Below are 69065 nucleotides of genomic sequence, written 5' to 3' on the forward strand. Positions count from 1 at the left end.
TGCTCTTGGTGGATGGGTGGCTCCCTGAGGGCAGGTATCTTGTCATCTTTCCTTTTCGCAGCATAGCCAGGGCACAGCACTTTGCACTTAGTAGGGCTACAATAAAATAGCTAGCACCGTCTTCCCAATCTTCACCATATTCTTAGTTAATAATACTGTCAGATTGCATCACATCCATGTCCCAAAGTTTGTTTGGTCATTGCCCATTTGATGAGCACCCACTGTTTCCAATTCCACTACCAAAAAAAGGTGCTACAAAAATATTTTGGTGTATGTGGGAGTCAATTTCTCATTGGCTTCCTTGGGTTATATAAATGCCTAGCAGTGGAATCTCTGGTTCCAAAGGTATGGACATTTTAGCTACTCTTGGTGACGTCCCAGAATGGTTTTCTGGATAGCAATTTGAATTATGCGAGAAAAAAAATATTAAACTGTCCATACCCTTTGACCCAGCAATCTTGCTGCTCAGATTATGCCCCAAGGAGGTCAAAGACAGAAACCAAAATGTTTATGTTAGTAAAGAATGGGAAAAAACAGATGCCCATTGATTGGGGTATGGGTATGAAAATTATAAAACATTACAGTAACGGAATATTATGCCCTGAAAACTAACGGCTAGCTATCATTTATCTAAGGGCAGCTAGGTGGTTCAGTGGATAGAACACCAGGCCTGAAGTCAGAAAGACTTACCTTCCTGAGTTCAAATCTAGCCTCAGACACTTATTAGCTGTGTGACCCTGAGAAGTCACTGAACCCTGTTTACCTCAGTTTCCTCACCTGTAAAATGAGCTAGAGAAGGAAATGGCAAACCCCTCCAGTATGGTTGCCAGGAAAACCTCAGATGTAGTCACAAAGAATCAGACACAACTGAACAACACAAGTCATTTACGTAGCATTTTAAAGTTTGCAAAGCATTTATATACATTATCTCACTGAATCTTCACAACAAGCGTGGAAGGTAGGTGCTATTATTATCCCCATTTCACAGACGAAGAAACCGAGGCAACCAGAGGTTAAGTGCAGGGTTACCCAGCTTCTACCTATTTGAGGCTGGATTTGAACTCGGGTCTTTCTCAATCCACTCCAAGTCCACCTCACCAGCTAGATGCCTTGAAGAAATGATGTGCAGTGCCCTCTCTTGGCCTCTTCCCACAATTCCGCACTCAGAGGTTCCCAGGGTCAACCACTGTCCCATACTCAAGGCATTCTGTGGGACTGTGCTTCTACAAAGAGTTTATGGCAGGGTAGTAAAGCAAGAACAGGGACAAAGAAGAGCAGAAGTGAAAGCGGGAATACTGGGCAGTGTCCAGAGAGGGACTCCAGCTTTTCGCAGGCTGTTTTCCCAACAGACCTGCTGGCAGTCGGGGTGGTGGCTGGGTCAGGCTGGGGATGCCGCCTGGACCTGTGCCCAGGGGTAAAGCCATGTTTCTCCTGGTGGGTGGGGTGTGGCCAAGCAACAGGTTAGTGTTGGAGAGAGGGAGGTGAGGCTCAGGGAGGCTGTGGCCAGGAGCCAGGCTGGGGATGGCTGCCGGGCAGCGGATCCAGATGCAGGTTCAGGGCCTGAGTCCACCTGTGGGTCTGCAGTCCTCAACACCTGCAGGCAGTAGGTCAGTGCTGGTGACCCAGTTCTGCTAACACCTGGAACTGGAACCAGAGAACCGTTGGTTTGATTCCCAGCTGGTCTACTTAATCCATAAGACTGGGGCAAATCCGTGGGCTTCAGTTTACACTGCCATAAGATGGAGCCACCAGATAGGATATTTAACAACAAACAAGCAACACTTACTAACTCCTACTTACTACCTGGGAAGGAACTTGGATGAGCTTGGCCACACAAAGGCACCCTCAAAAAGCTTCCTTTTTAACGGAGAAGACCATGTGTCCGTGCACAACCCTGTAAGGGCTGCTTCCCACTGCCCTCCTCCCAGTGATAGATAGGTGGGCAGCTTTCGCCTACCCTGGTGGCTGGGGGGAGGGCAATCAGTCTTTGGAATGGGTGATGACTCAGACTGGGGGCAGAGCTGGCTTGTGTCTCTGAGACACAATGAGCCCCCTGGCCCTGGGTGATTCCATGACCTTTTCCTGGCTGCCATCCCCCACGCTAAGCCATTTTCCCAACCAGGTCCTAAAATTTACTGAAATGGTGCCAGTGAGTCCCAGGGTGAGTGTTAGGGTCATTCTCTGGGTGTGGGTGAAAAGCCCTCACCTCTGCACTGGTCTCCAGAATTGTGGTCATGCTAGTCAGAGCCAGGGACAGAAGGGAAAGTGAGGAGCTGAGCCTGACTCTTTGCCTTGGCTCCCTCTGAGCCCCCCCAAACCACATCTGGTTTTATTTTCATACTTAGCATTTCCTGCTTCCCTGAGACATAATCACGACCACAAAAACAGAAACAACAAAACTCTGGAGACGTGTGCCTTAGACAGCGTGTACCCTCCCTTCACCATGGCAGATCACAGCCCATCTGTAAGGTCCACCTTGCAGAGCCACCCAGCCAAACCACTGTTCCCCTGCCATGGCCAGAGACCAGTCCTCTCCTCACCAGGCAGGGCTGGTCCTTAGAGACCAGAGTCATCCTTAGGCTGTCACTGCCTGGACTCCGGGCTTCTCAGCTGGCAGAAGAAGGCAGAGGGAGAAGAGGTTGGGCTGCCTGAACCAAAGAGCATTTCTGTCCTGTTCTGTGTCACCAGGGAAACAACCACTGAAATAATAACTGGTTTTCTTCCTCAGCACACCCTGCATTCTTTTTTCCTACTTAGCCCATTCCCCGACCTCGGATGAATTGGGCCAGTTCTGAAAAAGAAATCAGCAAGAAAGCATTAAAATGAAGTAATCCCGAGGATTTAGAAGGGCAACGCTGTTCCAGGCTGGGAGTTAGGACATTTATGTTCCCTTCCCAGCTCTGTGTGACCTTGGGCTTTCCCTTCCCCTCTCTGGGCTGGTTGTTTCCACCCCTCTGATGAATCAAACAAGCCAGCATGAGGCAGCCCTTCCTCTGTGCCAGCCACAAGTAAAAAGAACAAAAGCATCCTTCCTCACAAGCACTTCATCTTTGACACGACTTTCCATCTACTGTGTATAAGCTTATATACCCAGGATGTGGTCAGCTCCTGGAGGGCAGGGAATGTTTTTTGCCTTTCTCTGTATCCCCAGGGGGCCAACTCCCCTGCCTAGCAGGTGCACACTGTGTTGAGGGTTGGGATATGAGATCCACGAACCCCAAGACTGGAGTTCCCAGATAAGGGAGTTGAGGGGGAGTACCCCTCAAGGACCCACGTACTGGAGAGGGTCAGGGGCATCTGGAAAGAATTTGCCAACTCAAGCATTCTTTAAGTCAAGGTGACAAAGATTTATTATGCTTTTCAGCAGGGAAGAGTCTTTAGGAAACCTGCAACCTTACAGGGATGCAGATAAAGTTCATATAGAATATTTTGGGGTAAAACATGTGCCAAATATGCAAATTAGTTGTTTTGGGGTGGGATTAGGGAGCGGTTAAGGAGTGGTCAGTTCTTAAAGGAACAGGCACTTTTATATCTACTTCACAGGTATCTTACCCAGAGTTCACTGGGAAATAGCCCAAGGAGGGGCTACATGGAGGTGTGGTTTTAAACCTGAAAGTCACTAAGTCAACTAATATCAGGGCTGACTGGGAAATACCCAGGCCACTCCCATCAATGTGTTTTTAGACAAGATAAATGTAAAGGAGTATACATATGTCTAGGTCTAGCATGCATATGATAGGTCAGTGAGTAGTAAATATCTTTATGACCCAGTACACAGCCAGTTCAGCACATGCACACAGTGGTCAAACTAATAAATTCTATAGGTACAGCTGGCCACTGCCAGGAAGAGAGATAAGTGTTTTGCTAGGGCATGCCGTCCTGCTTTGCTAGAGAGAAACTGCTGGGGATAATTTTGAGGCTAGGGAGAGATGCGATTTTGGAACTGGGGTCCAAGCACAGGCACCCAACCACCCCATCACACACAGCAAGAGCTTCGTTAAATGCAGGCCAATAGACCTGCTGACTCATTAGAGCACCTGGCCCTGCCTTTCCCTGTGCAGAGGTGGAAACTGAGGCAGCGCAGACTGGGCTAAGGTCACTTTACTGAGTTTGGAACTGGATGCTTGGCAGATCGGTAGCGGAAAAAGCACTGGATCGGGAATGCCATCAGTGTCGCCACTTTCTAGCCGGGTGTCTCTGGGGAAGTGGCTTTGCCGATCCAGCCTCAGTTTCCCCAGGTGTCCATCGGAATGGATTCTGATGTCACTTCCAGCTCTACCCGGAGGATTCTTGACTTTGGGCAAGTGGTTTCACTGTCCTGGGCCTCGGTTTTCCCACCTGTACCACGTGGGAGGGGTGTGCAGTGCCCTACGTAATGGGCGCTATAAGCACTCCTTCTCTTCTCCCCTGGCTGCAGCCCCAGCTCGGAGGTGCAGCTCCCGACCCAAGAGCCGGACCCGCGGGCCCTTTAAGGAGGCCCCGCCCGCGCGCTGACGACCAGAGCAACGTCACGGCGGGCGGCCAATGGGAGCGCGCGTTGCTGGCAGGCGGGTCGGGCGGCCGCGGCCCCGGGGGAGGAGCGTCGGGACCGGGCCGGGCCGGGCCGTGGCCATGGGTCGAGAGCGGAGTTCGCGGCCGCCCGAGGCCGATCCCGAGCCGGAGGCGGAGTGGGAGCCGGAGCCGCAGCCGGAGGCGCCGAGGGAGGGGAGCGGCTGAGCGGCCCGCCCGCGCCGTCCCCCCGCGTCCCCCCGGCCGGGCCGCGCTGGAGCCCGGCGGCTGCTGCTCGGCCCCGGGCGGCCCCCTCACGCCGCCCAAGAAGATGAAGAAGCGCAAGGAGCTGAACGCGCTCATCGGCCTGGGCCCCGGCGACGGGCGCGGCCGGAGCCGCCGCAGCCGCCGGGCCTGGAAGGGCGCCTCGGGCCACCGGCTGCTGCGCACCGAGCCGCCCGCCTCGGGCTCCGCGTCCAGCTCGGAGGACGAGGACGACGACGACGACGACGAGGACGAGCGCGGCGGCGGCGGCGGCGGAGGGGGAGGCACCCGGGCGCGCTTCGCCAGGTGGGAAGGGGGCGCTGCGCAGCTGGGGGTGGGGGACCCTAGGCCGGGGAGGGGGCACCCGGCAGGCCCCTCCAACGGAAAGGGGGAGGGGAAGGCGTCCCAAGCGTGAGGGACGGCCGGTGCAAAGGCACAGCGGTGGGAAACCAGGAGCAGCCAGGGGACGGGGGAAACCAAGTCACCCCGGGTCACGGAGCTCAGTCTCCCAGGCCCCCTCCGTGTTGGTATTCCTCGATCGCACGGAAGCTCTGTAGGTCGCACGCCCCGAGACCCTTCCTCCCCCAGACTCTGGGTCAGGGGCGCTCACCGAGACTGCGCCTATTGGTTTGTTTGTAGAGGGGATTACTTCCGCTGCTGCAAGGTCTGCTACCCACTGTGCGCGTTTGTGATTCTGGCCGCGTGCGTGGTGGCCTGCGTGGGCCTGGTGTGGATGCAGGTGGCCCTCAAGGAGGACCTGGACGCCCTCAAGGATCAGTTCAGAATCCGTAAGTGGGGCCCTTCCCGGGAGGAGAGGAGCGGGGCTGGGGCCGAGCGTCCCGAGAGTTGGAAGCCCGTACAATGTGCTGAGCACCAGGAGACATCCCCAGCTCCAGGGGGGCTGTGAGGGAGGGTCCCCCACACACACACCTGGGACAGCTAAGTGGACCGTTTGGGCCAGAACAGAACCATCCCAAGGGCCGGAGATGCTTACCAGGTACCCGCTGGGGGCTGGCGCTGTCTGGTCCCAACCCCAGAGACCTCTGTGCCCCATAAAGCATCCGGGAAGGACTGGGACCTGTCCTGGAGAAACCGGCCCAGCCGACTGGGAGGAGAGGGAGGAAACACCGGCCTTTTAGCTCCTCTCTGACCCTGGGTCTCGGTATCCCCATCTGTGAAATAAGGGACCTGGGCTCGATGACCTCAGATCTCCCAATTTCTCTTAGCTTGAGCTTAGCTGAGCTGCACCTCAGCTCCCCAGGTCGATTCTTGTTCTCTTTACCAACCTCACAGGGATCTTTGACCTTCTATTGCTCTGATCCCCACAAGAAGATCCCAGAGAAACAGAGAGCAGTAGGAGAGAAGGCTCCTAAACCCGCTGCTGTCCGTGGTGGCTAGGTGGTAGGCTGTGGGGCAGGAGGAGGTGTGGGCTGCCAGACTGGTCAGTGTTTGCTCTGCTTCCCTGTGTTTATTAGAATAGCGCATTCTGTTGGGTGGAAGCAAGATTAGGACATGAATGACAACATTGTGGCTATGTGTGTGTGAACAAGAAAACTTTTTTAAACAAATAGGTTCCATGGGTCAAAGAAGGAAAACTTGGCATTTTCCAGCATCTCCACAGCTGGAGCCCATGGATTTGGTTAATTAGGTCAACCTCCATCCACCTACCTTCCCATCCTCCTCTCCTCTTCCACGCCGTACTTTTATCCATGATAATCTTTTACAAGTTGTAATTAACTTTACCACCTGTGAATGTTAACAGCATATTTCCAAAAGAAAGGAGCAGATTTTATTGGAAAGCAGTTTGGTTCGTTACTTGTTTTTTTATCGAGGCCCTGCTAGGGGCTGGAGGGGCAGTGATCCCCACAGGAGCCACAAGCACATTGCTCTGAGGATCAGAGGGGGCACAACTGGACCTTCTCCACACTGGCCCTCCCACGGAGGGGAATCGAGGGTCTGCTGGGCAGAGGAGAGCGGGGCAGTTGTCCTCCAGTGAGGAAGGCAGCCTGTGAGTGGACTTGGAGCCACTCCCTGCTCTCCAGAATGCCTTAGCTTCCCATAGAGACAGCTCAGCCTTGACTTTGCCAGAATATGCCCTCCATGACTGTCCTGAGTTAAAGATCTCGAGTGATTGAGGAGTTGCAGCATCCACAGATGAGCCTCCAGCCCATCTAGGAGGAGCCCCTTGGCCAAAACATTTCTCCTTTTATGTCAGCCTGCAACTTTGCAGAGTAGCTTCCCTTGGCCACCCTAAACCTTTAAGACAGTATTTAGGCTAGCTGGTTCATGTTGTGAGCTGGCCACTTGTCGTGACTGATAAAAAAAGCCAACTGCCCCTGACAGCTCCTTGTAGGCAAACCATGAGAGGCAAGCTTGCCTGCAGTCCCAGAGTCCTTGGCACCAGGGATCAGAAGGAAATGTTTCCTGCCTTCCCATCCTGTGCCTAGGGGGTCCTGCCATCACAGGGTACCTTTTCTTTGTTTGCTCTCCACAATCACTCAGGCTCCCAGTCTGTCCCATGAATAGCTAGCCCTTAATTAAATTTCCAAGGGACCTTCCTTGGAGAAAGAGAGCATGCTGCCCATGGTTCAGAGGCCTTACTCAGGAGACCTGTAGCTGTTCTCTTGGGAGCTTGTGTATCTGTCTGACCCATTCTCTTCATCTCTATGTAGAATTGGTTTATTATGGAGTGGGAGTTATGTTTGACTTCATTTTCCTTTTTAGCCCCCATCCAGGACACTTTGCCAGTGGAGTATTATGGCCAGCTGGTAGTGGTTCTGGTATGCTTCAGTCCAGCAGTGTGAATCCTAACCCCAGCTGCAGGGTGTGTTTTTCAGAACTTAGGGGAACTGACATGATTGCATGGGGGCAGGAGGTGGTTTTTACTTCTCTTCCAATTGTGGCTTCTTTGTACCTCTGTAGCTAGATTAATGAGGTAGTTGATCAGAGCCATTCTCTAGACTGTGTTTGTCTGTTCTTGGGCTGCAGGGCCCATATGTTGCAGTGCAGTAAGGCCTGGCCCATTACCTCTGCCGGCATGCCCGTCACAGTCCTGGGCACCTATGCCATAGTGAGGCACCAGGGAGGACTTTGGTGGAGGAAAAGCTTGGTTTGGCTTTGTGCTTCGTGACCACCAAAGACCTTCTGCCCTGACCCTCTTACAGTTTTGTGCCCTTTAGTATGGCATAGGTTGCAAATGTTGCTGAAGTTGCCTCTGCTGGCATTTGTTGTCACATGGGGTGTTTTGTTTTTAAGGGAATATGTTCATCCTTTGGTTGTTTCCCCCAAGCCTGCACTTTGTCTCCTTGAGAAATCAGTGGCCCTGAGATGGTAAGAAAGTGGACTGAGGAGCTTTGGATTCTGGTGCCTGCACAGCTGGGCTTCCACTCCAGGCACCACCTGGTGCTTCTTTCCCTGCTTCCCTGGGGCCTCACATGCTGCCTGGCACAAAGTAGGCACTTCATCAGTGTTGGTGACTTAGACCAGGGGAGAAGGGAGAAGGTGATCAGAGCTTATGAAGGGTCAATCAAGCAAGAGCTTGAGGTTCCAAAAAACCTGTCAGTCACTATTTTGCACCCCCTCCTTGGGCTTGAACAATCTTCTGTAAACCATTTGCTTTTAATTTTAAACAGACTTCGATAAATGTCAAAACAGACATTTGATTGTGGGTCCTAAGTAAAAGGAGCTATTTGTTCCTCTTCAAAGAGGACCTTCTGAGAAGCCAAAGCCTCTGCTTGGCTGTGTACCATTAAAAAATCAGTAATCATGTATTAAGCACCTGCTGTGTGCCTAGCACCATGCTGAGGGCTGGGGATTCAAAGAACAGCAGAAACACTAAATGCAGAAGTCTAGTGCAAGCAGCCATGTACAGATAAGCCATGGACAGCCTAAGTAGGACACAATCAGTAGAGGGAAGGCACTAGCATGAAGGGGAATGGGGAAAGGCCTCTTCTAGACAGTGGAGTTTGAGGCAGGGCTTGCATGGCAGGGACCTGGGTTTAAGCCTTGCCCCTGCTCTTCATCGGGCACTTCACTCCTTACTGGAGGGCTCACTGCTGACTCTTCATTTGGACAGAATGAGGCAGGGCCTATGGAAACCAGCCTGGAAGCCAGTCCCTGTTTACAAATGTTGTCACAGGAGAGGCAGGGAGGTCTGAAATGGGGAGCCTCCTTTGGCAGTGATGCCATCTCCAAGCTCCTCATCAGTCAGGCAGGAGGCCAGCACTCAGCCCTTAGGATCCCCCTCCCCAGGGCCTCCCTGGAAGACCCTGACTGAGAGGAGGCATGTGCTGATAAGGAGACAAACCACACAGTGGGACCAATATGGGGCTTCCTGGAGTATTCTCTTGAACTGGTATTTACCCAGACTCCAGAGTGTGGATGTTTGCCTGAAAGAGCCTCTGAATCAATCACCTGTTTCCCCAGCATGCACAGAGATCATTTGTAGGTACCAGGGAGGACTCATCCAGTGGGCAGCTGGGAGTCTTCCTGCAGCCAGTCATCAGTGTTGCATGAGGTTCTTCTGGTGTTGAAAGCTCATGAATTAGTCATTGGGAGCTGTTTGTTACACTTCCTCCTGCTTCTTTAACCAGAGTGCCTGTGCTAGTCCCTCTTCCTTGGGAGATCACGCTGAAGGGGCCTGCAGGGCCCTGCCTAGCCACCATCCTCTGGGGCCCAGGCCCTGCCACAGTTCTGAGTAAGGATGCAGGGACTAGCTCAGCTCCTTACTGTCCCTTCCCTGGAGATCCTCAAACTGAGGTGATGCCTTTGGTTGTCTCACACTCTTCCAGTAAAGGAGATGGAGTAATTGAGCGGGTAATTGAGTCAGATGGGTTCAGAATGGGGTAGGTGTCTGTGCCCACAGAACAACTAATGATTCATTGTGCATGTAGCAGGTGTTCTCTGGTGTGACTCCAGGGACCTGTTTGGGGGCCTGTTCTGCCTCATTTTTATCAATGACTGGGATGAAGGCATGGGTGGCCTGCTCCTCAGACTTGCAGATGACTCAAAACTGGGAGGGGCAGCTAACAACCCCACTGGATGACTGGGTCAGGATCCAAAATGACCTTGACAGGCCTTAGAACCTTCCCCTAAATCCAGTAAGATGAAATGTTGTGGAGTGGCACTTGAGTACTGAAGTCAGCCTCACCAGTATAAGGTAGGAGAGGCCTGGATAGACAGCAATTGTTCTGAACACCTGTGGGTTTCAGTGGATTGAAAGCTCAACCCCAATCATCTGGGGGATGTGGTGGCCAAAAGAGCTAATACCGCCTTGAGCTGCACTAAGGCAGGTGGAGCTCCCAGGGAGAGGGAAGCAGGCATCTCTCTGTCCTCTGTCCTAGCCAGATGTCATCAAAGGATTATATTCTGGTCTGGGAACCATTGTTGAAGAACACTGACAAGCATTCCATAGCATTTCCATAGGTGGGCAGACAGGTTGGTGAAAGGCCCTGAGTCTGTGATGTGAGGCTCAGGTGGAAGAAGTTGGGGCATTTGGTCTGGAGAAGAGATGAAGCAAGGGACATGATAAATGTACAGGTATCTAAGGGGCTGTCCTATGGCAGGACCAAGAGCATTAGGGTGGCTCGCCACAGGCTAGAAGAGGCTGCCCTCTGGAGGCCAGCACATTCAAGTGGGGGTTCTTTTGGTGTATGGCTCCGAATAGAAGGCCACTAAGGGCCCTTCCAATTCTCAGATTCTATGATTGGGAGCCTAGCTCTGTCATGGCCCCAAAAGAGAATGTCATCGGCTCACAGAAAACCCTGTGCCAGCTCAGGATCAGCATGGTCTTGCTAGGACTTACCAAGCCAATCTGGAGACTCCTTAGGCAGTTGGTATCCATCCGCCTACGTGTGTGGCTGGTTTTTGATGCTATTCCCAGTTATTTATCTAATTTAATAGATAACTGTCTCAGAGCGGGCAGCACTGGACAAAGTAAAGAGCCTGGGTGTCCTTGGGGCCAGGCACACAGAAGAAGAAAGCTTGTCTGACAAACATCACATTGCCATCCTTTCATTGGGATTTTGAACAGTGGCATGAACCACTGTAGACGTTTGGGCCACAAGATCAGGAATGGGTATACTAGTGTTTGGGCCACAGTTTATTTGTAACTGAAATACACACCATGAACCCTGTTCTGATCATGGAGATGCCAAGGACTCGTATCTTGTATTGATTGGGTGGACACAGGTGCCTGTGTATGTTGGCCCCCTCTATGGAGGGTGAGCTCCTGGAGGACAGGGAATGGTTTTCTTTGGCTTTGTGTCCTCAGCACCTAGTCCAGCTCTTGGCACACAGTTGGTGCTTCATTTGTTCATTGCTTTTTACTTAATGTATCTAAAACGAAGCCTGCCCAAGAGGGCTGGTGGCAAAAAGAACAGAAGACTTGTGGCCCTGGTTTAAGGTAACCAACATGAGCAATCTGCTTCTCTAAGCTGGAAGGGACCCTAGCTCTCATAACACTCAGGACCTGCATTTTACAGATAAGGAACCAAAAGTTGGAGGGAGGGGTGACTTGCCTAAAGAAATAGCTGCTTCATGCCAGAGCTCGGCAAGGCTCCCACTCTCAGCTGCCAGTCCAGTCCTTTTCTACTACACCGGGCTGGCTGTGTGGAGCCCTCACCTGATGTGGCTTGTTAAAGGATGCTGGTGGTGAAAAGTAGGGCTATATCTGCCCTTCCCCTACCCCCCTTATTTCTTTTTATAGTGCCATATTTAGCTTCCCTGAATACTTTCAACTCCCTTCTCTGAGAGAAATTATTTTCCATTGTATTAATAACTTTTATATATATATATATGACTTTTTATTTCCACATTCAGGGACCAGCCCCTGTAGGTCAGTCACAGTCACTTCTCTGAAGCACATGACTGATAAGAGAAGATTGCCCTGATCCCCTGGGTTGTGTTCCTCAATCTTGGGCAAGAACCCTTAGCTAGGAGACCTTACTTGTGTTAAATTCTTGCCTGAGAGAATAAGCCCTTGTCCTTATGGAGTTTAGGGTGACTCAGCTCTTGAAGGAGAAAACCAACCAGACTGGTATGAGTGGAGGCGGATTCCCCTGTCCAGATTGCTAGAGGCCTCTGAGTTTCATGATCAGCAGAAAGAGGTGAAGACTTTTAGCCCTCCCCCTCATTTAAATGTCCACCAATCAGGGCTGATTTTTCCTGTTGGGCCTTCTTTTCAAGAAAATATTTAAGGCATTCAGTACCTCCATTAGGAATCTTTAGTGACCAAGAGAACCCACTGACTACAAATTTATTGATTATTAACTAGCCTAATTAATAAATTGATTATTAATTACCCAGAAATTCTGTCTCTCAGATATTTAGTTCATACTCAAAGTATATTAATGACTGGCTCTTATTAGCAGTTTGTTAAGTGTTAACATGTAATAATGAGCATGCAAGCAGCATTGGCATATGAGAAAGGGGGTGTGGATATGTGTGTTTCATTTGTCTTAGCTACTTTGAGGGCTGTTTGGGTAGAAAATTGTCACTTAAAGTTGTAGAAACTATATGGGTCCTCAAAAGCTCACTGGTGGCTGCCCGGTGAATCTTGAAGATCTCTTAAAAGAGAGCTAAAGCATCAAGCCATGCATTAGCTAGTCTCCCCTCCCTTCCCCTACCCTCCCTCTGCTCTTCTTCCTTCCTCTCCTCTTTTCTCCTCTCTTTTCCTTCCCTTTCTGTCTTTCCCCTTCCCTCTCCCTCCTCTCATTCCCTCCCTCTCTCCTTTCATTTTGAGCTGTAGGCTGGTATTCATGCAGATAGCTTTCTCTTCTTTTTTATAGACTGTTGAGGCCCCAAATCCTCTGAGGAGATGAACAAAGAGGACTTTGGTCTCATAACTCCCAAAGCCAAGGCCCTGAAAAACTTCTCTACACGTTTCTTGATGACCTGATGCACAAGATAAACCCTTCCCCCCAGCCAGGCCCAGATCTTCTTTGAACTGGTCAGAGTTCTCAGTCCCCTCCCTGCTTATGGGCCATTGTGGCTGGTAAGCAGTCCGATTGCAGTGGAGGCTTAAGATCTTAGAGAGGAAAAGATTAGAAAGGTTTAGCTAAGTCATGTGGTAAAGTGACTCTCCCCACCTATGTCCTGAGCCTAAGGACAATGTGATATAAAATGCCAGATGTTAATAGTGCATATTTGAAGGCCTAGAGGATTGCCCCATTTCCAGCTAACATTTGGATTTTACTTTGGGGCACACAAGGTGCTTCTACAAATGTTATCTCATTGGATCAGGTCCTTGCAGGGCCTGTAGTAGGCAGGGCCAAGGTTATCCCCATTTAACACTTCAGAAAATTGGGGCTCTGAGAGAGAGTGTGTGGGCCAAGAGCCTCCAGGGAGAGCATGGCAGAGCTGAGACCAGCACCCCCAGCCACTCTTCCCCCTCCTCTTTGTAAGTCCTTTTGTCTCCCCAAAGATAGGAGATGCTCCTCACCCCATGTTTGATTTGCTTGTGCCTTCCCCCCAACTGCCTCCTGCTTAGTTCATCTGACATTCACTCATCTTTGGGTCACAGGGATTACTGGCTGCTATTGCTGATCCTTCTTATTTTTGGTTTTAGTGGAATCTAATCAGAAAAGCTCATTCCAAGAGATCCCCAAACTAAATGAAGACCTCCTCCGAAAACAAAAGCAGCTGGAGAAGATTGAATCTGGAGACCTGGGCTTGAGCAAAGTCTGGATAAACATCACAGAAATGGCCAAACAGGTAGAAGGGGGTTGGTTCCACTGCTCTAGAGCTTCCTGCCCATAGCTAAGAAAAGGCCCAGGCCATGGTGACAGCCTCTTACCTCAATAATTTAGGAAATGCAGATGAAATTAAGTGATGTGGTCTTCTGACTTATCCTGAGTCAGTTAGCAGAATCGAGCCATCAGCCTGAAGGAGCCATATCCTTGTCCTAATTTGCCATTCACCTTTGTGGACAAAGACAAGAGGAGTGTCCTTCACAGGCATGGAGGGATGAGGTCAGTGCCTGAAATGCCACTGTGAGGTAGACCAACCCGAGGGTCACAGAAACAAGTAACCTGTTCAGAATGAGACAGCTGAACCCAGAGCATGAAATGACAAACTAAAAAGGCATTTGCATGCTTCCCAAGTCTTCCTAGATTTGCCAGGATTTGTGTTCTGAGATCAGTGTTCGTGTATTTTCTAGGATTTTGCCAAAGAGCAGTATGGTCCACTATCCGAACGTCTTACTGGGATTTAGAAGCTCTTGAGTTATAGGTGCTTTCCTGGAGCAATTTAATTACCAGATAAAAGTAAATCATTAAAATGATAGATGCCCTGCAGATATTGAATACCAGGGACAGACCTTTTATTAATGGGGCTTATTCTATTGCATGGACTTCAAAAACTGCCTTTTACTAAAAATCGCCTCAGGGTCCCAGCCTGGACTGGCTGGTCTCCAAGGGTCCCTCCAACTCAGAGATTCAGTGATTCTGGTATGAAATATTAAAATTCTGGGCTCAAATGCAGCCAAAGCTGTTCTGCCCTGTGCCCCCTCCCTCCAAACTATGATGCGGCGGGGAAGGTGGGAGGGGGGTCAGTGCACGACCTTCTTTAATTTCTTTTGTCAGAGGGGCCTGGCACCTTGTACCTGAGGGTGTGACACAGAACCAGCAGCTTCAGTCAGGCAGCAGGGGCTCCAGAGCCAGGGATGTTGGGTTCCCTCTGGCTCATGGGGTTGGAGGGAGTCCTGAAGATGCACTGCTCAGGGTCTCCCCCAGGTTTGGGGAGTGGGCAGAGCTCACTGGGTCACCATGAAGGTGATTTGCCTTGCCAGGCATCCAGTTTTGTTTGACTTAGGTTTGGTGCCCCAAGAGCTGATCAGAATCTGCCATTTGGGCACCGTTGCAACAGTGGGAGGCCACTCTAGGAGTGAGGGCCCTGAAGGGGAAGTGCCCTCCCTGTTATCTGCACCCCACCTTCTACTGTCCCTCCTCTGAGATTGTTGTTTGGAAGAGGAATGATCAGGAGGGAAAGTCAGGTCTCAGCCAAGCGTCAGGGAGGAGCTTCTCAGCTTCCCAGTCCCCAGTCTTCACCAGGCACTAGGACCTGGTTACAGAGCCAGCTTAGTCCCTGGCCAGTTCTGCCTCATGTTGGAAAAGCCCCCTCTGTAAAGTGGGGAGAGGGCAGTCCCAAGCCTGCTCTTCTTTGACCTAAAACAGACCCACTCTTGAGGCCAGCCAGATGCAGGGGAAGTCTCCATTCTGGTCTCAGGTCTGGCTTGGAGCTGGGAGGGGAGGCAGCCTGCTGGGCCCTGGGCGAGGGTCATGGGTCAGAGCAGCCAGTGCTGATCCAGCACAGGGTCTCCTGGTTCCCTCAATCCTGAAGCTTCTCCCGGTTTTCTGCAGGACCTTCTTTCCCCCATCCCTCCCCTTCTGCTCCCCCTCGCACTCAAGGCTTGGAGGTCAGGGCGACGAAGACCAGTTTGGAGTCATACAACCTGCATTTATGTCCTGGCTTTTATACTTTCTGCCTATGGGACCTTGGACCAGTGACTTTACTGTTCTGGGCCTCAGTTTCCTCATCTGTAAAACGAGGGGCTAGGTCTAAATCCAGGCGTTTTTCACCTTTCCTCTGCCACAGACTCCCCTTTGATGTCTTAGTGAAGCCTATGGACTCTTCTGAATCATGTTTTTCTTTAGTAAAAAAAAAAATAGGATTCCAAGGAGAAATCCATTGATCAAAAGCCTTCAGGTTAGGACTCCCTGGTCTGCAGGCTGGCTGAGGCCTCTTCTGCCACATGCAGTCTGTACATGAGCCCGAGGTCAGCTCTGAGGTGTTGGCCTTATGCACAACTCTTTCTGAGCTTCCTGAGCAATGAAAGGCACCAACTCTCAGGCCCAGGCCCCTTTAGGCTTTCTGGGTCAGAAGGGCTTTGCTTCCTCTCCAGAGCAGAGGCATGAAAACAGCTTGCAGAGGGATGACGTGTTAGCAAGGGCTCACCCGCGGTGGCTATTTTCACTCCTGCTCGTCAGGTTGTCTCGTAATGTGCGCAGCAGTTTTATTTTAAGCAACTCTGGCTGACTCATCCTTGGGCTCAGACTGAGGGAGCCTTCCCTCTTTAAATGTTTTCAATGAGCTCTACTTTTTAGGCCCTTCCATTCATGGAGCCATTGGGCTGGTCATTGGAGAGGATGGCAGTGGGCTCCATCCTGCCCCTCCACGCCTGCTTCCCAACTCCTTTGGAATGGTGGAAGAGGAGTTGCTTCAGAGGGGCCACCCTGCCCGGGAGACACTGGCATGCTCCCAGTAACTGGTGTCCAGATTAAATTTCATGGCTTTGGGAGCTCCTTCCAAGGCTCCCATTTACTTGGTGGCAAACCCTTGGAGGATCTGCCAAAGGCTAACAGGCTACCTAAAGCTGGTAATGGGAGACCTGCCCCAGCAGCTGCACCACATTTGATGGAGATGGTGGCAACTACTCTGGGTCCCCAGGATGCCACGAGCCTTCTGCATGCCTCTGCTAGCCCACTCCAGAGCTCTAGCAAATGGTCCCTCGGTGCCCTGAGCAGAGGGTTAGGGGCCTCCTTTATTCACTGGCCTGAGACTTCCTCAGGGAGGAAGCAGTTACCCTGGGATCAGCTGGCTGTGTGCAGTAACCACATTCTGTCCTTCCATGTTGGCACCCTTCCCACTGCTTCATGTTGTTCACTGGGTCCTTCTTGGCCTAGATTCTCTTCTTGCCAGCTCCTCTCCTTTCAGTTTCTCCCGGTCCTGTTCCTTAAATTCATTCAAATCTTCCTACCGCATTTGGTTTTGTTTTCCCTTCTAGCCTGCAGTGGGGCTTCATAATCATTGTAGTGTCTACACCGGTACTTTGTCTGGCCTCCCTTGTGCATAGAGTCAGCCCTGCCCTACTGAGGGCAGAATTGTTTCTTGTATGTTGTAGATTCCCTCTCCACCCCACAGCCTGAGACCAGTCCATCTCTCTTCCTCCGCTGTCTTCAGGGTCCCAGCACAAGGCTGGGCACATAGTAGGTACTCAATAAATTCTTTTGGGGGAGTTGCTATCACTACAATAAGATGCATTGTTCATATCGTAGCATGTGGGAGAGGACAGGAGCAAGAGGTGAGGGAGGGAGCCCATGGCATACACCTGAGGTTGGCCCAGGGGAGACTTTGCGTTGCACAATTTGGCGTAAGCCAGGGCAGAGGAGGAGCAGTGCTCCTGGAAGCATCTGACCAATATAACCTGCCTGCATGTTAGCAGCAGTGCCTTCCCCTCCCAGACACAGGAATAACCTGGTGGTGAGGTGCCAGGGCTGCTGGCAAGGGTAACCTCCCAGCACGTGGAACACTCCAGAAAAAGTAACTAAGGAAACAGCTTGGGCCTGGGCCAGGCTCCAGCCCTCCAGGACAGGCCTCTGCAGAGCCTCAAACACAGCTTCTGGATGTGCCCAGTAAGACCTGAGGAAGCAAAAGAAACCAGGAATGATTAAGGCTCAGAGCCACTTTGCCAGGGTCACAGGCAGGCTTTGAACCCAGTCTTCCTGAATCCGTCTTCAGCTCACTCCACCATGCTACCTCAAAAATCCTCTCTGATACACAAATCAGTCAAGAGGTTTTTGTTAAATACTGAACAGTCACTTGGCCAGATGTGCTGAGGAAACAAAGGAAAAAAACTAGGCCCTGCCCTCAAGGAGCTTCCATTCTGCAGGGGGAGACTACATGCACACATAGGTTACACAATGCCTATGGAGCACTAGCTGCTGGGGGTCGGAGCAGCAGGGTGAAATCCAGAAGGGAGGAGGCAGAGCACTCCAGACCTAGAGGCGCCAGGTAGAATCTTGTGTGGGAGGAACAGCAAGGGTCCAGTTGGCAACCCAGGAAGGCTGTGAGGGAGAGTAATGGACAATTAGGTAGGGGAGGAAGATCAGAGGCCCATTGTAGCGACTTTAAAGGTTAAACCTAGTAGTTTGTGTTTGATTTTAGAGCTAATAGGGAGCCGCTGCAGTTCATTCAGCAGAGGAGTGACCCAGACCAACCAGGAGGCTGTTAGAATTGTCCAGGGCAGAGGGGACCAGGACCAGAACCAACTGCTGGCCGTGTGAGGGACATGTGGAAGAAGTTAGGGAGAAGGAGGAGTCCAGGATGATTGTGCAAATGTAGACCTGAGTGGGCAGAAGTGTGGTGGTGACGACAGCCTAAACAGAGTAGGGGGAGCTGGGAGAGCTCAGCCCTGAGGGCAGGAAGTTTCTCTGTAATCACATCTAAATTCACCAGCTGGCAGCTTTCCCTTTTCTCCAATTTCAACCAATTGAGGCCACGCAGAGCAAGGTTAGTCCCTCTTCCCTATGATAGCCCTTCAGACACCAGAAGACATTTTTCATGGGAGCTCATCCACTCCACCCACCTCCCCAAGCCAGTCTGCTGTCCTCTACCCTATACATCCCTCATTCCTTAGTAAGTTGTCCAGGCCTTTCACCACCTAGATATCACTTCTCTGCATTGTCCTTCCTGAAACAGGGGCCAAGAACTGCACCTCATCCTAAGGACTTGACACTGCCCCCAAAGAGGAAAGGAGAAGCTGCCTTGTATTTTGAAGCCAGCTGCCTGTTTTAATGAATTGCTTGTATTGTAAGCACTGAGTCCACAAGTCTGGGAGCTCCTTGGGGGTCTGCCACAGCACATTTATTGGAGCTCCCATTCCCTCAGATTTCCAGGTTCCTCCACAGTTCCTCCTGCATAGCATGATTGCCACTTTGGCCACCTAGTCACCAACCACACACAGATCAATAAACAACACTAGTGATTCTTTGCCAAGACAGACTCCTCCAGATTGCCCTGAGGAACCTTTGAGGAGGCCTAATGCATCTTTCTGCTCAAGGACTGTTGGGGGAGTGTGACAGGCGCACAGCATTGGGCAAGGTTGGGTGGGGTGCTGGGCCTCTCCAGACTCGGGCCTGGACAGCCCCAGCACGACAGGGAGCAGTGCCCCACAGGGGCAGGCATGTGGTACCTGAGGCCAGGAGTTCTTGAAAAGAGGATCATGTTTTCAAAACATACTTCTCCATCTTTTTTCAGATTGCTTTGTTGACTTCCACAGTGAACCACCTCAAAGCCAACGTCAAATCAGCTTCAGATTTGATTAGCCTGCCTGCCACTGTTGAGGGCCTTCAGAAGGTAAGTGCTCTAAACCTGAGCTCCAACGAGGCTGGGCTCTTGTACTTTTCTTTGAAGTCCGGCTCTAGACTTTTGTATCATTGACTTCAGCCTGGGTCTTGGGGGCTTCTGCCCCTTAGGTTTGCTGGGTGTCTGTCATCCTAGGGTTGGGGATGAGTTTTTGATCCCCGGCATCTTCACTGAGCAGTTTGCTGGGCTCTCTGCCCAAACGCACGTCAGGGAGTCCTTCCATCGCTCGATCTGCCATAAAATGGTAGCAATGTAATTTCCCTCAGTGCTGCACAGTAGAGACACTCAACTGACCCTGTGCCCTGTGTCCAGCACTCAGCCAAGGCTGCACCTGCTCCCTGTCCCTCCACAACTCAGTTCTGCAGACACTTTGGCACCCGCTGGGGACTGGGGAGGTAGAGAGACATGGTCCCAGCCTTCATGAAACTCACAGTCTGCAAGGGAGCGGGGGCCAGGCTGGAGTCATGACGCAGCGTGGGCCCCTCTAGGCCACTGCCTTGTTGTTCCAGTCACGCGGCATCTTTCCATTAAGCTGCAGCCAGTCACCGTAGTTTACATATAATTATAGCTTCACACAGGGCATGTTTGAACAGATTTGTTCTTTGTTCCAGTGGGACCTGACCACATACGTGCATGGACAGTGGCCAGGGGCCTGTGTGAGGGCTGAAGGGGACAGAGAAAGCTTCTTGAGGAAGTGGCGGCCAAGTCGGCCTTAAAAGGGAGGCAGGAGACACTCCAGGATTGGGAACAGCATAGGCTCCTTTAGAAGCCAGCTAGTCCAACTGCTTCATTTTACAGTTGAGGAAGTGGAGGCTGAGTGGTGAAGCAGCTTGGCCACGGTCACCTAGGTGGTGAGCACGTAGAGCCTCAATTTGAGACCTAGGCCCCCACCAGCGCATGGACTTGTCTCCCCAAGGCACAGAGAAGCGAAGCTGCCGGGCAGTTTGACAAGGGTTCCAAATAGACAAGTTGAGTAATGGTGAAGCAGGCTAGATGGGAAGGCAGTGAATTAGGAGGCCTTGAATGGCAGGCCAAGGAACTGAGTCCCCTCAGGATGAGAACCAGAAGTGGTGGAGAAGGACAAGGAGCAGGAAGTGGGGATAGCTGTCCACTCCCAGAACAAAGATTAGAGCTGCCTGGCCCTTCTGCCTCCTCTGATCTTTGCCCTAAGAGTCATTTACATTCTGGTAGACAGAAGCTACTTTGGCATTTTCCCAGACAGTAGATCAGAGTCTCTGAATGCAGATACAAGTGGAAACAATGTCACTGACCATTTTGCCCAGGAGATCGCTTGTGCGGATTTCTAGGGGCATTCATTACGTGCCTGTACTAGACTGGGATTTAGGTGCCAAATAGACATGCACCCCTGGGAGCCCTCAGAGTTCTTCCTGGCCACACAGGAGCAGATGGGGAGGTTGAGGCAAGGTGGAGAAAGGTGGTGTTAGCCGTTGGACCAAGGCGTCCATGTCCACACCCTACTGCTACATGTCAGCCCCCAGAGGGTGGTCTCACTCACCCAATAGAGGCTCAGTAAATGTTTGAATCAGATGGAGCTGAAAGTTGTGAAGTATGTCCTAGACCCAGGTTTTATTTGTAAGCCCACAGAGGCAGTGTCCTGGCCTGGAGTCTGAGGACTCTGGGTAACCATGGTCAAGGCCTGTTTCCCCTCTCAAAGGAGGAGATCATACCAAAACATTGGTAATGTCCTCTTATCTCCAGGATATTTGGCCTAGAGCTCACTGATGCATAGTTTATATATTGTCTCCCCTGATAGTAGACCGTGAGCTCCCTGAGGGCAGGGACTTTCTTTGTATACTCAGTGCTTGGCAGAGTGCCTGGCACACAGAAGGCACTTTATAAATGTCTTTTCACTGACTGGCCCAATATAGATGAAGGTGAATGAGGCGCCCATGGCCAAGTTCAAGTCCATGGAACTCCAGTTCATTCACAAGCAAACGTCTGTCCAGCCCCTCTGCTACCCTTTCCACTAGGCACCGGGAAAGCAAGAGTAGGAAACCTGCACAGTCTGCTTGTCAGCAGCTCAGAGTGAAGCTTGGGTGGAGAGACCTGTGCCCAGGTAACCGAGGCACTGAAGGGGCACTCCTCGGGGAGCTGAGTCCAGGGAGGCTTCTTAGATGAGCCACATGGCCTCAGGACCCTAGCAGGGAAACCGTCCTGCAGACCTGTGTACTGCCTGTTCTGAGCCCCAATCAGTCAGAAAGGAGAAGGAGGTTTTACCAGGACTTACTCCTGAAACCTTTATATTTAATCAGCCACTGCTACGTGACACTGTGGAGAGAGTGAAGTCAGAAAGATTCATCTCCCTGAGTTCAAATCTGTCCTCAGACACTTCCTAGCTGTGTGACCCTGGGCAAGTCACTTCACCCTTTCGCCTCAGTTTCCTCATCTAAAATAAGCCACAGAGCCACTGGCAAACCACTCTAGTGTCTTTGCCAAGAAAACCCTAAATGGAGTCATGAAGAGTTGAACCGGACTCAGAAACCATCACATGACACCGAGCACAAAATCGGCCATGAGCTATCGGTCACTGACCCCTGTTAAAATTCTCAGCTGTGCTATAACATGATCATTATCACAAAAGCTAGCATTTATGTAATACATTGAGGTTTGCAAATCACTTTACAGATATTATCTGCATTTTATTTTCACAACAGGCTTGTGAGGTATGTGCTGTTTATAATCCCATTTTACAGATGGGGTAAAATGGAGGCATCTAGAGGTGGATTGACTTGCCCAGGGTCACACAACTGGAAGTGGCTGGGACTGGACTTGAACTCAAGACTTCTTGACTCCAGGCCCAGAGCACTGTGCACTGTGCTGTCCCCTCGTTGGCTAGCACATACTTTGTGTGTGATTGTCACCAATTTAATAAGCAAAATTCACCTGCCAGAGTGGTACTTTCCTCTTCCCTGACTCCTTGGCCCAGGCTTCTTTTGGAGGTGGGTGCTAAAGCCCATCCCCACCCTCAGCCAGGGCTGGCACAGGCACAGATGGACATGGCCTGATCGGGCCTTCCTCCCTAGATGCAGGGCACGAGGATGTCCCTTCTACAGGGAGGTCAGGGCATATCAGTCCAGGTTCTGTCCACTTGGCTGCCTGTGACAACGCTGGTCTTCAGGCAGCGCCTGGCCTTGAGTAGCCACATAGTAATTGATTCCAAATTGATGAGCTGGCATCAGATTTAGAGCAGCAAGAAGGAGCCTTAGAGCCTGAGCCCTTCGTTTTTAGAGGAAGAAGTGACCTCCCAAGGTCATACAGCTGAGTTTGTCTTTCCTGGAAAAATCCCCTGGTCCCTACTCACTTCAGGGGGCTCAGAAAGCCTGAGAAGTTGCTCAGTGCTCACTGTTTCCTGCCATCTGTGTGCAACAGAATTCTGGGGTCTCTGTGGGCTTCCTTCTGTGTTTGCAGCCATACTCACTGTTCCTTCCACTTCAGAGCGTGGCCTCCATTGGGAGCACCTTAAACAGCGTCCGTCTTGCTGTGGAGGCCATACAGAAAACAGTTGACGAGCACAAGAAGACCATCGAGACCCTCCAGAGCAACATGGTAAGGAAATCCTGCCCCAGCCCAGAGGCAGCTGCCTGGCCTAGCCTGGCCATCCAGGCCAGTCCCCATGTCAGCCAGCCTCTTCCCTCAGAGCCTGCTTCTCACCAAAAAAGGAGTCCTGTAACATCCACATTCTTCCAGAAGCCTCTCGTGCTCAAGTCACTGCAGACCCAAAGGGAGAGAGGCCACTGACAGACAACTCCTCTCTCCCTTTGAGTAAGTTCATGGGAGGGGGGCCCTTGGTACTAAGGGAGGTGCCAGAAAGGGCCTTGCCCTGATGGGGCACCCGTTCTTCCCTGGGAGAAGAACCAAAGCAACTGGTTCTTTTGTTCCCCCAAAGGACACTATTTTGAGGGGGTTCCTGGGGGCCTCTGCCCACCCTCTCCATGCCAGGCCCTCAGGCATGTCTCTGTCCCCCTCCAAGGCCCCTTCCTCAGTCATTTCTTCTGGTCATTATCAAAGCTGAGGCAAAATGAATGCTTAAAAGAGTTATAGTTTTCAGAATCCAGTTTGCTGCTACAAGTTGTATTTTATTATAATTAAGTCTCTCTGTCTTTGACCTGGCTGGCCGCCAGCAGGAAGGCCTTTTGTGTGTGTGCCACGGTTGGAATTGCTCATTTTGCCCAGCCCTGAAGAATAGAGGGGTGGGGGTGGTTCTCCAAGATGCCAGGGCTTGCAGGGGGGGGTCATTTCCAGGCCTAGGCTGGGATTTGGGGCAGAGAGAAGAAGTGGAAGCTGTGTAGGAACTCTACTTGCAGCTTTTCCAGGTGGCTCCAGGATAGACAGTCAGTGGGGACATGGCACTTTCAGGGGACAGAGGTCAAGCAGAAATGATGATGACGCTGCTCCAGGAACAGCAAACATTGACTCAGTCCTAGGTGTGGACAGAGCTTGGGGCGAGGCCCAGGAGGAGGGGGTGGCTAGGAAAAAGGGGGACTCATGGTGCCTGCTCCTCCAGAGCCTCCAGCTCATTGTATTGTGCACCTAGGGGCAGGAGGTGCCCCTTCCATGGCTGCCAAGGGCAGGCAGCATTTGAGGTGGGACTTAAAAGGGGATCAGAATTCAGCAGCAGCATGGGATGGAGATGGAGATACAGAAAATGGCTGCAGGGTCCTCAAATCTGAGCCAGAGGACAGCCCCACGTTTTACAGACGAGGAGGCGGGGTTGAAGCAAGGTTTGAACCAGGTTCTTCTGACTACCAGTCTTCGATGGCTCTTCTGGTGTAAGCAGAAGCACAGAAGGTGAACAGCATGGGAGGGGTTGGGACCCGTGAGCTCCTTGAGGGCAGAGACTCTTTTGTCTCCGTGTCCCCAGCATCTGGCACACTGTCCCCTTGGATGAGAGAGGAGAGGGAGAGTACCTTGGCTCCTTCTGTTCTGGGCCCTTTGCCAGGGTCTGAGCCTGATGTCTTTGAGGGTACAGAGACACCTGAGGCTTTCAGCACCCAGCCCAGGCTGGGGATGGAGAGGGGTGGGCTCTTACCACATGCATGTTGGCTGGCTGTTGGGCTGGTCCCCCTGTGGTGTCAGAATACAAGAGGCCTCAGGCCTGGCTTCTTGTCTCTTCCATTCTTTCTGTTAGTTCCAGCACCCTGAGAAGGAGAGCAGCGAGGCCACTCCATCACCCTCCATGGTCCCAGGCCTGCGCAGGAAAAGCCCAAGAGAGAATTTCCAGCAGGTACTTGTTGCCCCCTCCTCAGGCTCTCAGCAGGACATACCCAAAGAACCATTTGGATTCAGTCAGTGGCACCGTGTCAGACCATGGCCCACAGGCAAAGACGGGTCCCTGCGGTGCTCGAGTACCTTCTCCTTCTGCCTGTGGGGCAGGTGCATTTGCCCCAGGCACCCTAGAATCAGCCCAGCAGAGGAGAGGGGTTTGTTGTGCTTAACAGCTTGAGTGGCTTAGAGAAGTGGGATGAAGGGCACGGCCATTCAGAAATAGTGTCTTCTGGTTTGAGCCAAAATTAATTAAGCCCCTCTTTGGAGCTTCCAGTTGTTAATAAAAACCCTTCTGCCTTGGCTGGTAGCGGGCTAAGAGGAAAGAATGCCGACAGATAGATACCGGGTTGAGAACCATCCAGAGAGAAAGGCCAGTGTGCCCTGTAGATGCATTCACATCCTCAGATTCAGCCTATAAATAGCAGTCGGTGCCAGAAGATGTCAATAAAAATAAATAGATCTTGTATTGAATGATGCGCAGCTTGTAATGGTTATGCTACATGAACCAATTCAATAGTCAGTCTCATTCCTAAGGTAGTATTGTTCTGATAAATGAACATGAATAAGCCCCTCCATTAATGACCCTGTGCTTTGCTGTCAGCAGGAGGGCCAAACATTGAGAAGTGAGTTCCCAGGCACTCTGCTCTCTAGGGACTGTAAATGAGATTCATCCCTTCTCTGAGGTCAGAGCCACCTGGCCACCTGACGTGACCGTGGCTTCTCGGCCCAGCCACACAACATGCTCTGTTTCTGCTCTAGGACATGCTGCACCTTCAGAGCTCTTTAGAAGAGGTCAACAGGACCCTCGTGGGGTACCAGAGACAGAATGACCTTAAGCTTCTGGGGATGGATGGGACAGTCAGGAATCTGAGCCAGAGAGTCACCTCAATAGGAAGCAGCCTGGTGGCTCTGAACAAGTTAGGCAAGAGAGAGAACCTGTCCTTCACCACGGTAAGACCGTCTCGGTCCTGGCCATGTGCTCTGTCCACCACTGTGTGCCATATCCAGGCCTCTCCCAGACTAGCCGGCCACTCGGGTGTGGCATTTGCATGACGCTTCACATCCATTGTTTCATGGGATTCTCATGATGTGGTGAAGTTGGTGGAACAGAAATTATCACCCCATTTTATAGGTGGGGAAAGTGATTGCCAGAAAAGATGGCCAACCCAAGACCCCTACATAGGCAGGAGAGGTTGAGCTTCGCCAGCCCGTTGCTTTTACCCCTCACCCTGGTCTCCTACCTGGTACGTGCAGATGGTGGAAGTCTTGAGAAGTCTTGACTACTCCATAGACTTTTTGGAGGAGGCAGTGCATTCACCGGTGAGGAAACTGAGGCCCAGAGCTCAGACTTAAATGCCAGCAGCCATGGGCTTCCTCACACCTCAGGGACCAGGGAAGAGCCCATGGCACTGAGTGGTAGGAAGGCAATTGTCAGCACTCCCTGTCTGACTGCAAAAGTTCCCCAGAGCAGTGCCCACTTAGGACAGGGCTCTGCTCACAAGAAGCCTGGGAGTCTGCAGATGAGGAGATGGCAGCTCACCTGCTGCCCAGGGACCCCCATCTAGTACCCAGCAGAGCCAGGAATGCTCCCAACTTCAGGGCCTGGGCACCTTCCCCTCTGCTGTGTGGCCTTCAGGGAGGATCACGTTCTCAGGGCTGAGTGAAGCCCAGCTTCCTGATACTATCCCTAGGAGGTCAGGAGTACACCTATAATTATCCTACGTTCTACAGAGGAGAAAACTGAGGACAGACAGCTAGTTACTCTGGTTTTATAACTCTGAGACTGGCCTCTCCACCCGCCGTGTTGTCTTCATCCTCGGCGACAAGCTCTGCTAGGTTTAACATCTTCATTGTCAGCATGTTCCCCTCATCACCTGCATGTATGTGGCTCTGCAGTAGGCCTTGCACAGGCCAGTGTCATGGAGGGAACTCACAGTATCTCCATAAATACGCCCAAAGTCAGGCAGACGCAATGTGGGAAATGATACCGCAGCCAAGTCACCACCAAGTCAAGACCTCCTGAGCCCCAGATACAGGCTTGGCCCATGGCCCGGCCAGCCTCCTCTTCCTCTGTGAATTTGGGGGTACCCAAGTCCCAGCTTCTGTTGTCCATCACCAGGATGGGTCATTTAATACTGAGCTGGGAACATAAAAAGGGTCCCTCGTGGACTCCTGAAAGCAGGGAAAAGGAGGCAAGGCAGGCTGGCTGATGTGTTCTCTGGGCCTCGGCGTGTCCCAAGAGAGATGTGGTGGTGGGAGCCAGTTGGCTGAGCTGCGCAGCCCGCTGTGGTTTAGGGAGAGCAGGGGGCTTCTATGTATCAGCATCTTCAGATTCGGGACAGACTCCAGGTAGAAGCTGCCCCGTGACAGCCGCTCTGCAGCTTCGCTTCCTTTCCTCTCTCATTCTTCTTTTTCATCCCTGCTGTCCACGTGAAAGTGTTCTCCAGCCTTCCAGATGAATGGAGCTGGGATTCAAAAGGCCACGATGTTTGGGAGGCTTTGATGTTTGTCCTAAAGAAATTTCTTCTCCTCCTCCCCTCTCTATCCTTCTACTCCCCTTCTTCCCTCCCTTCTTCCTCCTCTCTTCGTATTCAAGATGGCTGATGGAGCTACTTCTCTGAGAGATTCTCCTAGGACAGATGGGGAACAAGCCCAGATTCTAAAGGTAAGGGAGAGAAACAGGCAGTCAGGATTGCTGGGCCTTTACCTTACTGCTTCCCTGGCAGTCAGCCTTAGCAGCCACATCTCCTGGGTAAACAGCTCTGCCCCTTCCATTATGGCAGTCACTCAAGGTGCCAGTCATCTCTCCTTAATGTGGATGGACACACACCCCGACCAGCTTCCCATCATTGTCCATCCTGTTCCCTCCTTCAGAATCTTGGAGAATTCCCTATGCTCTGACTGGTAGAAAAGGGAGCGAGTTTGGGCACTCTCTTCTCCTCAGTGGCCAGCTAAGCTGCTGAGAGTGCCTCTTACATGCTCTGTCATTTGGAGAGTTCAGAGGGAACAAACGTGGATGGGAATGCCCTTGGAGACAGCTGTGGAGGAGTCTTTGCTCATGGTCTTTGGTGTTTTAAAGCTTCCCAAACTTGGGTTCTGTTGCCTTTTCTATTGGCTTCTCTTCATCTCTCTATGGACAGGCATGAACACAGAGGCTACTTAGGTGTGTAAATCTCTCCCACACTTGAGAGGGTGCCACGCAGATGCCCCAGGGAGTTACAGTGGCCACTGGGAAGGCAGTAACAGGCGAGGCAACAGTAGCACAGCTGTCATTCCTCTAAAGCCAAGAACACCTTTGCCTGAATTAGGGAGCAGTTGGCTGTTTCCTGCTTTGTGAGTGCAAATATGCTTAGTGAAAAGGAGATTATGGAGGAACCTGCAAGAGCAGCATGGATCTTGTTATAATAGCCTATTTGCTATCCAGGACAGGAGGGCTACCATCTCAAGTGTTCTTCTTGAGAAGCTAGAAATAGCCTGGAGGGACTGTGCAGCAAGAGTTCACAGCGGGAGGGTGAGAGGGTGCAGCAGGGAAGGAGGTCCTCAGTGGTATCAAGTCTGCAGACCAAAAAGAGGCCAGGCTCACAACCACAGGCAAGACAGCGTGGGCCTGCATTCTCCACGCTGGATGGAAGATGCCTCTCCTGGGCACCTGCTGGAGTGAGCCCGAGGAGGCATCTGGCCTGTGCTCCACGTTGGGATGTACCACATCCGCTAGGCTGCCATTTCTAGCAACAAGACTGAGATCAGTGTGGAGGCCTCAAAGGTCAGGGTGGGCAAGAGAAAGAGGTGGGCGTCACCTCCATGCTATGGAACACCAAGCTCACCCCAGAGGACATGAGGCCCTTCCTCAGGAACCCTGGCCAACCTCCAGCTTCAGTACCTGGACCTCTGCCTATTGCCAGAGCCCTGGGGCTTTGAGGTGGGGTTCAATCCCCTTCCCAAGAACACTGATGGCATAGTGCCCTCTGATCCCATCCACTACAGGGAGACTTGGATGGTGCTGGAAGTAGCAGGCTTACTGAACGATGGCATTCTCAACGTGGCCACAGTTTGGCCTCCCATGCCACCTTTACCTGCCCCAGAACAAGCTGACCACTCACAGCCAGTAGCAGGGGCTCGAGGTAACAGCCTTCAGCCTCTTGGGCTCCTCGGACCAAAGAGCCAGTTCAGCTGGTAGAGTCCTCTGGCTGGCCAAGAAATACAAGAAGTTACTGGCCCAGATCCTCGTCAGGTGGCAAGTCCAGCAGAAAGCAATCTCTCTCCCGAGGGCCTGGCTCCTTCCACCATCCTGGAGAACATCCAGGTGTTTGACTTTGCCTTGACCCCAGAGGAGATGGAGCACCTCGTGGCCATGATTACCGTGGGTAGTTCAGGATGTCTTCTGTAGTTCTTTACTGAGCCCTTTTAGGGCCTTACCCTCTGAATTCCATCCAGCCCAGATAGTAACTAGTATCAATATAGACTCTAGCACTCTGGGAGGGAGGGAGGGAAGGTTTGGCACACAGTAAGTGCTTAATAAATTCTTATTAAGGAAGCGAGGAAACTGAAGAAGACAGAGGAAAAAATGCTTCTTGTGTGGCCCAGTGTGCCCAGGGGTCATGTGGGCTGGAAGCCACGCTATTAGGAGAGATCAACTCAGGGGAAGATACCAAGGACCTCTCACCAGTAGAGTCCCAATCCACATGCCTACCTTCCAATCTTAAGTACAGTTTTTGTGGATTCCACAGGAGACCACAGCTTTACAGAGAAAACAAAATCTCACGTCACTCAGTGTTTGACCGTTAAAAAACATCTTTGATTCAGTCAAGTATCTTGGCAGCTCTTTTCAATTATGGCCTCTCCCCTGTGTCAACATTTTATAAGAATCTTTGATAGACATTACAGAAAGAACCTTGTGTAAGAACCTGGGCTTGCTTAAGGTGTTTCATAGAGAAGATCCAAGAACCAGGGGGATGGTGCCCTCTAGAAGCACCTCTTCCCAGATGGCATTATATTACAGGGCTTCCAAAATGAGATCCATATTCATACAGAAATTTGGACTAACCCTCCACACGGGAAAAGCCAAGTAGATGAATAACGTCTGTTCTCCAGACTCTGGTACGCACTTGGATGGACAAAATGGAAAACTTGTCCGTCAGTGTTTGCGTGTCTGTAAATGGATGAGTTGGACCCAAAATTCAGCAACAGGAGAGTCGGCCAGAATGCATCACTGGAAAGGGAGGGGCACGATGGGAGTGAACAAGCATTTATTAAGCTCTTACTGTATTCTAAGCACTAAACATACAAAAGTAGGGATGCCTTCAAAGCGCTCACGTCCCTTCAGAGAAACAACATGCAGGTGTCTGAGCACATACAGAATCATGGGAGTGAGGCATTGGTGCTTGAGGGGCTTGGCAAAGACTTCCCATAGGGTCATCTTGGAGTCCACAAGAAGCAGTTATTAAGCACTTACTATGTGCTAGGCACTGCGCTATGTGCTGGGGATTCAAAGGAAGGCAAACCCAGCCGGTACCCCTAAAAAGCTAGCCAGACACTGAAGCAAACGAAATTCTCAGAGGTGGGAGGTGAAGAGGGTGCATCCCGGGCTTGGGGGGCACAGCTAGCACAAAGACACAGAGGTAGGAAACAGGCTACTGTGTGTGAAGGCCAGTCTGGCTAGGCCAGAGCAGAGAGGGAGTACAGGGAGTGTGGGAGGGCCAACTGGAGCCAGCATGTATGTGCATGTGCATGCACATATGTGTGTGCATGCATTGTGTGATAGCCGAGGGAGCCCTGGAGCCCTTTAAGCAGACCTGTGCCTTAAAAATATCACTGGAGTAGCTGGGTAGACAATGGACGAGAGGAACGGATGGGGAAGAGAAGAGAGAGGTGAGAGGGACGGAAGCATCTGGGTGGCCAGGAGGATGGTGGAGTCCTCGGTAGTGACTGGGAAGGCAAGGAAGGAGGCGCATTGGAGAGGAAAGATGGACACCCTTGGTCTGACACATGGCAGGCTCTAAGTGCTGGTTGACTGATGGTGGGACAGCTGGTTCAGAGTGTACAGTATGTGGTTGGAGGTGCAGGATGAGACCTGCCCACAGTAGGCCTGAGCATGGGAGGCTGAGAGTCAGCTCCATAGGAGCTTTGAAGGGAGGACCCCAAGGGGGCTGATGACATCACCAACAGGATGCAGAGCAGAACCTGAGGGAGCATGACGTGGATGGTGATCCAACATGACAGCCTCTGAGGCATGTGGTGGGTGTGAGCACATTTCAGCACACCCAGCAGACCACGAAGTACAAAGGATGTCACTGGATCAGTGGAGGAGCAGGCGGTGTGGCAGGGCCCACTGCTCTGATGCCAAGAGAACTAGTGGGATGCCTCTGGAGTGAAGGGGGTGGGATGATTGCCAGGGATGCCCTCCTCCAGGAGATCATGGCGCTTTTATCTCAGCCCTAGCCAGACACGGATGTTGCTTCCTCTGAAGTCCTGTAGTACAGACAATAAAACCTTGTGTGCATACTACCCCTAACAAGCTACACATGGATGCTTTCCCATCCAGGTTACTGTGAGGCTCAGAGGAGAGGATGAGAGGGAGGCGGGAGGGCATGTGGCGGCTCCACCGGACAAAGGTACAGACTGATGTTGCAGATCACATAGCAATTAAGTGATAGGGCTAGGCCCGGGTCTTCTAGATATGTGTGCATCCACGTACAGATACGTATATCATGTTTTCTGTAGGTAAGAACTGTCTTCCATTTATTTGAGTTCTGCCCTCTGGGACCATGCAGATCAAACTGAATCCTTTTTCCATGGTATAGATGGACAGCTTTTCAGGTTGTGAGAATAGCAGTCATGTCCTCCAATATAGTAGTTGTCTGTACTCTGGCCAGTTATTCCCACAAACCTGTTTTGATATTTGTTTGGGGCAGAAAGAAGACAGTGCAGACTCTCAGGCCTCTAAGCTGAGGGAGAAGCTCCAGCTCATCACTGCTCTCACAGGCAAGCCAGAGCCCAACAAGCCACCTAAGGAGGCCTCAGAGGAAGGTGAGTCAGCCCCTGGCCCAGCCCAGAACGCTTCTTCGTCAGTGGACTTAGGAGAAGAGGCCTTGGCAAGCAGCCCAAGCTCAAGCACCAAGAGGTCTGGTAAGGGTCAATGGGACCTGTTGAGTTGGACATAAAATTTCCTGCATCTATTAACTAACCTTAGTGTCACGTGGCCAGAGAATTGGCCTGAGTTGTAGCCTATGGGTTAGTGCTTAACAGTCAGCGGTTTTAAATGGGAAACCTCAGTGCTCTTACTACAGATGGCACTTTGTTGGATGCCTTAGGCCCGAGAGCCTGGAGGAGGCTTTTCTGGTGCCTCAGGGAGTGGAAGGGACTTCTATCATTTACAGATGAGGAAACTGAGGCCCAGAGAGGTGAAGGCCCTCGTCAGTCCACTGAGGATACAGAGACCGACGTGAAGTAGCCCTCGTCCACATGGAGCGATCATTCTCTCTGGGGAGGCCACATGTGCATATGTGACCATGCAAATTAAATAAGAAAATCAGGGGAAGGGGCTAGAAGGAGCTAGTATAGGAGGGAGTGATTTGAGCTGAGTTTTGAAGGAAATCAGGGATTCTCAAAGGCGAAGGGGAAGAGGGAGGGCAGTCCAGGAAGGGTCATAGACCAGGCCAAGGTACTGGGAGATGGTGTATTGTGTGTGAGAACAACAGGAAAGCTGGTCTGGCCTTAGGCTGTCGGGAGGGGGGGTGATGCTGAACAAGTCTGGAAAGAGGGTAGGGCTCTAAATACCCAACATAGTCTATCTGGCATGCACTAGGGAGTCACTAGAGCTTACTGGGTAGGGAGGGGAGATGTGGGCGCACCTGCCAGTTAGGCAGATCACATTGGCAGCTGAGTAGAGGATGGCCTGGGGAGGGGAGAGGCCTGAGGCAGGCTAGCCAAGGAGGAAGGGACTGTCTGGCAAAAGACCAGCTGGGTGCATTTGTGTCCAGGAAGGGCTGGCAGGAGGAGTCCAGAGCTGTGATGCAGGATGACAGGAAAGTTAGGAAGAGGGGAGGGCGAGTCTGTTCTAGACTTGCTGAGTTTGAGACGCCTTCAAGACACCCAGTTCAATGACCAAGAGGCAGCTGGAGATGCCAGTGGGAGCTCAGGAGAGAGGTCAGGGTCGGAGATAGGGATCTACTGGCCACCTGCATAAGGATGATCACTTCACCCCTGGGACAGCGAGCAAGGACACTAACCTGCACCACCACCCCCCAAAAGGTGCACTTAAGGCTGCCAGGGGGCTCGGACATCAGGAGGCGCAGCTCTTCGGATGTGGCCAATGAGGGAATTTGTTTCGCCTGATTATGTTTATTTGTGTCAAGAGATTGTTTTCCTTTTTTTCCCATGGGGGAGGGGCAGAAGTAGCAGGGAGAAAAAGTAAGTACTTGATAACTGAAAAAAATTATTAAATAATAATAATTAAGCCCATGGGGACTCATGAGATCATCGATGTGAGGTCCCCAGTGAGAGGTTGTGAAGAGAAGAGGGCCCAGGACAGAGCCTTGGGGATCCCCCATGTCAAGTGCACATGGTATTGATGAGGATCCAGTGAGGGGAGCCTGAGGAGGAGCAGGCAGAGGGTGGGAGAAGAGTCATGAAAGCAAGCCAGGAGTGAGCATGCCAGAGCAAAGGGCAGCCAGCAGGGGTGCCAAGGAGCTGTCAGAAAACACCCGATCATGGAGTGGGGTTCGGACAGGGCACTCCCCCCCAGGTCTTTCAGCCTGAAGCTGATCCATTCAGGCCTGTTCGTTGGGCCCAGTCCTTCTGCTAGTTCTGAATCTACCAAATTGTCACCTCCTCGAGTCTAAGTCACTCTGTCATCATCCCCAAGAGAAAATAAAGGGAGACCTTTTGCCAGGTGCCCTGCTACAGCCTTCATTCCCTGTCTGACCAGTCCTGTTAAGAAATGAGGCGTCCGTCTGGCATGGCTTGTTCTTAGGGAACCTTTTCGCGATGGGCTCCAGACGGAGGCAGGCTCGCCAGCCAGCGGCCAGAACGCCCACCTACCTGCTCCATTGTGGCTGCCCCTTTCCCATGTGCTGTGGTTTTTCCATAGGCGGGGGGGGGGCTCCCTCTCACACCCCAACGTCCTTCTCCCCTCCCTGCTTACCCCAGGACTTTGCATCCCCAGTCTCTGTGCCTAGAGTTGTCTAACTCCAGGTGTTCTGCCCTCGGAGGAGAAAGAAGGGAGCCAAAGCACCAGGAAGTAGACCCACTAGGGGCAGGTGCGCCCACATCTCCACTCCCTACCCAGTAAAACTATGTGGCCAGATTCAAGGGTGGGGTGACCCAAGCCCAAAGGTCATCATCTGTCATTGTTAGAGTCCTTCTGGCCTTTCACGTTTCCCTCTGAGGCCTTTTCTGATCGCAGTCTAACCTTCACTTCATTTCCCTCCAGCAGCACAATGCATACACCCTTTGTCACCGTGTTTTTCTTCCTCCAGATTTGATGGTGCCCTTAACACCTTGCATTTGCAGGCATCTTCAAAGGGGACCTTCCATGTGGCTTAATTTGGTATCAGTCCCATCAGATTAATCGTCCTATGTATGTCTGTTACAGAGAAAAGACAGAGTGCTGCATCAAAGCTATCTGCATTTCCAAAATTTTCGCCACGATCTCTTGGAAACCAGGTGGAGACCATCCGTCTGAGGCCTGTCTCCATCCCAGAAATTTCTAGCCTGACAGGTCAGTTTGAGAGGGAAGGACGGCAAGAATGGAGCTGGTTGGGACGGGGGTGGGGGGCTGAGGGGCTTTGAAACCACTCTCAGGTTAGTCAGATGTTTGTGAAGGGATCTCAGGGGAACCTGAGAACAGGCCAGTCGGAGGACCTGGGTTCAGATCCCAGTCTTGGATCCTTTTAGACAGTCCCTGTGCCTCCCAGCCTGCTGTTTCATCACCTGCAAAATAAGGGCTTGGAAGAGATGCTCTCTAAGGCTCCTTGCAAGGAGCCACATAGCCCTTAGGAAGATTCCCCTCTAGAGCGGCCCAGGCCAGGGGTCATCCAGCTCCGGTCTAGAGACCAGGCAGAGGAAACCCACCTCCTCCTAAAGCAGCTGATCCCACTGTGGGGCAGCTAAAGCCCAAATCTGCTCCTTCTATGCCTTTTCCCTAATTTTGCCCTCTGAGAGGCAGTGTGGTTCAGTGGAAAGATCCCTGGCTCTGGCATCAGAAGACCTGGGTTCAGATTTTGCTTCTGTTCCTCAGGGCCTCTGTGAACTCGGGCCACCTCCCTGGGCGTCCGTTTCCTCACCTGTAAAATGAGGAGGTTGAACTCAGCAGCCTCCAAGGTTCCTTCTTTCTCCTGGATGCCCTCCTCAGGACACTCTGCAGCCCATCAATGTCCTTCCTAAAGTGTGCTGCCCAGAACAGGATACAATCCTTCAAAGAGTTCTGACAAGAACAGAGTTCACAGCAATTCTCCCCTACCTTGCCCTCCCCACCACATCCCTCTCTATGCAGCCCAGGATCCCAGGAGCTTTTTTAAGGATGCCCCCACCCCGACTCTACTAACTCATTGAGCTTGTGGTCCACTCAGACCTCCAGGTCCTTTTCAAAACACCTGCTGTCTAATCAGACCTCCCTTTTACCTTGTCCTCGGGAGAGAGCTGCAGCTAAAAAAATGGAAACCTCCAAGAAGAGTCACTCCAGTTGTTAAGGAGTCAGTGAATGAGAAGTGTCAGTTCTAGGCTCACCTTATTGGCTTCTGGGATTCCAGTGGGTGGTTGCAGCCTCTTGAACACATTCGATGACAGGAGACTTACTGCTTCCTGAGGCTGTCCTCCCATTGCTCCCCATTCTGTTGTTTGGGGCCAGAGAACCAAAGTGTAAGCGCTCTGTCACCCGATAGCTCCCCATCCCATCCTGTCCAGGGCAGTCGTGTTTTTGCGGGGTCTCTGCTTTGCTCTGTATCCTCCCTTTTTCACTGAGATCTGGAATGAAGTTGGATTCATTTGAGAATCTTTGGCCACATTCCCTGTCCTTTCTTCCTTTCAGGAAGCACACTGAGAGCCTTGTGCAACCTGCAAGTGCCCTGAGGAGGGCCTGGAGGCCCCAGGACGGGGACTGTGTGGGTGGAAGGACCAGTACAGTCAAACTCCTGGGGCCTGCTCTTGGCAGGGCAGCAGCTGAGTCTGCAAATAAGGGTTGGGACCTTGTGTGAGTACCAACAAATTATTCAAACCAATGGAGACTCAGCTGGCTTTGGGAACACCCCAGAAGAGGTGGTTGATTTGAGGGAGTAGGTATTTATTAAGCACCTACTGTGTGCCAGGCACCATACTAAGCACTTTACAAATACTATTTCACTTGACCCTCACAGCAGCCCAGTGAGGGAGGCGCTCTTGTTACCCCTTTTTACAGATGAGGAAGCGGGCAAATGGGTTAAGTGCCTTGCCCAGGATCCCACCAGCCGTGTCTGAGGCCAGGTTTTACCTCTGGCCATCCCCTAGTCTCAGCATCTGTAGCTAGTCCTTCTGGCAGAGACAGCAGTCCCTTGAGAACCCAGGAGATGGCCAGGCAGGTCATCTCCCTCCACCAGCCTAACCCTTGTGCTGAGCCTCTGACCCTAAATGCTCTTGTCCTCCCTATTTGAAGAAAGTCATTCCTCAGGGGCTGGCGAGAATGAACATCACACAGTGGTGGGCATGTCTCTCATCTCCCACTTAGGCTTTAAAGACACAGGAAATCGTTCTAGTTCCAGTAGCAGGGCAGTTACAAAAGCCCACAATGGAGGGAGTTAGCCAGAGGGCCCAAGATGGGGAAGAAGGCAACCAGTCTCTGGACTTAACCCACAGAGTCCCTATGGCCTCCATCAAACAGTCTCAGCCCCAAGCCTTAGCGGGAGACCCTGAGGCACTGTGAGCTAACAGGTGAGGGCAGTGCCTCGAATACACTTCCTCAGTGGAGAAATCATTTCACAGGGAATCAGGAGCTCTCACTCCTTGTCACCTCACTCCCTTCGGTGAGACTCTATAAGTGGAGTGCCCTGGGTCAGGCTTCCTGGCTGACAGCCCCCAGGCTGCTTCTCTGCAGTGAAACGGTAGGACCCCAGGTTCCTCAGCCCTCCTATAGCCACTGCCCTCCCAAGCAGTTTGCCCAAGAGTGAGCTGGTGATGACCGAATGCCTTGTTCCAACAGATCTCCTGGATTTGTTCCAAAAGACGGGCCAGGGGCCTGAGGGGAAGCTGTCCTACCAGGATCTCTGGGACCTACTCGGCTCTGCCGTCCCATCTGCCCAGAGCATGGCAGAGTTTGACACGGACAGAGATGGGAGATATTCCTTCCCGGAGCTGAGACTTGCTTTAGGCATTGAGCATATGGAGCAGAATTAGAATTGGAAACCCAGCTCAGACCTCCAGCTCGTCGCCTGACAAGTCACCTGTCCCTCAGCCCAGCAATCCCCACGTCTTTGAAGCTGCATAGCACCCCTCATTTGGAGAGTCTATAAAATGGTTATTTTTTTAAAGAGGAGAACCTTTCCTTCTGGCTGGATGCTCAGCAGTAACTGTGCTTTCATGGCACCCACAGGAATGTCGCTTTTAAAACTCCCGCTGATGCAGGGAGCCCTCCTTCCTCTCTGGTCCTTCTTGAGAGGCAAGACCGTGTCTTTAAACTGAAAAACATGTACATAGAGAGAGAAAAACCCCTATTTTCTATTTTACATAAATTTGCCTTAAATTAGCTGCACTTTATAGAAACCCAGAAAAATCTTGTCTTTTCTTTCCAAGAGAGGCCTTTTCCAAGCATTTGTTAGTAGTTGGCATTGAACAGGGAATGATGTGCACTGGGGGGTATGAGAAAACAGTTCAAAATTAGCCATTAATATCTAGACACTTCCCCCATGACCCAGGCAGGAGGGCTGCTGCTCACAGCCATCCTGCCCCCTTACCCATCCTGTCCAGAGTCAGAAAAGGGCCTGGTGGGCCCCTCCAGCCTTGTCAGACACTCTTCAGGTTGTGAAGCTTAGCTAAAGTGTTTGCAGGGAAGTATGACATGAAACCATGGAGTCTGCCCTTTGTGGCTTCTCCTCCTCTTCCTGAGATGTCACCTTCCCCTCCTCAGAGCCTCTCCTCCAGCTGATGGGAAGGACACAGGCTAGTCCCCCACGGGTGGTCTCAGCTCAGTCACCAGGGCCACCCACCAGCCAGTGTTAGAGCCTCCTCCCAGGTCACAAAATGAAATGGCAGACGTGTTGTGCCCTTGGGTGAGACAGGAGGCAGGAATCTCCTTGATCTCAGCAAGCGCAGTATCTGTCCTAGTCCTCCGCTCCACGGTGGGGTTGGTGGGGGGCGTCCAGTGCTGCTCGGAGTCTTCGCCTCCCCAGGCAGTACGTTCAGGCCCATCTGCCATTCCCAGGAAGGTCTCTGGGTCACGGGGGAGGAAGTGTCTGCAGAGCTCTTCAGTGGGGACCAGGGAGGCTGGAGAAGTTGCCTCGAGGGAAGCCCCTTTATTTAGATGAGCTTTGTTCTGCTCTCTTGCAGTAAAGCATCATACCTACTTGGGTATGTGCTTTACCTTTGGCATGATCCCTAACTTAAGTTTGAGTCACAAAACCCTTGTGTAGGTGGTGAAGATGAGCTAGGCACAAGCAGGCCAGTGCCCTTCTGGGAATGTGTCCAATGTGCCACCACTGAAGGCTTCTCTCCCTGCATCCCCTTCTGGGTGCACCGTGCCATTGCCCGGCAGGACGACTTTATCTGCTGTTTACAGGCCCCCTGGGTGCCTGCGACCAGTGTCCTGGCCATGCCTGCGACCCTGTTTGATACACCTGTCCCTATAAATTCTCTAACAACCAAATAAAATTCTAGCAATAAAATTGATCACTCTGAGATCTGTATGTATTGTACCGTAAGGCTTTTGTCTGTACTTGCGGGCTTTTTGGTTTGGTTTTATTTGAACTTTTTTGGAAACTGATTTCTGTGAAGCACAGCTAAGGAGCCAGTGCAGGCTGCCCTCTTTAATTTCAGAGCAGTCATTCATAGATCAGTGGACAGCCCTTGGTTAATTCTTAGTTAAAAAGGGTCTGTCTTAGGATCCCATTGGCATGAGCTAGGCTAGGGCCAGCCATGCAATGAGTCTGCCTTTGCTGGCCAGCTCCCAAGCAGGAGGGTCCCGGGGTCAAGTCACCTGCCTCCATTGAGACAGGCAGGCCTCCTGAAGTGCCCCTCTGGCACCACGCTGACGGGCAGAGCTGCCTGGGCACCAAGCCACTGTGCCTCATCCAGGCCCAGCAGCAGCTGACAGACTTCACAGCTGGTGAGCACTTGGCCACCCTGGCCCTGAGCAGCCAAGACTACCTGGCTCTACATACATTTTACCTTCTCTCCTGTTCTCTCCCATTCCAACTCTTAAACTGTGTTTCTTGCCTTCAGTTACCTGATTCTTGGGGCAGGGTTTGGTCAAGGAGCCAGGCATGAAAAGTGAGGCAGAACAGGCCCAGCCTTTCTTTAAGGGGATTTGGTCTGGGAAGTTTGGATTTAGTCAAAGGGCTGCACTTGAGGACCTAGAGGGAACCAAGTGAGTGTCTTGCCCATAAACGGCCCTGTTCAGGGGAAGGGAGTTAGTTGACTGACAGCCTTAAATCTCAGGAGTATTGGCCAGAGGAGAGGTGGGGGTGGGAGCTTCATTGGCTGCAATCCATTCCTGAGCCAGCCCCTCCCAGTCCAGGCATCTATCTGTCTGCCCAGGAACTGAATCAGGGGTTGACCTTGTCTGTCTGTCTCTCTCTCTCTGTGTCTCTCTCCCCCTCCTCCCTCTCTCTCTGTCCCTCTCCCTCTCTCCCTCCCTCCCTCCCTCTCCTCTCTCTCCCCCTCTCCCTCTCCCTCTCCCTCTCTTCCTCCCCTCTTTGGCATGCTCCCCTACTTGCCCACATACTCCCATACAGCATGGGCCATCTTGCCCTTGGTCATCTACTTTGTCACTGTCTCCTTTGGGGACAGGTGAATGTGCTCTATCCCTCAGCTGTTTGGCCCACACCCTGGAAGGGGCTAGATGTCTCCTGCCCCCGGATGATCCCCAGCCCTGAGAGGAGCCTTGCACTTTAATAACATGTAACAAGTTTGAATTTCTCTAAATAAAACCTATTTCCTCTTTTGGCCCTGACTGTGTCTGAGTGGATCAATGACTTGTACAGCGAAGAGGAGGAGGCTACCTCCTGGAAGATGGGGCTGTGAGGGCTAAGGTGGGTAGAACAGAGAACTACCACATGAAGCTTGCAAGATCATGACATTGAGAGCCAGAAGGGAACTTGGAGACTGGGAGACCAGCCCAAGACCCTCGTTTTTCAGGCCTAGAAGGAGAGGAGGCTTTGCCTAGTCACTGTGGCAGGAAGTAGCTGCGGCTATCCCTCACCCGAAGATGAGGGTTGCTGCTTCCTGCGTCTCAGGACTGTGGCTCTGCTCAAATAATTATCTAGGGCCTAGATTCTAGGCCATGGTCCCAGGTTCAACTCATTTTGGCTGCCGCAGCCCCAACACCACTTTCCATCCCCAAGACCGATAGGTTTTGTTTTTAATATTTTATTAAAAAGTTTAATATCAGACTTGAATTGACTGGGGATAGGCAATTAGGGCATTGGGAAGACAGAAGCCATGAACTTTCAGAAAAAAAGATGATTACATGTGTGTGAATCCAGAGCAAGAGCTGACCACTGGGGCTTCCTGGTCCTCCACCCCACACCCCTCCCCATGCTTCTAGCAGACCAAGTCAAGCTACAACTCATAGGCCAAGCCCTTAATGTTGAAGCGATAGTCCCGACGGGCCAGAGCTGGCAATGAATGAAACCGGACCCTCCTCTCAGGACGGGCGTTGAAAGGAAAAGAGGCAGAGTGGTTCACCATGGGTGGTACGTTGCACAGTGAAGGGGCAAAGGCCACCTCCTGGAAGATGGGGTTGTGTGGCGCTGGGGTTGGGTAACAGACCAAGGGTGGGGCGGAGGCCGGGGACATGAGGAATCTGGCTGCAGAGGCATCACTCCTTCCTTCCTGGTTGTTAGTCAAGGGCTTGGGGGCCTCTGGCTTGGGGCTGGCCACTGGGAGGTCCACTTTGACTCCGGTATTCATACCATATTGCCGACGCTTGTTGATCCAGTAGAGGAGGGGGCTGTAGGTGAAGGTGGCCGCCTGCATCACCTCCACCCATTCCTGGGCCTGCTCTTCCCTTCGAACCTTCTTCCTCCAGTGGAGAAAGACCATGCAGCCACCGGTAACCACAGAGCACAGCCCCAAGACCCCAAAGTAGAGTGGGAGCCAGACTTAGGAGAGGAGATAATAGGATTAGCATTAATGGGCAACCAGATATGGGAGACTTCCAGCCACCCGACTACCAGCAGGCCTCCCTCCTCCTAGGGACCCCGAGGGAGGTTGGAGGAGTTCTAAAAGGCTATGGGGTCCTGTCCATGCAGAGGTCCCACTTGATGAGAGACCAACTGACTTAACTTCACCACTCAGGGAACCCCAGAGCCAAGGTGGAGACGTCCACTGCCAGCGGAAAAGACATGATGAGGACGAAGGGTCTTGCCACCCCCACTTCCACCACTCAGACGGTCTTCTACTCTGTCCCCATGTCAGGCTGTCCCTGCTGCTTTCCTCAGATGGAGAAGGAGGGAAGAGCCACCTACCACCAGGGATGCTCAGCCGTTCCCCTCGGGGATCCATAAAGGCAGAAGGCTGGGTGGTGTTGGGCGAGGTAGGCCTCAGGAGGCTCTCTGAGGGAAGGCCCTCCTTCCCAGTCCTCCTCCAGCTAAGGTCAGAACCCCCACGCATTATTGTTCCTAGAGGTTGCCAGGTTCCAGAACCTAAACATTCTAGAGGCTGGGCTATTGTTGGGACAAAGACACCAGACACCCACCACTAGTAGCTCCAGGGCAGGGGCAGGGGCACAAAAAAGAAAGCCCCTCCTTGAGGTCTCGGGTTCCTTTGGGGAGGTCCTGTGGCATAATATGGTCATGAACTCCACTGGGAAAAAGAGAGGTGTCTTATCTCTCTAGCCTAGCCCTGCCCCCACACCCCAAAGCCTCCCTGGAGCAATGCGTTGCATATCACTGGCCAAGTAAATGTTTGCTGGATAAGAATGAGTAAAGGGATGGATGGATGAATGGATGGATGAATGAATAAATGAACAGACTGACAGATGGACGGACACATGGATGAACAAACAAACATTCAGAATTTGCATAGGGTTCCACATCTGTGTTCATTTCTCTTGTAATAATCCAATTTGACAGCTGGCATCCGCGTCATTTCCCCCTTACTGTAATGGAATGTTAAATTCTGTGAGACTTTTGTCTTTGTGAGCCCAGTAGGGCCTGAAGGTCCCAGTGCATCTGTGCCTCACCTCCCCCGGCAGGCAGCCTGTGAGCTCCCTGAAGACACACACTGGGTGGTAGTCTATTCTTGTCTTCCCCAGCAGAGCCAAGCACAGTGCACTGAAAATGTATTTCCTTCCCTTCCCTTCCCCCACTCTGCCTCTATCTTGTATGCAGTTATTTACACGGGATCATCCCCATTAGACTGGGAGCTCCTTGAGGGCAGGCAGGGGCCTTGTTTTTGCTCTTTATGACCCCAGAGCTTCCTGCAATGCCTGCCGTAGTAGATGCTTAATAAATGCTTGTAGATGTAGTCGAACCCCTACATTTCATAAATAAGGAAACCGAGGCTCGGAAGACATGGAGCCCAAGGTTACCCCCAGAAGGGCCAGAAGTAGAGGCAGGATGCAAACCCAGGTCTTTGCACTCCCCATCTAGAAGGTCCTTTCCAACTCTGAGATTCTGGTCCTCGGATAACAAACATGGGGCAAACAGCTGTACGGCAGATTTAGGGTTGGGCTACATCCCAAAGGGAATGGGGTACCTCAACAGACAATGAGTTCCCCATTCGAGGAGGCATTCAAGCAAAGACTCAAGGGGGCTGGGAGCCGGCCCTGAGTTCGAATTCTACAGGTCCCCCCCCCCCATTCGAAATTCCCCAGGCCCCTCCCCTCTCGAGGCTGCGCAGAAGAAGCCCCGCCCGTTGGGCAGGAACGTTGCTGCTGCGGAACCTTAGACGCGGGGGCGGGGGCGGAAGCGGCGGCGCCGGGGGAGGGGGATGGAGGGGTGCGCGGCGGAAGCGGCGGCGGCGGAAGCAACAGTGGGGGCGGGTGCAGAGGTGGAGGGCGAGGGCGAAGAAACTATGGCAGCGGCCATGGCGGCCATGGCGGCGGGGGGCGCGGGCCCAGCCGTGCTGCAGGTGGCCGGCCTCTACCGGGGCCTGTGCGCCGTGCGCAGTCGAGCTCTGGGTCCAGGCCTAGGCCTGGGGCTTGTGGGGACCGAGCAGCTGCGGCTCTTCTCCGTGCGCCGTGGCGCCGGGAGCGGCGAGGCCGAGCTCGAGACCAACCCCTACTATGACAAGTACCGGGAAAAGATCCAGCAACTGCGCAGGTGCGGAGGGGCGGGGCGGGGCAAGGAGGAAGAGGAGCTCCTCCCTGGAACTGGTGTAGGGACCAGATCCTGCCACTGCGCAGGTGCCAAGGGGCGGGGCGGAGGGGGGGTGAGAAAGGCAATCTCTCCCCGACTGCGCAGGTGCCGAGGGGCAGGGGTGGGGCTAGGAAGCAGAGGAGCCCCGCCCATAGGCTCGAAATGGCGCAGAGGAGGCGGGGACTGGAGCCAGATTCTGCGACTGCGCAGTGCGGAGAGTCCTTGGAAACCGCGGTGGCGTGTTCACCCTGTGGCAGCCTCTTCTGTGGCATGGGAAGGACAGCGCCGCTGGTGCCTTCCCCCATTCCCCCCCAGGTCGTTGTCAGAGGCGGTTGTTATTGGGGCTCGGGCTCCGAGGGCCCCAGGGAGCCCCTTCCTTCACCTCCTGCCGCTCGAGCCGGGGTGGGAAAGCGCCCGTCTGCGCCCCGGGCCTCAGTTTGCTTATCTGTAAAGGGTGGGGCGAGGCTGAGCCCCTTCCAGCTCTAGAGTTCCGAGCCTTCGGAAGACCTCCGGGGACTCAGTCTCCTCCGTAGCCTTGGGTCAGAATCCAGTGTCCCTATAACCTCACGCAGCCGGGTATATAATCGGTGCTTAATAAATGCTGGCTCTTAGGTCAGAATCTAGTATCCCTATAGCCTCACGGTGCCGGGTATGTAGTCGGTGCTTAATAAATGCTAGCTGTCTTAGGTCAGAATCCAATATCTCTATAACCTTTGGGTGCTTAATAAATACTGGCTGGCCGAGGTCAGAAACCAGTGTCCCTATAGCCTCACAAAGATTGGTATGTAGTCAGTGCTTAATAAAAGCTGGTGGACTGTCTAGGGTTGGAGAGCAGCCTCTCCTTTGTTTCTCTTTCTTGGAGGCTCGGCATGGTGTCCAAGCCTGACGTTCCACCAGCACCCTGGTGGCCAGACCCCCAAGGGCCAGGGACTTAAAACCTGGGATTTCTGTTTTTCAGGGGCCTCCTCTGTCTGGCAGGTGTGGATGGGGGGAGGGGGTCCATAGTCAAGCAGAGCCATCTACAAGGAGGGCCTGGGCCTGGGGGGTGGGAGGGGCACAGTTTACGTGCTTTGTTCACTGTTTGTTCTGTGTTTGATGCTTCCCCCCACACACACACATTTGTTCACTGTTCTGTGTTTGATGCTTCCCCCCCACACACACACACACACACACGAACACATATTCTTGCAGCCCAGCAGACAGGGAGTCTCCAACTCAAATCTTCCTGGCTTAGAAGCCACCTCCATGCTCCCTGGGAAGGAAGGAAAAAGAGATTCATTAAGTGGGGGGAGGGGAGTCTGCTGCTGTGATTTTCCCTGTTTTAATCTGAGGAACCTGAGACATGTAGTGGTTAAGTGACTTGCCAAGGGTCACGCAGCTAGAAAGTGTCTGAGGCTGCATTTGAACTTGGGTCTTTCCTAGTCCAGGCTCAGGGCTCTATCCACTGAGCCACCTTGTCGTCCCTGGGCTGTGCCTGGTGGGCTAGGAGGGATCCTGTTGGAGGGCCTCATCTCCCCTGTGCTCCCCATCATCAGTCTCATCTCTCTGGACATCAGAAAGAGTGAAATAGCAAAGTCTGAGACACCCCTCCCCCAGCCTGACCCCCCACCTTTCTCACCTTCCTACAGATCTGACCCCGCTGCCTTCGAGTCCCGCCTGGAGAAGCGGCACGAGTTTCGGAAGCAGCCTGTGGGACACTCCAAGCAAGCCGACTTTATCAAGTGTGTGGAGCAGAAGGCAAGAGAGCTTTGCTGCAGCTAATGCAGCCCCTGCCTGAAAGCCCAGCCCTGTCAGGGCCCTGCCTGGGAGTGCACCCAGGGGCTCTGGCTGGGCTCAGTGCTTATATTCATGGTCGGGAAGCAGGGAGGGATACAGGAAGGGCCCAGCAGGGCACCATAGTCAGTGCCACCTTCCAGGAAAAGGACCTCTAAGGAAGGAGGGTCACTGATGTCAGGGGGGCCTGGATGCAGCTGGGCCTGCTGGCCCGGCCCTCCCCACTGTGGCCTTGGGCATCTCCCACTAGTGGTGTGGCTCTGCTGTGGGAACCAGGCTACATCCCTCACTGAGCCTTCACTTCCAGCTATAGGCCTGGTTTCCAATGAAATGCGAGCCTCTGCATGTATGAGGAAGACATGGAAAGTGGGGTCCCCCAGGCCAGTACAGGCATGGGTACCCTGTTCAGCCTGTAGGCTGGACCTGCCTTTTGGCAGAGATCTGGGCTCCTCTGTGGCCCCACCTCCCCCAGCCAAGCTAGACCCCTCTCTATCCCCCAACACATATTCTCTGCCTCTACCTCCCACCTCCTCTAAGAAACACACTGTGAAATTCTGCTTCACCCTGTCTGGTGTCTCACGGCGGAACCCGCCCAAGGCAGGCCAGAGCAGAGCTGGGCTCTCGGGTCATTGTTCCTGAGGACAGGTGGCTGGCCCAGTCCCTGCCCTTCTTTCTGCTGTAGGCAGCCACCTCTCAAAGGCAGCCGCTCACCAAGAAAGATGATCAGGGATAGTCTAGAAGTTGGAATGGGTGTTCTGAGCAGAATGAAGAAGGCAGATTTGGTGAGGAGGAGAGAGGCTGGAAGTGTCCACTTGCCTAAAAGTTCAAAGCTGGCCACAGATAGCTTACCTGATTCTGCTCCCTTTCCCTCCTGCAAAGCAGAGACCAATTAACTTGTTTCTTTCAGACGGAAGCCCTGGGGAAACAGTCTTCGAAGGGAGGATTCACTAAAGACAAGGTAGGGTCAGGGACCCCGGATTTGGGGTGGGGGGGCAGCTCCTTCTGCAGCCCAGAGTGCCTTAGTATGTCACCGAGAGTCGTGGCAGGCTTAGTGATTGGCTCCTGGCCATACGGCTGGTAAGGGCCAGGGCTACTCGTCCCATGCAGCCTTCAGAGGCTTCAGCTGAGGACGCTGGTGATGCCTCATCTCTGTATCCCAGTGCAGCTCCTGGCATCCCTGGGAGGGGGGAAGAGCCAGTGTTGTTATTCGTATTTTACTGGTCCGGAAGGGTTGAGTCACTAGTTGGTCGCATGGCTGTACATGGAGCCGGGAGAGTTTGCACCAAGCTCCCGATGTTTCTGCCCCCTCAGAAGTGGAGAAGCACATGTGACAAGTGAAGCTGACTAAAGGCTTGGCCAGAGCCATGGGGTTGTGGAAAAACACTTTCTTCCTCTGTGCCTTAACTTCCTCATCTGTAAAGCGAAGAAGGGTTATTAACTTGCGGTTCGTGGGTCTGTGGACAAATCCCGGGATGTCTTCTAAACAAAATTTAGTGTTTGCTTTAGTTATGATTTTTTTAAGCGTTAGTCTGGGAAGGGGTCCATGACGTGCACACAAAAGGCAGAGAACTGGCCTGGATGTCCCTCCTAGCGCTTCCGGTCTCTGTGTCCATAAACGAGAGTATTGCTGGGAGCACCGGCCTTCTGAGGCCTGAGGAGGCTGGGTGTCTGTCTTCATCAGCTTTAATAGTCTGGCTCCTGGCCCCACCCCAGGGCTGTCTAGCACTGAGCCCAAACACTGGAAGAGATCCAGTGATGGGACCAGACCTGACTTGTGGGACTGGTAGGAACAGGCACCTTCCTCCAGTCCTTCCTGGTCACTCTGGGCCATCCTCAAGAGGAACGGGGCCTTTGGAGAGTGGAAAAAGATGGAATGCAAGAACCAGGGCTTCCTTACTATCTGCAGAATTTAAAGAAGCTCTTCCCGAACCGGGATGTTTGAGAGGCAGGGCTGAATTTGGGAAATGAGCAGCCGTATGTCAGGCTCCCATCCACCAGGCAGCCCCTCCCCTTCCCTCACCTCCCAGAGGCTGGAGCTGCTGTGGGACATTTCTTCTGACTGCCTTCATTTCCCATTTCAGACTCTCGGCTCGATCTTGAACCTGGAGATGGTGAAAGATAAAAGTGGAGAAGAGATCCAGCAGGTAGTGTATTGCCACCTCCTTCCTTGGGGTGAGCTCAGAAAGTGAGTGCTTCGTGCCCCCACTCAGAAGGCCCAGGGAGGGAAGGCCTTTTGGCAATGCCGAGGTGGGGCCCATAGAGGGTGGGAACAAGCTCCTGTTGACCGGTCCCTTCTAGGTTGGGTCCCCAGCACCAGGGACTCCTGTCTTTGTGTTTTGTTCTCCCTTCCAACACCTTCAGGGCAGGCTCTCATCTCCTCTGCGGTGACTGGCCAGCTCCCAGCTGGTCTCCCCATTCCCAGCCCTATATATCATAGCTGTAACCCCAGTAAACCGTCGACTTCCATCTTGTCCCATGCCTGCTTCAAAACCTCGTGAACCTCCACTTGTACTATTCATCTCGTGGGGGAATTGGAGTGAGTTTAGAAACGTTAAGCCCCATAGAGCTGAGTGGTACCAGGAGGGGATAGAGCCCTGGGCCTGGAGTCAGACGCTGACTGGGCCACTCTGGGCAAGTCACTGAACCTCTGTCTGTCTCAGTTTTCTGATCTGTAAAGTGAGGATAATACATGCCCCTACTTCCCAGGGCTATTATGAGGATCAAGTGACATTTGTAAAGCATTTTGCAAACTTTAAAATGCTTGCTAGCTGTTATTATTATTAATACTAATATCCAAATTCATTGTCCTGGCATTCAGAGCCCTCCTAATCTGGCCTCAGCCTCTGCCTCCTCAGCCTCTTCTTCGCAGCTGCCCATTCACACTCCGTGTTCTTGTGAAACTGGACGTCCTGCTGCTCCCTGACCATGCTTTACACCCATGGCATCAAAGCCAAATCGAAAGAGGGGCCACTAACCTGTATGTGAGGATCCCTGTGGGTGTGTGGTGACTCAAAAAGCCACGCCTCAGCATGATCTTTGTTTTCTTCTATCTTTATTTATTTTGTCAAATATTCCCCACTTATATCTTAATCTGGTTTGAACCTCACTCAGGAATGTTGTGGGTCACGTTTGGGAAATATCTAACAAAATAAGAGGGCAGAATCTCGAGGCCGTTGGCATAGTGCAGGTGAGCAGTGGTGAGGCCTCAGCGAGGGGGATAGCAGGATTCAGCTTCGAGGTTCTGGGGGCTGGCAAGAGCGCAAAAAGCTGAGGATGATTTGGGCATATGCCCTCAGAGACAGGAAAGGGGAGGCCTTAGGGAAAAGATGATGCGCTCCATCACAGATGTGCAGAGCTTAAGATGCCCACCAGATGTGCAGTCAGAGAAGTCCATCGGACAGCTAGTGATGTGGGTCCGTGTCTTAAGATACAGAGCAGAGCAGAGCTGTAGATAGAGATCAGACACCTCCATAGGGATGGTGAGGAGATTAAGCCAGAGGGTTCTTGGGGGCTGGACTTGTCGTGGATTTTTAAGGTAAACCTGGAGTGCCCAGGCTGATACTAGGAACAGCTGGCAGTTTTAGCCCTTGAGACATCATCACCAGCAATGTATATCCTTCATCTCTTATGACCCACACTTCCATCCAGAGCCTGGCCAGTCACGGACTAGGAGCCTAGCAGGCCCAGAGAGGCCAACAGTGACTTGCCCAGGGTCACACAGCTGGCATCAGAGGCAGGATTCATACCCAAGTCCAGTACTCTTCCCCCTATATCATGATTTCCTCTCTACCCTAGCTTACCACAGTTCATGTCATAGAGGTGCAATCTTGTTCTCCCCCAGACCTTTGGGTCATCCTTTGGTGCCTCACTTGAGATAAGACTCCAGCCTGGGAGCCCCAGCGATCTTACCCAGCATGCCATTGATGCTGTTCTTGGGAGGAAGGTTCTAGAGAAGGTAGTATTGCCAGATCTGAATGCCTGGGGGAACATGGTGTCAATGGTGGGCCTCGGGGCACTGTCCCCTGAAGCAAGGCTTGCTGGGTATGTTCCACAAGAAGGCATCCTACTGGACACCAGCTCGTCATCCCTTCCTGACTAAGGGCCAGTGGCGTTGCTCATCATAAAAATGTAATTGTGGGAGTTTTCCTTCACCATGGTCTAGGGGTGTCAGTTCTGAACCATGAGCATTAGTGTGGAGATCTGACTTGGGTTCTTGGGGGCTTCTGTCTGGCAGGGATTCCCCTTGGGCCCACTATGACCTTACACTGGTCCTTCTCATCTCTCACCAGATTTGGCAGCAGTACTTCGCAACAAAAGATACCATCTACGCTGTCATCCCTGTAAGTTGTTTGGGGTTTGGGAGGACGAAGGGAGGTGTTGTGAGCAGTTTGACGGCCAGCCTGAGCTGGGGAGGAGGAGGTTGCCTTTTCTGCTCCTGTGCCCCCTCTTTCTGCAGAGCCCACGTTCTCCTGGGGGACATTTCATGGTCCTGCTAAGCTGAGCCCGCTCCTCTCTCTGACATCCGTGGGTCTTCTTTGTCCTTCCCATCTCAGAGACGTCCCTGTGTGTCAAGTCCTTGGTAGTAGGCCAGGGCTTCCAAGGCATTTCCACGTTCTTTTATTGCTCCTTGGTTTGCTATTTGACAACTGTTTCTAATCAGGCCACCACAACTAATGGAGCTGGGAAGTCTTGGGATCACAGGGTTGTGAGGTAAAGAGGCCTCAGACAGGGCTTGCCTGCTTCTCCAATTTGTCAATGACTCAGAGCTGGTAGGAGTAGCCAGCACGCTGGGTGACTAATTAGGATTGAAAATGTTCTTGCCTGGCTGGAACATTGAGATGAACCTCATATGACATTGAGGGAGCAAGATATGTAGAATCTTTCACATGGGAGCAAGAATCCATTCACAAGTGTAGGTTGAGAGAGTGTGTCTGGAAATGATCTGGGCGTCTTAGGAGACTGCTCTCTAAATAAGAGTCCACAGTATGGCATGACAACCAGGAAAGCCAGGGTGATCTTGGGCTGCTGTAAGTCCTCTTCTCCAGGCCCAGGACCGGTCAGACCTCCTCAGGGGCTTGTCTTCAGCTGTAAGGAACATGTTTTAGGAAGGACTCTGGAGGGAGCCCAGAGGATGGGAGCCTGAGAGCCCGTGCGCTCTGAAGTACCTGGGGATGTCAGGGCTAAGAAGAGAAGCCCCAGGAGGGAGAACGTGCTTGAAGGGTTGTGAGCCAGCATAGCCAGGGCGGGGGGTGTATCTGCCAAGGCCTTGTCAGGCTGGCAGTGGCCAGAGTTCTAGGGTGAGCCTGAACCCCCGGAGGCCTGACCGTCCAGGTGCCTGCAGCATCCAACACAAGCGTGCTGTTGGTCTGTCTCCATCCTGCCTTTGAGTCAGTTTTGGTTTTTCTTGTTCCCACCCTGCAGGCAGAGAAGTTTGACCTGATTTGGAGCCGAGCCCAGAAGTGCCCATCTGTGAGTTCATCTGCCCTCTGAGGGGGAGGGGGCTGTGGCCTTTACTGCCCTGTCCGGCCTGTCAGCATGTGGGCAGAGATGCCAAAGCACCTGGGAGGAGGGGGTGGTCAGACTGCTCAGGAACCAGGGCCAGTAGACTGACTCGGTCACCTGCCCTTGGGGGTCTCAACCACCAAGCTTTCATTTGGGTGAATCCCCCAGAAGTAGAAAAGCCTTTCCCTGAGAGCACTGATCTTTTTATCAGCCTTTAAGCCAGTGACTAGAGATGATAGAAAGCCAGCTCTGAATCCAGAGCCCTGGGTGCAAGCTCTGCCTTGGGGGTCAGTCAGTAAACATGAAGCACCTACTACGTACCCACATTGGGCTAAATGCTAGGGCTAAAAGAAAGGCAAAATGCCTGCACTCGAGGACCTCACAGTCTAATGGGCGAGAACGCACACAAACAACTATGTGCCAACAAGCTGTGGACGAGATAAATTGAATTATCTGCAGAAGGAAGGCAGGCGCATTAAGAGGAATTAGGAGGGAAAGGCTGGTACTCAAAGGAAGCTGGGGAGAGATGAGGAGGAAGAGCATCCCCACAGCTGGTGCAAAGGCCAGGAGTTGGGAGACAGAGCAGCCACAGAGAGGCCAATACCTCTGGATCACACAGTACATGAAGGGTTACGAACAACCAGAAGACTTTGTCCTTGATGCTGGAGGTGATGGGGAGTCACAGCAGTGTCCCCAGCAGAGGGAGGCCATGGTCAGACCTTAGCTTTAGGAAAGTCATTTTCACAGCTCACTGGAAGGTGGCCTGGAGCCAAGGAAGAATTGGCACAGGCAGGCCCACCAGCAGACCTTCAGGGGTCTGCTCCAGGTTGGGGGCAGAGTCAGAGGAGAGGAAGGTCATTTGGGAGAATCGTCAGGAGGATAAAATTGACAGGCTTAGCAGCAGGTTGATTATGGGACAGTGAGAGGGTGAAGAGTGGAGGATACCACCTGCTCCCTAGGTGAGGGCCTGGGCACAGGGAGAAATTGGGATTTCTGTTTGGGACGTGCCAAGTTTAAGATTTCTGCTGGGTCATCTGGTTTGGGACATCTGATAGGCAGCCAAAGATGTGGGATTGGGGCTCAGCAGAGAGTTTGGGCAGGAGAGGTAGACTTGAGAATCACCAGCATGGAGATGGTCAGAGAATCCTTGGGAGCTAATGGATCACCAAGTGAAGTGATAGAGGGAGAAGAGAAGGGGGCCCCCGCACAGAGCCCTGAGGAACCCCCACCTGCAGTTAGAGGGAGAGCATGACCTGGAGGAGGAAGATCCAGAGAAGGAGACAGAAGGAGCCGCACAGCCTGGCTCAGGGCACTAGACCAGGAGAAGGTGCTGACCCGCTTTGGTGGAGGGGCTTCCTCCCTGCATGTTCCTAACAAGAATAGTAATAACTAGCATCTCTGTAGCTCTTGCAAACCCAGAGGTCCGCTCGCCATCCCTGAAGCAAGTGTTTACCTGTTCTTATTGGTACTCTGGGGGGAATGTTTGTGCCTTCCAGGCCCCTGAGGCCCCAGCAGCACGTGGAAGGTCTTTGCTGGACGTCTCACACCACCCCCCCCCCATCCCACCCCTTGTGTTTACTCCCTGCAGTTCCTGTGTGCCCTCCCAAGGAGGGAAGGTTACGAGTTCTTTGTGGGACAGTGGTCAGGTCCTGAGCTCCACTTCACTGCCCTTATAAACATCCAGGTAGGTGAGCAACATTGCAGGGCTCCTGGTCAAGAGGGTTGGGCTTTGTTCTTGGTTGGAATCAGAGGCCAGTGTGTCTTAGCTCCCCAAAAGTAGGGCTCGTCCCAGAAATAGGAAGTAAGGTTCAGGGGTTAGAAGCAGCCCCAGGGGCCCTTGTTCTGATGCTAGAGAAGTAGTCATTGTGTCCAATGTCTGCCTCCTTTAGGGGGCCTTCCCTGATCCCTGGAGCCTCCAGGGATGTCTCCTCAATGCTCATGGTGCTTTGGGTAGCGCTTCTCCTGAGGCTCCAAGCATCAGTGACCTTGGGTCACTAGTTATCTCTTTATGTGTTTCTGGTTCATAACCAGAAATATTTCCTCACCACCAGCCCAGGGACTACTCTCTGAGCCATCTGACAGCTCCTGGCACCAAGACCAGTTGCACGTGTCTTTGTCCCCCGGTGGCACAGAGTGGGTACGCTGTATCTAACCCACCGGAGGCTTGCAGGGGTCAGCGTGGCTTTCCAAGTTTACATTGGGTTGGCCGCCAGGGCAGGCTGCTGGGGTGAGCTTGAAGGCGGGCCTCCTGATACTCCCAGCTCCAGGGGATCTTCCCCTGTGAAGCACCTCGTCCTTCCCTTGTGCCCCTCGTCTTATTTCCTTCTCCGCATATGGCTTCTTGGTCTTCTCACTAGCATTGTTTAGTCCAGCCCACCCATTCCCAGCCACTTACTTTCCCCACCACAAGCCTCCTCCATGGGTTTGGGAGAGGAGTAAGGTCACTTTAGAGCAGTCCCAGGATGTAGTTAGTGGACATATGAGGAAACTGAGGCTTAGTGGCCCACGGTCACATGTCCAGTAAGGGGAAAGGGCACTGAACAGGTAGCCAGGAAAGGCCTGGATTCAAATCCACATGCTCACCTCGACTTTTTGAAGTCTTGTTTTCCTTCTCTGTATAATTGGAGTAAAAATGCTTGCATCGCCTCCCTCTGGAGGTTTTCAGTTCGTAACCATAAAAGCGCTGCAAAATACGCGCCATCATCATTATTATTACTGTATCACCGTATATTACTGGTGTCGTAATTATTGAATTACTGAATCAAACGGAACTCCATGCTCCAAGCACCTGAGGGTGAGGAGCGGACTGGGAGAGCCCGGGAGGTGTCCAGGCCTGCCCTGGCAAGCTGTTTTCCAATTAACAGTTTAAAAGACTTTTCCTGACGTTTGAGCTGGATAGCCACAGTTTTGGAAACAGTGCTGAGAGACCACCTTCTCATGCTCAGCTTTGGGTCTCCTTCTCCGAGTCCAACCCCGGGCCTTGGCTGCCTGCCCGCCAATCCCATCTTCCCCCAGACTCTGGCCCCTTCGGTTCTAGCGAGTCTGCTAGCTGGGGCCACCACCCTTGGCTGGTCCAAAGCTAGACTGGTCTGTCATCTACCCCCAACTTTCCTCTCTCCAGGAGACTTCCTCTGGGGCCATGGCCAACCTCTGAGTAGTCACTTTAACTCTGCTCCTTTTTCTCCTCAGTAAAATAGAGCCTTAAAGGCAGAGGCTCTATGGGGATTTTTGGCTCCATAGCCACAATGCCTGGCCCCTGGCAGGCACAAACCCATTAAATGGATGCCACACCCAGGGTGACCCCTGTGTCCCCCAGACCTCCCTTTCCCCTTTCACGAATGGCCCTTGGGGCTTTTCTTTGGGAAACTATTTATTCTAAGTGACCTGTGAAGCAGCCAACACAGCCGGCCATTGGGCCCATCTCTGCTGGGCCCAGGCCTCTCCACACACTCCTCTGTCCTGTTGGCTCCCATGGATCAGAGAGCAAGGACTAATATATTGGGGTGTCCTATGTCCCCGGGGCTGGCAGCATCACGGTGACCCCAGCTTGTACCTCTCTCCTTTGTAGACTCGGGGGGAGGCAGCATCAAGCCAGCTCGTTCTCTACCACTTCCCAGAGCTCAAGGAGGAGAAGGGCATTGTACTCATGACGGCAGAAATGGATTCCACCTTTCTGGTAAGATGCAGTGAGGCCCGTCAGCCAGCTAGCATCACTAACCCCAGGCCATGTGCCGAGTACTGGGGTACAAAGTAAGACGAGCCAGTCCCTGGGGAGGGGAGCCCCCAGTCTAACAGGGAGACAGTGTAGAAACAGCTGGGTACAAACAAGCCATAGATAAGACTACATTGGAGGTAATCACAGAGGATTAGCCTGGCATTAAGGGGGATGGGAAAGGCTTCCTGCAGAAGGGAATTTTAGCTGGGACCTGAAGGAGGCCCTCGGGCTCCAGACCCATCACTTGCTCCACCATACCCCATTCATCGCCTTCCCAGGAGACCAGCATTTTAAAATGAAAACAGCAGGAAAGGCAGTTTGCCCAGTATGAATGAGGCTGTCTTTAACATCAGGAGCTTTAGGCCCTATGTGGGCTGGCACTGGCCTAGGCAAGGGAGGAACAGAGCTTCTCCAGCCCCCCCCAGAAGTCAGACCACATGGGCATCCACCAGCCTGGTGTGTGCTTCAGGCCAACCCTGCCTTCAGGTCCCATGTGTAGCATCACCTCTTCTAGGCTGCCTGCCAGGATTGCTGCTTTCTCCTTCCTGCTCACCGTGCTCATTGTCTCTGTTGTGCACATTGACACTGGGTGGAATTCTGGCTAGGATTCCTATCAGACCATCCCCATACAATTTTCTGTTTCATGCAGCTCCTTTTGGAGTCCCTAACTGTCACATCCATCTTGGGTCTCTCCCAGAACTGGGGGAGTCCATCCCCAAAGGCTGGGACCGTGGTCTAGAAAGGGCTTCTAGGGGCAGGTCCATCCATTGAAGGCCCTTCTAAGGCAGGGGAGCTACAGCCAGAAGGGGAGGCCTTAACCATGTTCTCTTCCCTTTCAGAAAATCCCTGAGGCTCAGTGCATCGCCAACCAGGTACAGCTCTTCTATGCCACTGACCGGCAGGAGACCTATGGCCTGGTAGAGACCTTTAACCTCCGACCCAACGAGTTCAAATACATGTCTGTCATTGCAGAACTGGAGCAGAGTGGGCTTGCAGCTGAGCTGAGACCCTCACAAGGACCAGACAAAGCCTAGGGCTGGGGTCATTGTACTGATGGTGGTGGTCAGTCCTGAAAAGGGGCCCAAGGACCCATCATACACACACATACATTCATGCACCCACACACACGCGCTGGACTCTTTTTGTGTGCTCCTCAGGATGTTTATTGTGGGGAGGGGGATCCCGGAGTTGGCACCCTGGTCTTTGGTGTTTAGATTTCACAGGGTGCGATCTTACAAGAATTCCCTTCCAGTCTCCTTAGGCTGTCCTTGGGAAGGGAGTGGAAGCCAGGTCAGTGATGCTCTTAACATCGTTAACATACTGCAATTTCAAAATGTGACACTGTGGTTGCATGCCAGTGGTTTTGACATTACAGCCCCAAAGTGATGGAGTTGTCATTTATGTGGAGTGAAGGAGAGATGACTCTGTTCTGCCTGCCGTGGCCATGTTTGTGGCTTTCCCATAGTTGGCACACAGGCAGGCCAGGCACAGGCATCTCCGAGGGCAGGCTGCCCATTTCATCCAGAGGTATCCATGTGGTTTAGTTGGAACTATACCAGACTGGCCCGGGTGCCCGTCTTGTGACCTCCAGGGCTGGCACTTGGTGGAGACAGCAGGCAGTTTTGATGCCCCCTGAGAGAAAACCACAGAGCGTGCTCATTCTTCTCACCTGCCCTTTAGAAACACTCTCCAGGTGTTGCGTGCTTGGAGGGGGTGAATCAGTACAGTCTGAACATATACATAGATATAAAAATGGGTGCCTGGTCCTGAATCTCAGGGTGGTGGTCCCCAGCTTAGAGCCCCATAGCTGTTAGCATATGACAACAGGGCCTGACTCCCTGGGCGAGCAATAAAACCGCTCCTGGCTCTCCAACCTTCTTCTCTCCATGCGTGATGTCCGAGCTGGGTGGGATTGGCGCCGACTGTTAGAATCAGAACATTTTCTCAGTACTCAGGAGTCCAATGAAGCCACCAGAGGAAGAAGGGGCTTTGAAAGTTGGAGATGCATCCCTGCTAAGTGTGGAAGGCAGCCAGGATAGCCAGGACGGGAAACCTCATGTGAGGATCGGGGGCAGAGGACATTTGGCTTGAGGAGGAGGAGACTCAGGGAACAGGAGGGATTAGGCCCAAGAGGTGAGAATGAGGAATGGTGGGAAGAAGGCCAGGTGACCGGATCCCAGGGTCCTTTGTAAAATATGTCTGATGGCACAAAGCACCTTCCATCTGGTTGTGTATGTCCATGGCTTTTAATAATAGCATTTATTTAGAGCTCTAAAACTTGGCAAGCAATGAGATACGATGACCCTCGGAGGCAGGGGCTATTATCCCCATTTCACAGTTCAGAAAACTGAGGCAGAGGTTAAATGACTTGCGCTGGACATGGCTAATATGTGTCCGAGGCTGGATTTGAACTCGGGAATTATGTGTCTTACTAGGCAATCTGCTTGATAACGGCTGGGGCCATGGTCAGGCCACCTCCAGGCACCACAGTTGAGGGATGCTGACAAGCTGATGAGCATCTTCAAGGAGGAGAGCCTGGCTGGCAAGAGGCCTGGACACTGGGCCAGTGGAGCTGAATCAGTTACAGAACTTGGGGGGTTTGGTTTGGGCGGGAAGAAAATGGCCAGGATCTGTTCTCTCGTCATCCTCACAGCTACCCGTGGGGAAGGGGCTATGATCCTTATTTTAGAGATGAGGAAACTGAGGCCCAAAGAGGCTTTCCAGATCTCGAGGTCCAGTGCTCTAGCAGAGACTTAGGAGGATGGACTAATGAGCTGAGTGACACATACCAAGAAGGCTCTTGGTCAGGTGAGAGGAAACAAATCTGTGCTAAGGAGCCAGGCGTGTGACAGGAGATGCAGCCCCTGCCCTCAGAGTCTAGTGGGGGGAAAAAAGGCATAAATGCCAGTAACTGGGTGGGGTGTACTTTGTGCCATAAGAGGGAGCTAGAGCGCCCCAAGGATCTGTTACTGGCCCTGCTCTAAGTAAAGCTGTCCAGAAATAAAATGAGCTGCCTCAGGAAGGAGTGAGCTCCCCATCACAGGATGTGTTCAAACAGGCTGAATGACTGTCTCAGATGTTCTGGAAGGAAGGACTAGATGCCCTCTTCTGAGATCAGAGATGTTCAGTCTCTTCTTGTTGATTGTGGTTCTAGACTACTCCCAGGTGTTCCCACTCATGTTACCTTCCATGCCAGTCACTGGCAAGGACCTAGCACAAACCCTCAGATGGTTTAAATTCAGGTGCACCTCTTGTCCAAGATGCAAGAGGCCCCCCAGTCTGTCCAGCACTCGAAGATGTGAGGTTCACCTGATTGCACCCAAAGATGAGTGATACTTGACATTTATATGACGCTTCAAAGTTTGCCAAATATTTTATATACATTCATTTAGTCCTCATGACAATTCTGGGAGGGAGGTGTTATTACCACAGTTTTACAGGTGAGGAAAGTGAAGTTTATCAAAAGAAAAATGAAAAACTTAACCATATAAAGTGATCTTCCAAGTTAAAAATAAGAGAAATGGGAGGGGGGGAAGCAACCCTGTGATGAATGTGTTATCTTTGGCAAAGATGACAAAAGATGGGAATAGTGTTGAAGAGAAAGGCACACCAATGCATCGTTGGTAGAGCTGTGAATTGGTATAACCATTCTGGGGACCTTTTGGGAATTATGTAAATAAAGTGATTAAAATGTCCTCTTTGACCCAGAGATTCCACCCCTGCCAAAGGGGAAAAAAAAAACAAAAACCCTGTACCAAATAAGCCTAGTCAAGCAAAACAAATTCCCCTCTAGGGCATGTCTGAAATTGTATGTCCCACCCTGCATATTACTCCATCATCTTTCTGTCAAGAGATCCTTCATCTTGGATTCTCTGGAATTATGGTTGGTTATTGAGTTAATCAGCTTAAAGACTTCCAAAGTGGCTCATTTTTACAATGTTGATGCTACAGTAGTTCTGGCTCTGTCCACTGCATCAGTTCATCCAAGTCTTCCTAGGTTTCTCTAACAAAGCAATAGTTCTCTGTTATACTTATATGCCATAATTTCATAATTTGGTCCGCCATTATACATTGTTTAGTTTTGTCAAAGCAAGCTGTTGTAATAGACCTTCAAGTACAATCCCCTTTCTCTTCTTTACAGATGGAAATGTCCACACTAATTGGGGTTTGTCAAGTACAGAAGAACGGGAAAAAAATACTTTTTAAAAAAAAGAAAATGCACCTTTGTTCATTGTAGAGGTTGGGGGAAAGAAATAATGGCCTGTGATTTCGTTGATTTGGGGAATTTATTCAAATGAGCAAATTCTCTCTACCAAAGAGGAATAGCCAGAAACTTCTTTGCAGCTTGGGATGCTGCCTAGAACATGAGGAGATGAGTGACTTGTCCAGGGTCACACAACTAGTATGTATCAAAGGTGAAATCTGAACCCAGGCCTTCCTGACTCTGAGGTAGGCTCTCTCTCTATTAGACCAAAGGCATATAGAGTACATTTGTCCCATAAGAGATGAGGAGGGAAATGGTTTTCGAGAAACCTGGGAAGACATACTATATCTTTGCGGGGAAAAGAGGGAAACCAATAATGTGGTGATTTCATTTTCACTCTTCTCAACTATCAGAAGAGGAAAGGACCACAGCAATCACTTACTCAGTCTTCCTATGGGGAACCCTTGAAGGGTGACGCTAGTTCCCAGCTGGGAGCTGGCCCCAAAGAAGCAGGAGGATTTCCCCGCCTCCCTCAAGGCTGCATCTTCACACGGACTCCCTTGTTCTATGTAAAGTGCCTTGAGGAAGATGGGGAGTGAAAGGCAGAGAATATTGGGATGAGGAATTATACCTGGTTTAAATGACAAGTGACACCACTCACTACCACCTCCCTTTGAGGCCCCACTTTCCTAGGTGAGGTGGCCACTGACATCACTGCTGCACTCTGCAATGGAGCGGTCTGAGTCCACCGAACCTCAAACACTCGATCCCAAAGCCAAAGACTTTGCCAGTGATTTGAGGGGGGGGGGGCGGTCATTGGAATCCTAGTCCAGTGACATGAGTGTGAAAAGTCAAGAGTATGTATGTGCAGAGAGCCTTTTTCCTGGGTGGGTTTCATTGTCCCTGTGGCCTCTGCTCGGTCTCCTTGAACGCAGTTTCTGGGTCCATGGGTGAGTAAGCAAAGGCAGATGATGTATGAGAAGCCCAGCAAGGGCTGTAGACAGCAGACACAGCCATAGATCTTAGCAAAGAGACTCACACCCCATTGGGGATGGGATTGATGGGTTGTGACTCCTCTACCACTGCCCAGCTCCTCATTTTAGAACCTGGCAGCCAGCTGTCCAAGAGTCCTGGGCTCCAGGGCAGCGGCTGAGAAAACAGCACAGTCAAGGTCATCTTGCTCGCTAATCAACCTGCTCCCACTGAAGTTATTTTCAGAGCCCAAGCCTCCAGGCCCAGCTCTGTTGCCTGCTTCTCCATGAGATCTCTGCTGTATCCCTGGCTGGAAGTGATCATTTCTGCCTCTGAACTCCCAAAGAGCTTTCTATTTCATGGAGGCACCTCTCCAAAGTTCGTTATATTCTATGATAGTTTCATATTATAGCTGCCCTCACGTCTAATCCTCTAACCCTATTACAGTAAGAAGCCTGGGTTCAGAACCACAGCACCTGTGTTTGCTGATCCAGAAGTTTCTCCTTAGGACCTGTGTGATGTGGGTCAAGTCACTTTCCCTCTCTGGGCCTGTCTCCTCCTCTCTAAAAGTCATTAGGCAAGCTCATTTCCAGCTTGAAGATCCTTGGACCCTTTAAGTTCCATAAGGGTAAGGTCAGTATCTTACTCATCTTTGATCCACCACCCCCTTCCCGCCCCCCACCCCTGGCCCCAGCACTGAGCGCTGGGCCCTACACATAATAGGTGCTAAGGAAATGTGGGAAGAAGGCATGAAATTAAATCAGGTTGAAGTTCATCCAGCAACCTTCTTCTTCTGAAGCCTTGGTGCTCACTCTGAGATTTTTCCCTTCCACCCTTTACTCAGTATATGACTTTTTCTCCCAAAGCCTCAGGTTCCCCATCTTCTGGCCTTGGACACTTGCTAGCTGAGTGACCCCTGGGCAAGTCATTTCACCCTGTTTGCCTCAGTTTCCTCATCTGAAAAATGAGCTGGAGAAGGAAATGGGAAACCACTCCAGTATCTCTGCCAAGAAAAGCCCAAATATGTGAGCCTTACCAAGTCACTTCACCCTGTTTGCCTCAGTTTCCTCAACTGTAAAATGAGCTGCAGAAGGAAATGGGAAACCAGTCCAGTATCTTTGCCAAGAAAAACCCAAATGGGGTCACAAAGAGTCGGACATGAGTGAACAACAACAGATGGGTAAAGTCCAGCTTGCTTTAGAGTAGGGGTTCTTGAACTAGGATTCATAAATAGATTTCAGAGGATCTGTGAACCTGAATGGGAAAAAAAAGTCTATCTTCATTTTCACTAACCTTTAATTAAAATTGAGCACTCCCTTTAATAATGAATAAAAATTAAAAATATGATTCTGAGAAGAGGTCCATAGGCTTTAGCAAACAGCATCCCCCAAAGGGATTGTAGCACAAAAAAGGGGGGAAATCTGCTCTAGAACCCACCCCCTCAGGAAGTGGAAATAATAAAAGAGGACAAGCTTGGTAAAGGTGCTTGGAACTCTTCAGAGGAAAAGTGCTGCCTGAGATGTACTTAGTCTCTCAGGGTTACTCATGATAATTCACAGAATACTCTCTGGGACTTGGCTGATCACAAATCAAAGCATGTATGATTTGGTTACAGCAAATTCCCCAACAATACCGCGGACCTCATCAGCGCTGAGTAAACATTAAATTAAGAAAAACATGAGGTGCTCTGATGGAACCTCAGAGCAGAAGGGAAGCCCAGGGTCATCTGGTTTAACCCGTTCCAGAACAGGAATCTGCTCTACAGACAGTCATCCAGCCTTCCCTTGAAGACCTACAGGGACTGAGAACTCTCTACCACCCCAAACAGCCCATCCTACTTAGCTCATTGTAAATCCCCTCCCCCATTGCCCCTGGTTGTGCCTCCTGTCATCTCAAAAGAAGCTTAGATCCCATGAATTGGATGTCAATAACCCCTGTCTAGCCCATCCTTGTCAGACTCATCTAGAGTTTTGTGTTCAGTTCTAGGCTCAACGGTCCTTAACGACAATGGTCAGCTGGAGAAAGTCCAGAGGAGGACGAGCAAGGCCTTGAATCAAGAGCCTGGACCTGTTGGCCTGGAGAGGTGAAGACTTGGGGGCCCAAGATAGCTGTGTCTTTAAATACGCTGTTACTCATAATACACCATTTCTATTTCAGCTATGGTTTGCAAAGCTTTTTACAAATGTTATAACACTTGATCCTCACAACTACCTTGGGATTTAGGTGATACTATTACACCCATTTTACAGTCGAGAATACTGAGGCAGACAGAGGCTTACTGAGGTAGGACTGATTCCAGTCACAGACGCCACACCATTTCTCCCAGGAACACCGGGGGGGGAGGGGGGAGGGAGCAAAAATAACAGATTTTTCACATTCAAAATGATAAAGTGTGTGTCATCATTATCGTCACTGTCATTTATATAGTGCTGTAGGGATTATTACATTTTACAAAGGTTCATAGTGAGGAAGCTTAAGTAAGCTTACAGAGCTGGTAAGCATCAGAGTCAAGATCTGAACTCAGAACTCTTGATTCTAAATCAATCCACCTCCTTCCCACTAAAATGTGACCCCTGGCTTCTAGCCTGGCTCATTTGCATAAGACTCTCCTCTTTGGTGGAGAGAAGGATGGTGCCGTGCCACTTCCTTGCCTTTGGGGCAGAGTGGACTTGGAGCCTTTGAAAGGAGGGACCCTCTTCTTCTCTTCTGCTGTTGAGGACTCTCTTCAGGGACCCAAGCAGAAAGAGAGGAGGGACATAAGAAGGCAGACAGGGAGGGGAAAAGCCTGCTCCTCACTAGATCCCTGATAACCGGTTTGCCTCTTTAGTGAATTCAGGGAATCTCCCCATTGGTGAAGTCGAGGTCTCTCTCTTTCTATCTGCTCTGATAAACGCATTTACTTAATAGTCATTTTTTGTAATGGTCTTCTGTGTAACTAGTATTTATTTGGTGGGAAGGGGTCAAATCTTCAGATACAAGTTTGAGGTGCCCCTTCCTCTTTAGAAGGAAGGAATCAAGTGTCTATTAAGTGCATACTCTGTGCCAGGCGCTGTGCTAAGCACCTTGCAAATGTGATCTCATTTATCCTCACAACAACCTTAAGAGCTAGGTGCTATTACTATCCTCATTTTATAGTTAAGAAAACAGACAGAAGTGACTTGACCAGGGTCCCACGACTAGTGAGTGTTTGCAGCTGGATTTGAATTCAGATCTTCTTGCCTCCTGGGCATCCAGCACTCTACCCACCATACCACCTTGCTGCCCCATTAAGTGGTAACAATCAGGAAAGCATCTTCAATCTATAGGGGGAGGGGGATCATTTCCTAGAAGGGGCTGATAAATAGCATTCTAGTCTGGTATCTCTTTGAGAAGAATAGAGGAATCGGTTTCATGGCCAGTTCTCCTGCTCCCCTCCAAGTAGGAATCAAAGTCTCCCTTGGAAAGGGATGGTCAAGATTCCAGAGATACCTATCAATGCCTCCCCTTGAGCCATATCTAATGAACCCATGTGAACCATACCGGCAACTCGAGCACGAGTACACACACACACACACATACACACACACACCTACAAAACTATACTCTCTCTCTCTCTATGGAAAAATACTCTTTACATGTGAACTTAGAAGATTCCTCCATTTTGGTTCATTGTGGTGGGAAGGATTGTTGCACTGCTCCTAGGATCAAGAGCCCTGGGGTTCCTCACTACCCTTGGGGCCACCAGGGCTCCGGGCTGCTGGAGGAAGCAAAGGAGATAGGAAGGAACGTCTCTTTTCCTCAAGGAAAGAGGCCTTTCTTCCCTTACCTCTCTCAGAAACTCCAACATCCAAGAGATATCATTGGAGCAGAATGAATCCAAGGACATGCCTCTTTTGAGTATGTATCTGCTGGAAGCCTAGGAAGAGGATGAGGGGGTTAGGATGGGAATGGGGCTCAGTGAGAGAAATAGCAGCTCAGTGACAGGGGGGAAACCCATTAAGAAGATGGGAGTCCATGGAGGGGATAGTGGCCCAGGGAGTAAATAGCCACAGCGTAGGATGGACTCCTTGCCCCACATTGGCTGTGATCATCCCTAAGAACTCAAAGTCAAATCAACAAGCATTTATTAAGGACCTACTATGTTCCAAGCACCATGTTAAAGCATACTATGTGCCAGACACTATGCTAAAATGATAATAACAATTAATAGCTAGCATTTATATCATCCTTTAAGGTTTTCAAGGCACTTTACACATTACCTCATTTTAGCTTCACAACAACCCTGGGAAGGAGGTGCGGTTTTACAGATGAAGAAACTGAGGCAGACAGGGATAAAGTGACTTTCCCAGGTCCACATAGCCAGTAAGTATCTGAGGCTGGATTTGAATCTGACTCTTCCTGTGTCCAGGACCAGGACCCTATCCCCTATGCCACACGGCTCCTAAACACCAGAAAGCTCTAGCTACAACTCATTCATTCATAGAATCACAGAATTTTATAGTTGGAAGGGACCCCAACCTGGAAAGACTTATATGAACTAGGGGAGCAGAACCAGAAGAACATTGTACACAATTATAGACACATTGTATCTGTGATGACTAACTCTGGTAGACTTGGCTCTTCTCAAGCAATGCAGGGTTCTAAGGCAACTCCAAAAGACTTGATGGAAAATGCTGTCCACGTCCAAAGAAAGAATTATAAAGTCTGAATGCAGATCAAAGCAAACTACCTGTTTTCTCTTTTCTGTTTTGTTTCTTCTTTCTTGTGGTTCATAGCATTGGTTATAATTCTTCTTTGCAACATGACTAATGTGAAAATATGTTTAATGTTAATGTTTATGTAGAGCCTACATCGGATTACATGCCATCTTGGGGGGGGGTGCGGGGAAGAGGGGAGGAGAGGGAGGGAGAGAAAATTTGAAACTCACAAGCTTGTAGAACTGCATGTTGTAAACTAAAAATAAATTACTTTGAAAGAAAAAAAGAAGGGACCCCAGAAACCATCTAATTGAGTTCAGTTGTTGAAAAAGCCATGCCTTCTGTGTGGTCCATTCAGCCTTTGCCGGAGACCTGGGATAGAGGGGCAGGTTACCTTTTTAAGCATTCTATTCCCCTCTGGGGCAGCTCTCATTGGTGGGAGTTTTTCCTGAGATCAGGACAATACTGGCCTTTTTTCAGCTTCCCACCAACCCCAGCCTGGGCCATTGCTTCGTATTGTTCTGCCTTCTGGGTCCTACCAGAACCAGCCTAATCTCTCACCCACTGGCCAGCCCTTCAAAACCGTGAGTACAGCAATCACAGCCCCTTTCCTTCCCCCCACCACCCCACCCAGTCTTCTCTTCTCCAAGTTACATAATTCCTTCAACTGACCCTCCTAGGAGACTGGAGTCCAAGCCCTTCCTCATTCTGGCTGCCATCCTCAGGACACTCTGCAGTTTGTCAATGTATCTCTTAAACTGTGTGGTCCAGAAATGAACAGAACACTCCAAATGAGGTCTGGTGACAGCAAACAACAGAGGGACTCCCACCTCCCTATTCCCAGAGGTTCTGCCTCACTTTAATGAAGCCCAAGATGGCGGTAGCTTTAGGGGCCGCCACTGATGACTCGTTATTGAGCTTGTGGTCCTTTAAAACTCTCAGATCATTTTCAGACAAATTCCTGTTGAACCTTATGAAGTCAGTGTTTGAACCCCACTGTAAGACTATGTGCTGGTGTTAAACCTGAAAATTTGGTTGAAGGAAACAACAGAGCTAGGTGATAGAAAAATCCATGTTGTTTATTATTTTTCCCTTAAAGCATAGCGGAGCTAGCTTACTTGTACGTACAAGGAGTCAGAGTATAAACTCTGGCTGGCTGAACAAAGCAATGAGAAAACTTATATATGTTATTTTAGCAGAGCTAGCAAGCCTGTATGACCTCATTTTTATGACCCCCATGTATGTTTAACCATGATACAAGAAGAGGATTTTCCTTAATGGAATAGATTGTAAATACAACAAATTAGATAGTTGACAAAGTGTCAATTGGAATTACAACCCCAGGATCTCTGTGTTTAATTTGCCATTAACATTCCACAACATAGTATATGCCCATAAAATATTAAGATAAGGAAAAGTCACATAATTCAAGATAGTATCTGGGGTCAAGGTTTTCACCCTTAATGGCCATGGACAGAGCAAGGAATGCTCCATCTGGGTTTGTTGACATAAGACAGAGATATCTCTGAGCTTACTCAGAGAACAAAGAGACTGTTAGGATCAGGCTTTTCTTCTGGTTAAGTAGTTCAGGCCCTGAGTCTTATTGAAATTACAAAAATGATATAAACTAGTATAATATTTTCCACATTGGTCCCTATTAAAGTTCATCTTCTTAGACTCCACCTTTTTTGGATCCTGATTTTGTCATCTGCTGTGTTCACCATCCCTCCCAACTTTGTGTCATCCACATATGGGATGGGCCATCTCCGCCTTTACCTCCATCATAGACTTAATCACTGCATGCTCATTGCCTCAGTCAAACTGAGAGCTGGGAAAGAGCTTACAAAGGCCAGTCTCCCACTGCATCTGGGGCCATCTCTAGTCATCCTGATCCGTATCTTGCCACTGGACCCAGATGACTCCAGAGGAGAAAGTGAGGCTGGTGACTTTGCACATCCCTCCCTCACTCAAATCCAATTCACTCTCATGTCATGGTGTCACCTCCCTGATCTCACGGTCCTCTTCCAGAACGAAGAACAAACAGAAACAACCACAGACAGAAATGTTCAACATGGTGAGTTTAACAGATAGCAGCCAGGTGGCGCCATAGTGCACAGAGCACTGAGCCTGGAGTGTCTAAAATGTTTACAAGGAGCCTCAGAAATATTGTAACTGTATGACCCTGGCTAAGTCACTTAGCCTCTGCCTGCCTTGGTTTCCCTATCTGTAAAATGGGGAGCATAATAGCACCTGCTTCCTAGGGTTTTTGTGAGGAGATAATAATTGTAAATTGCTCTACAAACCTTAAAAGGTTATATAAATGTTACTGTTATTAGGGCCAGCCACAAATCCCTGGGGTGCTGTACTTCAGACCTCCTTCCACACTCACATGACACCATTAACAATTAGTCTTTTAGTTTAGTCATTCAACTATTTCCGAATCCACTTCATTGTCCTATTGTCTAACCCCACCCCCCACCCACCCCCCTTCTGTCTTTTCCACAAGAATAGCACAAAAGAATTGATGAAACGGAGCCAAGAAAACAAGCCCACAATGGCGGCAATGGAAATGAAAAAAAAAATAGTGACCCTGACACAGTCCAAAGTCGATGGTGCAAAATGACCAAGGCCAAGCTTGAGAGATATGAGAACAAACAGCGCCCCCCACTGCTTGGCAGGAATCGGTCCGCGGCTGAGGAATGGTGACTATATTATCAGGTTGTTTCATGAATTGGTCTGTTTTACTGGATAGTTATTTCTTGTATTCCTGTTTTTCTTTTTAGAAAAAATCTTTGTGGTAAGGGATAGCTCTCTGGGTCAAATGATATCATGCCTGTAAAAAGTGCTTAGCACACAGAAGGCACTTAATAAATGCTTATTGCCTTCCCTTGCTTAGGAAGAAAACCTCAGGAAATGTAGGCAATGTCAAAAACAAAAGGCATCAATAAAAAAAGTTTTAGTAAAACTTTGCTAAATCTAGGTATATTATACCAGCGTCCTAGTCCTAGCTCTGTGGCTGATGGGCAGTGTGACTGTGGACGTGTCATTGCATTCCTCTGGACTTTAAATTCCTTCATTGTAAAATGAGAGGATTGGGCTACAAGATCTCTAATGGCCCTCCCAGCTCTTATACTCTATGTCCTATGTTCTAAACTCCCTCTCAGCTGACATTCCATGTTCTAGGTTCTAAGGTCTCTTCAGTTCTGACATTGTCTTCCATGTATTCGAGTCCCTGTCAGTCTTGACACTCTCTGCTCTATAGTCTAAACTCTTTCTCCCTTTGACATCCCATGTTCTAGGTTCTAAGGTCCTTCCTAGCTCTGACATTCTGTGTTCTTTGTTCTAATGTCCCTACAAGCTCTGACATTGTTAGAATGGACGAGAACAAACTAGGAACATCTTGGGACAGAAGCCCTGGGAATGAGAGTTCTCACAATCCTTTCCATTTAGGGGGCTGGAGCGGGGTGGAGCTGTCTCCTCTAGGGACATACCACTGTGGATACTGGCTGAACAGCCAGGCATTCAGTATATCCACAGGCTGTTCCTGCTCTCCCCTGACACTCTGCCCATCAGAGTGGCCATCTACCTCAGGGTTTCCCAAAGCAAAGACAATAGCACCCCCCCCCCAGGCCCACCTTGCCCAGTCCATCCCCTGCTCTTCATCTCATGAGTGCTGAGGAATCTTTCTCCCTCCTGTCCCAAGGACCCAGAGGAGACACTCCTGGGTCCAAAATGTCTACTGGCCCCTGGCCCTTGGGGCTGACCCACTGTCTCCCTCCTTTGGGTAGCACTTTGGGGTCATCAAAGAAGTTTCCCTAGGCCTAGGCAGCTGAAGGCCTCAGCTGTCCTGTTAATGACACCCTGTAGAGGCCTCTCCTGGGGGAAATTGTACCTCTTAGCCCAAGGATTTCTTTTTGTATTATCACCTAAACCTTCCTACTCTCTGAACTCTGGCTTGGGAACCAGGCCAGTTCAGCATCTGGCCCCTGAGCTGCAAGGCCCTCTGGGATTGGCCCCTCCTAAACTCCATGTGCTTTCCTGGAAGCTCCTTTTTTTCCAATTTTTTTAAAATTTATTTTTAACATTCTTTTTTTAATTTTGAGTTCTGAATTCTCTCCTTCCCCCACCCATTGTGAAAGCAAGAAATGTGATATCAATTATACATGTGAGATCATACAAAACACTTCCATATTAGCTATGTTGCAAAAAAAAAAAGGCAAGAAAAATAAAGAAAATGGAAAAAAATCATGCTTCAATCTGCATTCAGACCCTATCAGCTTTTTCTCTGGAGGTGGATAGCATTTCCATGATTGAGTCCTTCAGAATTGTCTAAGGTAATTGTATTGATCAGAATAGTTAAGTCTATCAGAGCTGATCATCGCACAATGTTGTTGTTACTATATACAATGCTCTCCTGGTTCTGCTCACTTCACTCAGCATCAGTTCATGTAATTCTTCCCAGTTTTTTCTGAAGTCTGCCTGCTCATCATTTCTTATAGCACAATAGTATCCCATTACACTCATGTACCACAGCTTGTTCAGCCGTTCCCCAATGGATGGGTACCGCTCAATTTCCAGTTCTTTGCCACCACAAAAAGAGCTGCTATCAATATGTTTGTACATATGGGTCCTTTTCCTTTTCCTTTGATCTCTTTGGGATACAGACCTAGCAGTGGTATTGCTGGGTCAAAGGGCATGCACAGTTTTATAGCCCTTTGGGCATAGTGTTAGAAGTTTCTGCTCCTTCTTTTCCTTCTCACAGAACCCAGGAAGTTCTGGGAACTGACCCTTCCAGGCCCTCAGAGGCATCAGTCCAACCCAGACCTGAACCAGATCCCTCTGCAACATCCCCAGCAAGTAGTCATTCAGCCTCTGCTCAGTGACCTCTAAGGAGGGAAAACTCAAAGCTGTTCTAAGGCTAGATATCCCCAGCTCCTTCAGTCCCTCTAGTCCAAAGCCCTTTCCCAGGGAGACTGGCTGTCCTCCTCCAGACAGTCACCATCTTATCAAGTCTTTTCTAATCAGTGGGCCCAGAACTGACCAGAAGACTCCAGATGTAGCCAAACAAGGACAGCGGGACTGACGGGGTGACGAGAGAGAGAGGGAGAGAGAGAGAGAGAGGAGGAGGAGAGGGAGAGGAAGAGGGAGGGAGGGAGAGAGAGAGAAAGAGAAGAAGATGAAGAAGAAGAAGGAAAAGGAGGAGGAGAGAGAGGGAGAGAGATAAGGAAGGAATTAAAGGAGAAAAGAGAGAAAGAAAGATAAAAGGAGAGAGAGAGGGAGATACATTTGTGCCCCTAGAAAGGTAAGTCAAAGCCAGATTGTGAAGGCCTTTAAAAACCAAACAGAAGAGTGTGTATTTCATTCCATAAAGGCAAAAGGAAGCTGGGGGTGGGAGTTGTGTGGAGGACAGTTTGGAGAGGGGAGAACCTGACAATAGTGAGACTGATGAGGCTGTCATGATAGTTCGGGGAGAAGGGGCTATGAGAATGAAGAGAAGAGAGAAATGCAAGTGATGATGTGGAGATAGCCTTGCCTTTATCAAACACCTTATAAAAATCTTG

General features: G+C 51.1%; 3 protein-coding genes across 5 annotated transcripts; 2 read left to right on the forward strand and 1 right to left on the reverse strand.

Annotated features, from left to right (window-relative positions):
- The first annotated feature begins 4606 nt into the window (after window positions 1–4606).
- On the forward strand, window positions 4607–39309 carry EFCAB14 (EF-hand calcium binding domain 14). 3 transcript variants are annotated; one of them, XM_036754969.1, is made up of 11 exons: window positions 4607–5058; window positions 5392–5540; window positions 13319–13464; window positions 18787–18885; window positions 22351–22461; window positions 24044–24139; window positions 24940–25131; window positions 26777–26845; window positions 31092–31206; window positions 33773–33898; window positions 36350–39309. In XM_036754969.1, the coding sequence occupies exons 1-11, from the start codon at window positions 4820–4822 to the stop codon at window positions 36541–36543; spliced, it is 1536 nt and encodes a 511-aa protein (XP_036610864.1). In that variant the 5' UTR covers window positions 4607–4819; the 3' UTR covers window positions 36544–39309. The 3 variants fall into 3 exon arrangements, with proteins under 3 accessions (XP_036610864.1, XP_036610865.1, XP_036610866.1); XM_036754970.1 differs by lacking the exon at window positions 24940–25131 and having other exon boundaries at window positions 4611–5058; XM_036754971.1 differs by lacking the exons at window positions 24940–25131; window positions 26777–26845 and having other exon boundaries at window positions 4612–5058.
- A 414-nt stretch (window positions 39310–39723) lies between these two features.
- On the reverse strand, window positions 39724–40953 carry TEX38 (testis expressed 38). The gene is made up of 2 exons (XM_036753772.1): window positions 40830–40953; window positions 39724–40463 (listed from the first exon to the last, which is right to left on the reverse strand). The coding sequence occupies exons 1-2, from the start codon at window positions 40864–40866 to the stop codon at window positions 39922–39924; spliced, it is 579 nt and encodes a 192-aa protein (XP_036609667.1). The 5' UTR covers window positions 40867–40953; the 3' UTR covers window positions 39724–39921.
- Window positions 40954–42294: 1341 nt separating this feature from the next.
- On the forward strand, window positions 42295–55525 carry ATPAF1 (ATP synthase mitochondrial F1 complex assembly factor 1). Its single transcript, XM_036757657.1, has 9 exons — window positions 42295–42626; window positions 44291–44399; window positions 45343–45393; window positions 46517–46579; window positions 48725–48775; window positions 49857–49904; window positions 51526–51621; window positions 53506–53613; window positions 54492–55525. Exons 1-9 carry the CDS (start codon window positions 42295–42297, stop codon window positions 54684–54686), a joined length of 1053 nt encoding a protein of 350 aa, XP_036613552.1. The 3' UTR covers window positions 54687–55525.
- Window positions 55526–69065: the final 13540 nt, after the last annotated feature.

The sequence above is a fragment of the Trichosurus vulpecula genome, chromosome 4 (assembly GCF_011100635.1).
Source record: "Trichosurus vulpecula isolate mTriVul1 chromosome 4, mTriVul1.pri, whole genome shotgun sequence".
NCBI lineage: Eukaryota > Metazoa > Chordata > Mammalia > Diprotodontia > Phalangeridae > Trichosurus > Trichosurus vulpecula.

What these genes read in the sequence shown, in the direction of transcription:
- EFCAB14 (XM_036754969.1), top strand. Translation starts at nt 4,820, where the DNA reads ATGAAGAAGCGCAAGGAGCTGAACGCGCTCATCGGCCTGGGCCCCGGC. An exon ending in ACCCGGGCGCGCTTCGCCAG is followed by an intron (nt 5,059 to 5,391) that starts GTGGGAAGGGGG and finishes GTTTGTTTGTAG; the next exon opens with AGGGGATTACTTCCGCTGCT. An exon ending in AGAACCTGTCCTTCACCACG is followed by an intron (nt 25,132 to 26,776) that starts GTAAGACCGTCT and finishes TTCGTATTCAAG; the next exon opens with ATGGCTGATGGAGCTACTTC.
- TEX38 (XM_036753772.1), bottom strand. Translation starts at nt 40,866, where the DNA reads ATGGATCCCCGAGGGGAACGGCTGAGCATCCCTGGTG. An exon ending in ACGGCTGAGCATCCCTGGTG is followed by an intron (nt 40,464 to 40,829) that starts GTAGGTGGCTCT and finishes TCCTCTCCTAAG; the next exon opens with TCTGGCTCCCACTCTACTTT.
- ATPAF1 (XM_036757657.1), top strand. Translation starts at nt 42,295, where the DNA reads ATGGAGGGGTGCGCGGCGGAAGCGGCGGCGGCGGAAGCAACAGTGGGG. An exon ending in GTGGAGAAGAGATCCAGCAG is followed by an intron (nt 46,580 to 48,724) that starts GTAGTGTATTGC and finishes ATCTCTCACCAG; the next exon opens with ATTTGGCAGCAGTACTTCGC. An exon ending in AAATGGATTCCACCTTTCTG is followed by an intron (nt 53,614 to 54,491) that starts GTAAGATGCAGT and finishes CTTCCCTTTCAG; the next exon opens with AAAATCCCTGAGGCTCAGTG.